The 72,089-nt window shown below is 36.6% G+C and overlaps 2 protein-coding genes across 2 annotated transcripts; both read left to right on the top strand.

The window, feature by feature from the left end:
* The first annotated feature begins 11,541 nt into the window (after positions 1-11,541).
* LOC139716652 (metalloproteinase inhibitor 1-like) lies at positions 11,542-15,957 on the top strand. Its single transcript, XM_071628179.1, has 4 exons — positions 11,542-12,503; positions 13,358-13,519; positions 14,090-14,214; positions 15,529-15,957. The coding sequence occupies exons 1-4, from the start codon at positions 12,338-12,340 to the stop codon at positions 15,955-15,957; spliced, it is 882 nt and encodes a 293-aa protein (XP_071484280.1). The 5' UTR covers positions 11,542-12,337.
* Positions 15,958-38,480: 22,523 nt separating this feature from the next.
* LOC139716633 (tissue inhibitor of metalloproteinase-like) lies at positions 38,481-43,334 on the top strand. Its single transcript, XM_071628157.1, has 4 exons — positions 38,481-38,867; positions 40,445-40,666; positions 41,829-41,950; positions 42,820-43,334. Exons 1-4 carry the CDS (start codon positions 38,717-38,719, stop codon positions 43,288-43,290), a joined length of 966 nt encoding a protein of 321 aa, XP_071484258.1. The 5' UTR covers positions 38,481-38,716; the 3' UTR covers positions 43,291-43,334.
* The last annotated feature ends 28,755 nt before the right edge of the window (positions 43,335-72,089 follow it).

Genomic DNA, 72,089 nt, shown 5'->3' with positions numbered 1-72,089 from the left:
CTTTCAAAGCAGTAGCATCATCCTTTCAAAAGTTATTAGAGTTGAAAGCGAAGAGTGTGTACAAGGTTTTTAAGAAATCAAAAGGGGACTCTAAAAACACACCTAATTACACTATTCTACCAAAAAATGTTCAAGATAAACTCCTAAAAAACACACTTTCCTGCCCATTTTATGATCCCAAATTTTAGCATACTGTAGAAGAAGACTCGCTCTTTCACAAAATATAAAAAAGTCAAGATCGTTTAGGCTGACCCATTTCACCTATTTTCAGTCCTCACACAAAATCAGTGTGTGCGACTTTTTGTTCGTTTTGTGGTGCACGATCACATATTCAGTTTGGTACATTTATCAAATAAAGATACATGCAATAACACTTGTGTACCTGGTACATGAAAGTGCACATACATGTAGCAGATTTCAAAATTATAATCACACAAGAGTGAAGGAAAATGATGTAACTAACATTCTGATTTCTATCCATGGTCACTGCGATGGGAGAACTGATGTTTTCAGCTGATTAGAAAGAGAGAACAAGCAAATTATAGCAGTGTGTTTGATATAATTCAATCCATCAACATATAAATCAAGATTCATTTATTCCAATCAGATCAATTATAAAATACAAGAGTAGGCTTACATGGAACTTGACAGCTACCTGTGATATGATAAAGGATGGCATGCCCGAGAAGTTACACAGAACATGTAACTTGTGTTGGGATGCCCTGATATAAAATAACAGTGTGAATAGAATTGATAGAAGAATTAAACACACACACACACACACACACACACACACACACACACCCATACAGACACAAAACAGAGTAGAACAAAATGAGAAGGAGAAGAGTAATGCTGAACATTTAACTACATTCATTGCACATTCAAAGTGAATATAGAACAACCTTGAAGTCTAGCTATCATGTACTTATGTCAGCGGGTGGACAATTCAAAAAGAAATCAAGAGTGTTCAAAGTGTAACATTATTCTAATTATTAAAACTTGTAGCGGAGAGGTTTGACAAAGAGGCAACCTGTGTCGTTACAGTTATGCACCAACTGGGAGTCTGCTGAAAACCATGGGGAGCAATTAGTCCCACCTAAGACCTTCTTCCGCTAAGGCGTGGTCAGTGGTGTGCAGTGATGCAAGTGACAAGAAATGCAATACTCATCTCTTTTGGTGACAAAGTTATCCATCTTTTGGCTCAGTATGTGTGACAGAGCTTTTCTACTCTCTTCAATTATAATTCCATGTTGTAAGAAGGACAAATTAAAAGATATTCTTCCACTGTAACACAAGGGAAAACATTGTGTACACTTTAATTTCATGAATTTCTTGCGAGCTAAGATTCACCAAATTAAAATGTAAGTGAAAGTTCTTGTCTACACTATAGGCCTGTATATTGAATGCCAGTGACATTTCGTGAAAATTTCATGATGTCAAAAAGGCCACCAAATATAATATTTTGCTCTACGGTATAGGTTACAATTTCACATCTGAGATCTCTGAAATAACCATCAACGATTAATGAATTAAACAGTGAATAAATTACATTGATTTTAATAATCTTTTATTTTACTCTACATGGGAATTTCTATAATTGTGTTATTTTGTTGTGGTTCAGGAGTTTTATTCACTTATTAATTTCTGCAATAATTACCATGCAAAGGGGCATGAACCATTAAAATTGATCAAGCTGCAAAATCAAATTCTGTAATTCTATGGATCTCATAACATTTTTAGAACTTTGAGCAATAATCTACAATGTATTTAAATCAATCATGTCAGGTTTTCATCTGACAAAGAACACCTGCATTTTTAAAATCATACATTGCCCTAGCCAGAGTCATGCTTTGAGGTAGAGCAATACTGCATAGACTTATTTTGGGCAAAGTAAAGCTGAAGTGCATTTTATAACAGCAAGAAATAACATGAAATCAAAACTAAATCAAAATCATAACAAAATTTTCAAATAAAACTGAACACGCAAAAATGTAGCGTCGAAAGAACCCTTTCTCCCAAATCTTAAAAAAGACCAAAAACTGAGATACGCAGTACAGAAAAAGTGATGCAAAAGCAAAAACATTTTACTCATATTACAGGGAATATTTGTTTGCTAGCTTGTTTTAACATACCAGATTTGAGGGCCTTGGGGGTTTGCCAACAGTAGCTGAGGAGACACCATTGACATTGGCCTGCCATGAACAAGTATGAAACATGGATGATAAAAAAGCTGCATTTCTCTTTACAAGTAAAATGCCAGAATGAGGAGTGGGTGGAGGGGACGTCATTTAGGTCACTATACTCTTCAGCATTGTCCGGACTACGTCAGCTGACTGCTGAAAACGGCAACAACCACAGAAGCAGGAAACATGGGGGGAAAAAAAGTGACAGTTGTTTGACAGTCATGACTACCTGTTCCGCTGGAGTAATCTATGTTGTCATTTCTCACTAATTAAAAAATTATATGAGGGAGGGGAGGGGGAAAGGGTCTAAAGAACAAGTTCAGATAAAACAGTTTGATGCTGTGACAGGAATTACACTTGGTCGGTCAATGATGACCAATTAGAAGAGAACAGAAAGAGATGAACACAACTGGAGACAGAAATGGTGAAGGCAGCGTGTGACTCTTCAGACTCTGCAGGAATAAATGCTCATTACTCGCAGATGGATGCTACACCCATTGAGTCCATTGTGAATAAGATGGACAAAAGGATACATGGCCATAAATGTGGATTAATAAAAACATGTGCAGGTCAATTTAATTGATTATAACTTCAGCCCCTGTGTATCCATAAGCCTTAAAATGCTGAAGGAAATAATGACCCAATTTGCTGCAACATTGCATAATTACTGTCTCTGAAATAAAAAACAAACAAAGACAATTTATCTTTACTTGAACATTGAAGAGCATTTATGTCATTCTCACCTACTTTGCCCCAAGGCACGTACAAGAATTACTGATGGAATATATATGAGTGTATGTACAAACAATGTTTATCTGTTCTCTTTGGACATTCACCTCTTTTAATCATACAGTTTATATCTCTCACAAGCAGACCATCAAAATTGGGTGAGAAATAATGATGTAGTTCCTCCATGCATTTACATTGTTTTACGGCTGTCTACTGGATGCCATCGGTTTCTGCAGATAATATTGCAGAGTGACTTTACAACTATTCATCAGTGTTTGACTATCACACGCACAATGCTATTCAATTAAAGAAAGAGATAAAACAAGCAAATCATCTATTAGATAAAGTCTGTCAGCAAAATCAAGAGTTTGACTGCAAAATGGGTTAGGCACCATTTGTGACCCTGCACCTCAAAACAAACAAAAAGTCGCCAGACATAAATTTTTAGTTAAGGTCATATTCTGAAAGAGCAGACTTTAAGCTTTAAAATGATGTATAACTCAAATCAAATGGACTCTCCTAACCTATCTAAATATTGGGAAGAAAGCACAAACTCAGGAAAAGTGTGAACTGAGAAAAGTGGCTCTGAAGTATACAGTGTCTATTCAAGCGCTTAATCTTTACCAAACCGTGCTGGCTGTGCGATGAATGGGACAAAAAACAGGAAGTAAACCACCAGAGTAACAACAATGAAAGGATTATCAAATTAATCTGAAATTAAATATACCTTATTAACACATTCTGTGAAATTAATATACCTTATTAACACACTCTGTCCCTAATTAATGCCAACTTTCAAAGCAGTAGCACTATCCTTTCAAAAGTTATTAGAGTTGAAAGTGAAGAGTGTGGACAAGGTTTTTCAGAAATGAAAAAGGGATTCTAAAGACACACCTAATCACACTATTCTACCAAAAATGTTCGAGATAAACTGCTAAAAAAACACTTTTCTGCGGGTTTTATTATACCAAATTTTAGCATAATGTAAAAGAAGACCCACTCTTTCAGAAAATATGAAAAAGTCAAGTTCGGCTAGGTTGACCCATTTCACTTATTTTCAGTCCTCACGCAAAATCAGTGTGTGCGACTTTATGTTCGTTTTGAGGTGCACGGTCACATTTTCAAACATTTTGAAGTAAGTCCTTCATCAGATAGGGCTAAACAAAAGCTTTCCAGTGATACCCTAATTTGACAAAACAAGATATAATTTTTCATATATGATTAAATGTATTCCATATTTCTCATTATTGTGTTTGTTTTTAGTGGCATTGATCACAAACCTCTCAATTTAACAAGACTGAAATTAACTAAGTTTGTGATCAAATTCTTTAAATGTTAAATTGGGACTCTAAAGTGCCTTAAAATGAGGGCTTCTTGGCCTCAGTCCTTAAGGTCATGATAATAAATGCAGTCATGTAAAGCAACATTTTAGCCGGTGTTAGCTCCAACAACTTCAGCTGTGAACAACATGGAGCTACATACAACCACGCTCTGAAAAAGAAAAAAGAAAACAAAACACACAAATACATAATATCTGTGGGAAAAAAAACTCAGAAAAGATCACATCAAAAACTACTCAAATTAAAAAGGATGGTGGCTCTGTCTAAGGACAGAAAGAACAACACTAACAGCAGTCTGTCATTTGAAAACTAATCAAGCCATTTCAGGCAAAATCATCAGACTGCAATCAAAGAGCTTAGTTTCCTCATGGCTTGTCATGTGCTTATGAAACTATTTCACTCTCGGTAACATGAGTCTACCAAAAAATACTGTGATTTTTCAAGTGAGATGTAGGAAACAGAGTGGCTGGTTGCACATAACTTGCAATGAAGAAAAGATTACAATTAAAGACCTCAAAATCTGGAATCGTTATCATTATACATGGCACTCATTGTACAATTTGCTCCAGTGGGCAAGAAAGTCTAAATGACGTGAATCTGACCAGAAGATAAGATAAAAGAAATAACACTTTCACTATTTTAATTGAAATGCAATATGTCAATTAATTCTTAGCACTGACATGTGTTTGTGTTTGTGATGTAATGTATTTTGTAAGGCAGCTCACCACAAGCTTTGCTTTTTTGAGGTTCTGCCTTCCTGTACAATAATTTCATGCATGTGATTTCCTACATAAAAAAAAAAGATGGAAAATAAATGTTATACAAACTTGAACTTGAAACTGACATGTCAAACAAAACCAGCTACAATCGTATTACAGTGATTTTTTTCTTTTAATCAAGGGAAAAAACAACACCAAACAGGAGAACAAAGACATGTCTTCAATCAAAATCATCAGAGCTGACAGAATGTGGGTCAAAGGTTATCAAAGGCAGCATAACACTTGTCACATGATGCAACCACATGACTCCTCTGAATCCAATCACAAACAACCGCACCCCCTGCTAACAGCTGTAAATTGTCTGGTATGCAAAGATTGCCATCGAATATCAGTGCAGACTGCTGAAATATCTCAAAGATTTGAAAGCAATTCTCATTGTTATCCACCTCCCATAAGGCATGAAAAACCACAGGATTTCTCCCCCCTTCGTTTTTAAACCAATCTTTCATTTTAGGGGCAACACTCAGGTATTCAGGCAGTATCTGCACTGCGGAAGTGTTTGCGTGCCATTTGAACTCGAGGTGATGGGTGTTGACAGAAAGACTGCGAAATATTTGACAATGAACGTGACTTCATGTCAGGAATGGAATGGAGAAACCTAACGAGAACATGGTATCGGCTTTCTGTTGTTTTCTACACCCTACAAGAGTATGTCACAATGAGTTATGGAAGGTGGCTTGAATTTTGTCAGAGAGTAAATCATGTTGTGTTGTGGCTGACATGCAGACAATGAAATGAATTGATGAACAAAACAGGGTGATGATTTAATGTGCTAAAAATGATATAAATTGTTTGGCACCATAGAGTGCAAAACTATTGCCATGCACATTCCCTAAAATGTTTGGTAAGGAGCACAGCATGCAGTCGATTCCATACATGTTCTTTCCACATAGGAAGAATTACATGGATCAATCTTTTTTTTTAGGTATATGCATCAACTTCTTAAATGTACCATTCTAGCCACCGAGTGTAAGGCAATAGGTATTTTGAGGGCAGTGATCCTAAACATGTCATGCTTGCAATGCAAATTATGCAGACCCTGGGGGTTGAATTCATACACACTTATCAAACGATCAGATTTAGTAATATGAACATGACGGACATAGCAAAGTGCTTCTTCACTTCCTTCTGAAACAGTCTGCGAATACGCCCTGTCTGCGAAGAAGAAGCTTCTAATTTGGTGACATTTTGTGCAGCAGGATAGCAAGACTAAAACCAAATCAAGACCACATGCTCTCTCACTCTTTCCAAGATTGAATCCAAGCTTTGATCTTCTCTCCGTGCTACGCATGCTCACTCGTCTAGAACCACTCCGTGCCAAGATGGAATAATTTGCTCAGACGGACGCTCACAAAGTGGAGCATTCTTTGAGCAGACATACACGATTTCATCATCAAACACTGAATAAGCCTGTTCAGAGTTATATTCTACGCATGAACAGATAAAGGCCATTTGAGAAAAAAAAAATGACTAAATGAGAAAATGAGTTCTAATGAATGATGTCTTGGACAAGGCATATGAGCAGTCACTGCAGTGAAAGAACATGTCTAAACATTCAAGGGGCTTGTTTTTCTAAAATGAAAGCAAATTGGGTTATGTAAGTAGACGATATCCATCTTTACATCTGTTTTGTTTCAATGGTTTGAAATTCTGGGTCATTTGAACCATCGCCAACTTCAAACTTGCCTATTGTCAGTGTGCCATGAGGGACAATTGCTCAGACACAGCACTTACGATATCTGGTACGCCTGCACTTGCTAATTCTAATTGCTAGTACCAATGCTTCTCAAAGTGTTTGGAAAACATTTTTGTTTCTCCATCAGTGCATCTCATATTGAGATTAATACGCCAAAATGGTAATGACAGGTATTCTACAAAGGTGGCATAAAGATAAAGTAAAAAAGCATTATAATGGGTTGGATTCCATCCTATGCGATGGGCACTTGAAGAGTAAAATCCAACAAAGAGAATGGCAAAAAGCTTAATATCAAATTTGACAAATGGTATGATTTTTGAGCACTTACGAGGTTTCACATCTTACCATGAAACAGTGATGTCATCAACTCACAAACCTCAAAAACCAATGCAATACAACTCAAACTACAGCTAACCCATTGAGGACGAGTTCCGAGTACTGCATACTAAGGCAAGGATCTATGGGAAGTATGTTGTAACAAAATCACACCCTCCTCAACAGGTTAAAAAGAAAGGATTGCAGATGCTAAATGTCCTGCAAGTTCAACAGCACAGGTAAGTACAAATCCACAGTACATCCACAGCATCAAAAACCTCTGCCTGTCAAAACTACAAACAGGACCTTTTTCTAGTTTCAGAAATCCCCCAAAAGGACGCATATTATTCTGAAAGTAGCAATTTGAATCAAGCATTGGTTGATGGACAACAAAATTGAATTAGTCTTTTAAAACAAGTCAAATTTTGGAACAAACAGAACTAAACAGAACAAAAGTGATAATAGTGCAGCCATTATTGTTTTTTTTTTTATCCTTTCTGCCTTTCAATAATTCATCAAACACAATCCGTTATTAGATTACTCAGGAGACTAAAAGAATGTGTTCTTAAACTTTAATCAATCATGTTTCAATGTTTGGCACCAAGAGTCATTCCTCAGTCATGAAAAAGTACCTATTTCTATTTTATTTTACTTTCTTTTTAGAAGACATTCTTTTACCAATATCAGCTGTTACCTGCAGATATGAGGAGTAACTCTTTTTTCTCAAGAACAAAAATTTTTTAATGAAGTACAGTGCACTCCCGTCATAACGAAATGCTCGGGACCGGCAGTTTTCTTTTGTTATAACGAAATTTCGTTATAACCGAACAAATACAATATATAACGAAAACAAGGAAACCACATATATCATATTCTGTTTGCTGAATACTCATCATACATTGGAAAGCTATGTGAAGTATGATGGGATAACTGTATCACAATAATAAACGCAAGTTCCCCTCAGAAACTGTGCGTGACACAAAGAGCGAACACAGAGTCGTGTGAAGCGTTCACCCATGAAGAGACGCTATAAATGCTTGTTCCGCTTCGTATTTTCGAAAGCAATTCGCATTTCATTATAACGGAGCACATTTCTTTTGTTTTTCTTTGTCTGTGGCGCTCGGAAAAGACTTCGTTATAACGGAAATTTCGCTATAACCGTGTTCGTTATAAGCAAATTTTTTACAATAAACTTTAGTGGTGATAATTTTGGGACCAGAAGATTTACTTCGTTATAACGAAATGTTGTTATAACCGTGTTCGTTATAACGGGAGTGCACTGTATCTAGGGAAACAACCAGGATATGATACTTTTCGCACTTTATAGGGATACCCCCAACTTTTCCAACTTCATCCAGGATATACAACACCTGTGACATTAATTCATTTTCCATGAGTTGTGCGATTTTACTGCTTTACTCCGCAATGATATATGAGTTGATACAACTAGGTATGAAAAAGTGCATTCCTGTTGATGGCCACTGAGGAGAAGTGATTGCAATGAAGACTGTTAACCCCTTTTATACTGGGAGTTAGCTCGCTTCAGGTGCCGACCTGAAGCAAGCTCACCCCCAGTATAAAAGGTCAAAAAATGTTTAGCCCGAGCTAAAGTTAGTCCGCTCTATGAAGGTAGATCAGGTCCGCTTCAGGTCTGAGCTAACATCAGTATAAAAGGTATCTCGGGTTTAGCTCGAGCTAAATTCACTGACCCGTGACCGGAAAGCGTGTACGGGGCTTCCGGGTTGCCAATAATGTATGCTTACTGCTGTACTAATTGCCACCAGCGTGCTGTGTATATGGTTTGACGCACTGCATGCACTGGTGTACTAATAGCATTGTTTGCTGTTCGGTAAAACTCTCAGGGAACTCTAGGCAGGGTGTGGGAGTGATGGGTCTGGTTTTGCACATAACCTTGAGTGGCAATATAAAACGACTTAGCCCGAGCTAAAGGTAGCTTGCTTCAGAAGCGAGCTAAAAGTCGTGCACAATACAAAAGGGGTATAAAAGTGCTAACACCTGACTGACAGGCCTTGATCTTTCTCTGATTATAAGCAGTGTATTGTCTAGGAACCGTTTGTACATGGACATGTCTCTGGAAAGCGTATAAACATGTGATTCTTTATGAATTTGCCTTTCAAAACTAAACAAATACTAGACAGATCTTTGTGTTTCCACCTATATTTTGATGAAACATCCTCAAACAGGTCACAAGTGTCTCCTCCCAATTTTGTCCCTGGCTCGGTCACTGGCTGGCTATCACCACCTTGCTATCACTCAGGAGTATGCTGGTCAGTATTCCATGCTGACCACAGTGTCTGACCACTGGACCCAATTATCAACAAAGGAAGGAGAAGAAGAAAAAATACAACAGACATAGACATTCTTCCAAGTAGAGAGGGGGATGGGTCAGTAGCCATTCACATGAATCATTGCAGACAATCACACATGTCATTGCCCGAGAGGGCTACAAAAGTCTCTGGCCCTCGTTCAATTTTGAAACTGCCCTTATCAAAGGCAATCATTTTAAAGCTGTAGTGCAGTTTGGGAAGCAGGTAGTAATAGAAGAAGTAATGTTAACAATTTGTTCTGATATCTGAACATTGAAAACTATGCATTTTCAAAAAATGGAAGTCAGTAAACCATGCAGGAACTTTAAGAATCCTGGGGCTTGTTGAAAAAAAAGTGTTAATTTGGATTTTATAGCCTTGAAATCCTCAGCATTTATTACCATGATTAAACAAAGATTCTCACAATACCAAAATAGAGTTTATTCTTTAAAGGGAAGATAAACCCCAAGAGCAATGTGGATTGCGTGAAAGCAGCAACATTAGTAGAACACATCAGTGAAAGTTTGAAGAAAATCGGACAATCGATGCAAAAGTTATGAATTTTTAAAGTTTTGGTGTTGGAACCGCTGGACGAGGAGACTACTAGAGGTTATGACGTATGAGTGGACAACAATACCAAGAAAATATAAAGAAAATTCTACAAAAATCAATTTTTCATGAAAATTACAAATTCCATCAGCTTGATATTGACATATGTTAAGGGTAGCAATTATTCCCCCTGCTTTCTGAAAGAGGTTGGTCCATTGCTCTTTCATAATTCTAGGAAAGTGAATTTTTGTTGAATTTCCTTTATATTTTCTTTGTATTGTTGTCCACTCATACGTCATATCCTCTAGTAGTCTCCTCATCCAGCGGTTCCAACACCAAAACATTAAAAATTCATAACTTTTGCATCGATTGTCCGATTTTCCTCAAACTTTCACTGATGTGTTCTACTAATGTTACTGCTTTCACTCAATCCACATTGATTTTGGGGTTTACCTTCCCTTTAAAAAATGAACCATTTAAGAATTTGTTCAGAATACACTCAGACTGGTTAAAGTAATACAGAATTGTCAACATATTACAGTTTAAGTTTCAGTATTCTAGATTTTTGTTGTTGTTGATGGAAATTACTGAAAAATACTGTATATTCTATTCTATGTTTTTGTGTATGTATATTGCTCAATGCAATCATTTATGTGTATCTATTTGTGTACTGTTATCGATTTATTTCACTGCACTTGCTTTTCTTTGTCTTTGTGCTTTTCAAATTTGTATTCAATTGGTATCTAATTGAATGCAGAGATAAATCAAATCGAATAAAAAATTAAATCAAATTGAGTCATTTGAAGACATTTAGTTCAGAAAATAATAATTTTAAATGAAATAATTGATACAAAATGTAATTGCAATTAGGCGGTTTTGCTGTAGCATAGAAGTTTCTTACCTAAAAATGATATAAGGTTGAATGGGTAAATGGGTGTGTGCATGAATAGTTATTGATGAAATCATGTCAGTATAGGTATTCTTCCAGGACACACTCCCAAACTTGAATAGATGAAGGGTAATAAAGTATTTTGAGTGGGATAATGAAATTGAAAAAGAAATTGTCAAAAGAGCATGTTTTGTATTGTTCTGCATCTTTCCAAGTAGTGCTGGTTCATTTAATACTGCTTACATCATTTCCAAGTCGGATCGACAGGAACTGTTGGTTCCTTCCTGAATTAGTGTGTGGTTTTCCTCTCATACACACACAGCTAGTGTCATGGTGAATATTTTGTGCTTGTTGTCGACAAACGTAAGGATGGATTTCCTAGAGACAACATCAATTAGTCTTGTTATTAGTATTGCCTCACAATCCATTTATGATACCACAGAGTATTTCTCATGAATATGCAAAAAAGGCTGAATTTTGGCAGATGTCGATTGTAAATTTGAGTTCGTGAATGACAAAAATGGTTTGAGGGATGAGACTAATTTTCCGCGCTCTGCCAACCATGGATGTAGTCCCAGTGTGGTGGTAGGAGGAGATGGGGATTGGCAATGCGCCTCTCATTGGTCCTGACTGGTAGGAAGATGACCTCATCTACCAAATATAAGAGACTGTCGGACCTCAAGCAGAGAGATCATAATTCACTGCCATACGCTGAGTTTTCTCTCCACAAGGTCTGCGTGCCTCACAACAAGCAGGGTGCATTTGGTGTTTTGGGGTACTCATTAGATCATAGCGTAAACAAACATCTAGCAACCACATATTTGTCCACCTTCTCATTGGTATGTCATAGGGTCATCCCAGCTTCTGTGTCAACTCAGCCGGAAGCTATTTTGCTCATCATTTTTTTTTGTGTGTCCTCCTTTCTCTCTGCCTCTCTTCACCGACACACTCCAAGCGGCATTGGAGCATACTTCCGAGGTGTATCACAATATTTCCTCCTTCTGTATCAAGAAATGTGACCATACTAGTAATCTAATTTGAATGTAGGCACAAATTCAGGAACCTGAACAGTGTTTCTCTTTTATTTATGGACACCAGTTGACAGCATCTCGTCACTTTTAGATCATCGTGTGGGAGATGAACAACAGAGCATCAGCGCCTTGGGTCATTGTACAAAAAGGACTGCATCTCTACCGCCTCAGCCATACTTCTCTCATCTCCATCAGTGCAGACTCATCCGATACTGTTGCAGAGCCTGGAAGCTCGAAGGATTCAGACAGTTTGATACTTCATTTTGACTCCATTTATTGACAAATTTTCAGCACTTGCTGGTAGAACTGGACATCAACTCTTCCCATCATACCCTGTCACCCCATCTACGTTCTACTTTTTTTCAAACAGCCACCGGAAACAGAGAACTGTCTTTGTGCTCTTTGCTGGAAGTGAAGATACAGATACCATTGACTAATTCTGACAAAAACAGAAAGGACAACTTTTTTTCAATTGAGACACCAGGAGGAGACAAAGATGAGCACTATGATGATGATCACCTTGACAACAGTGATGACGGCGATGATGCTGGTGATGATGGTTCCAACTGGGGCATCATCATCTTCCATGCCAGTTCTCCCATTAACTTGCTCAGGATGCCCTGTCAAACATCTCCAACAACACTTTTGTGATTCAGAAGTTGGTAAGTAATAATGCATTGTGACGGTTTTGTTGGCTTGGTTTTGACATAATTTCATGAATCTTAATAGTGTATGATACTGATATTTTTTCAAAGACTTGAGCCGTTTCTGTCTTTTGTTTTGCTTTCCTATATTGACCAACAAGCTACAAAAGCTTTCTGACTTGCTTTTTGAGTTTCTCAAAAGGCAATACATATTTGCTACATCTTCACTTTTTCTGCTGATTTTCTATCATGAAATACTCAATACAGGAAATTACAGTTTATAAAATTAACCTGAAATTGCTAATCAAATATAAACAAAATGAAATGTCCTTCTTTGTAGATTGAAAACATCAAATATTATGAGTACTTTGTTCATGAGTAAATCATTTTAACTATACTAACATGCATCAAATACAGATAGTTGTAATTTGACATGGTCATAGACTGACATGGTCAGAGAAAGGCTGTACCTACAAAACTACATCCCAAAGGACTAAAACTAGATGGCTGTATTTACATGGTATTTGAAAGACCAATTTTTTATTTATCTATTTTTTTTTTTGCACTCAGAATGTGCAATGTGAAGACTTTCTATTGTCCAGGCCCCAATCATTACACCAGCTAAGCTCTCCAAACAGCATACAAATGTATATATGTCATAACTGTTTTGATAGCAAGATTAAGCATCACTTACCGAATTTGTTTTCATTGTCAACTTCATTTTTATTTTCCTTGTCAACATCATTTAATTTGTACGTGATTTTATTCAAATCCACAACAATCTGGAAAGAAGGAAATAGTGTTACATTAGGGTGGTTTCTCTGATTTGTGGGTGGCTATTGATGTTTTTGCTCTCTATTTTTTCACCTCAGTGATCCGCGGAAAAGTCAGGAATAGTCGTAAAGTGAAAGTGAGCGCCATCTACAAGGGTCTGGAATCAGTAGCAGTTAGGGGAGTGAAACTGACCCTCAACTTTGAGGCACCTCAATGCAAGAAGGCCAACCTTATTCCAGGCTCCATCTACCTCATGATGGGTAAGTCTTCCTCTACCAACCATCACTATTCATTTGAGGTACTCTTGGTATAAACAAGTAACAATTGATTGCAAGTTGAAGAAATTTCTGTTATATAAACACCTCCATGAATATACCTAAACATAAACACACCTGCTGACATGGAACATGATGTTGTATTTGGATTTCACCCCAAAAATCTATGATATACCGTAAAAATGAAGCTAAACTTCAGCTAAAAATGCATCATAAATGTGAAAATCTGTTTTAGTGACTGGATTTGCCATATTTGACAGTTTCCATAACCAGTTGGAGTAAACAGTACTGTTAGAATACACAATAAAAAATACAGCATGATATTTGTTAACTGGTCTCTCTATAGTGACACCACAATTCTTGTATGTGCTGAATGTTTTTGAACATCATTATAATGAAGTACATTTCAACCAAAAGGCACTAAATTCATTGTAAAATGACGGATTTAGTGCCTTTCGGAAGCAAGCTCTTGATATCTTGATTACATACTGTTCCGCCTATAGAAAATATGTCACTGAATCATATTTGCTTTATACCACAAATTTTCCTCCCCAGGTCGTTACCATGACGATGTCCTAAGAATCAGTGCCTGTGATTCAGTGGAGCCATGGCTCTCATTGACGTCTGTCCAAAGGAGCGGAGTGAAGGAAGCGTACAGCCTATTTTGTGATCAGTGTTCAGTAAGTGTTTTTTTTTTCTCTCTTTTCACTGACTTGAAAAATGTCATTAATTATAAGTCATTACTACCAATCAGTCCATCTCTTAATGTCCCCCCCCCCAAAAAAAAACCAAACAAAAAAGCTCTGTATTATATACATATTTTTTCTTTTAATTTCTGCACATCAAAACAGGCACAGTATGGAACCACAATGATATAAAGTGACAATTCTCTACAAACACATTTATCAAGGCTTTGATTAAGCCTCTACATGCCACATCAATTCCTGTCCACAGGTATGTGTGTGATAGTTGTGCACAGTTGATTCATTGGCATAGAAAGGGTTATAAAATGGATTAACCATTCCAAACTCACTGGCTCATGTTTTTCTGTGTCCTGCCCCTCATAAAAGCACATTTTTCTTCCTACTGTTCATCCTGTGGGTCTTGGAATTGGTGCTACCAATCTGAAATACAGAAATGTCTATTAAATCCCATGTTCAGTACCACACAAATCCTCTTCTGTGTTATTAAAATTAGCAGACATGGTATGTTATAAGGGGGTGTTGTATATTAAACAATTCCTAGTCAGGCTCAGCTTAATGATTAGGAAGTGTGATTTTTTTTCACATTTATGTGTTAAACATACAGAGTAACCATTCCTGTTTGTGACAGGATGCCTATTTCCATCAGGGGCAATTTCATTCGTTAATGAAAAGGCCCAATCCAATCACGTGCGAGAGTATCCTCACTTCCCAGAACTCTTGCGAATAAGTCCTGCATTTGAAGACTTTGTTTGCAAAAACCGATAAGTCCATTTTTGAAGATTTTGAAGTACGGCCTCTGTCACAAGGTACAAAATAATACCTTTTAAATGATATATTGGTCACTACATATAAAGATATATTTTTGAAGTTATGGTCAAAAGAAGCAAAAATTTTCTTATCATTCTCTATATTTTTCTTGACCTTTAATCGCAAATATCTCCATTTGGCAAATATGGACTTATCGGTTTTTGCAAACAAACTCTTCATTTGTTCTATAGTGGGACTAAGCACACTTGACATTCTTTAGCTGTCTCATCAATGAATGAAACTGCCCTTGCTGCAAATAGGCACCCTGTCACAAACAGGGATGATTACTCTATTTTCCTAGCAGCAATTATGTAACTACTTACTGATTATCACAATATGTACCTATACCCAAATTATCTAAATGACACATTATATTTGAATGTCTCATCTTTTTGCTATTGCACTTAGAGTAAAAATGCAGTAATCAAACCAAATCAAATCAAATCAAATTAAATCTTCATTGTCCTCTCTTCAACCATGCAGATCAACAGCACATTCTCTGTCATCCGGCCCGAGCTGCAGCAGGATTGGTCCTTTGACTACAACGAAATGAACTTTTCACCGAGTCACTACTGGCGGACGGAGGACTGCTTCTACAACCCCCTCGCCTCCAGCAGCTACGGCGTGGAGGATTGCGAGACCCAACACAGCTTCTGCGTGCCGGACGCAGACGGGCGCTGCTCGTGGCTGGCGACGGACAAGTTCAACACCTGCGCCAAGAGGCGCGAGACCAACTCGTGCATGGTCGGAATTGGCGCCATCGCGGTCCCGAGTTGGCGCTGTCGCCAAGACTGCATGACGGTGCCAAAGGGCTGCATGAGGAAACTGTGCCAGGACAGCACTGCTGGTATACTGTGTCCCTCTGAGCTCCAAGACATCCTCATCGGACCACAGATCTCCATGCAAAAATGACGCCTGATCCCGAAGAGGTTGTAGCATCAACTTTTTTTATGGTGTTTTTTGTGTTCTTGTTTCCTGACTTTGACAGCTTTCTGACAAGATTTTTAGTGCAATACTTTTTGATACCCTTGATTTTGAATTTTTGATGCATTTCTGTTTCATTTTGTCTTTGAGTTTGTTAATGATTTGATACTGCACCATTTTATGACTTTCAAACTTCTTAGTTGTGAATTTCTATTTTAAATTCCAATGTGTGATCATGCTGATGCAACAGTATAATATACTTACACAAAAAACAACAATAAACTCAACAAAATATATTCATAAGTTTCTCATTTTCAGAGGAATAATAAAAAACTTACATGTTTACAAAGATACACATGGTTTGTGCAAGCAATTTTGAGTAGAACATTGCATTATTTTTTTTTTTAATTCCTACTTAAAGCTTACAAAGCATATACCAAGAGAATTGTTCCGTGCACTTTGTACAACCATATTAACAATGTATTAATCAGATACAAAAAAAAAGTGTGAGTCATATCGATGAGGGTACTGGTATGGGATAATGACTATATCAAAGTGACATCTAGCCGAATTTGATACAATTTCAAAGCTTGCCATCTAACAATTCTCAAACACACACACACCTCATTGAGAAGAAGTAAGTGCAAGAGGCGGACGTGACATGCTCATGTGTGGGCTGTTACCAGACAGTTGTGAATGTGTCCAATATAAGTGCAGTACCAGCACAAATAGGAGCAGGTTCTCAACACAAGATTAAGGATATTAATTATTTCACACTTGCTTTTCCACTGCTCAGTACTGTGTATGAGACAGTCACTCAAATTGCCTCTCTGAACCCTTTGAAGACTAGTCCAGATTATACTTAGGCAGTTGTCTGTGGGAAATGTGTGTTGTAGCAAAATCAGTCCGTCCTCCATGGGTTAAAGGTGTGACTAATGCACAAACTATTCATAGTTTTTCAAAGTATCTGGCTGATATCATATTGGTGTATTCATCTGTACGAGTCACCATCTTCATCAGAACAGATTTTGAATTTAGTCTAATCAACTCAAGGAGTGCCATTTCACCATGTCAATGTCATATGACTATTAAAACTAGGACGCTTTTAGAATTGTGATTTGTCGATGAACTATTTTTTTTTTCTGTTAGATGCAGCACTGCCTACTTAAATGTCCAGATCATTGACTTATGCAATTTTTGTGCTTCAAACACCATGAAAGGTAAAAGTAGTATTAGAAATTGCAGATGACAGACAAAAATTGGCACTACCAAAATATTACTGACCTTCCTGTATGAAATCTGGATATATTAACCATAAATTATGATTCACTTACATATTTTGATTTCTGCTTGTTTGTAAGCTAAACTGTGTTGGTTTTTCATTAAGTTGCCAATTCCGCCCTTTTGATGCAAGTCTTTACTACAAATGGCAAGCAATGCTACTAATGATTAATTACTACTCTAATGTATCAGTATTAATGTAATTTATATATTAAAAACAAATTGTGAATGATTTGCATTCATTTGAAATATTTGTCCTTCTGTCTTATTCAAAACAAACTGTTAAAGTGCATGTGTATGTGTGTGTGTGTGTGTGTGTGTGTGTGTGTGTAAAAGGGCATATATGTTTATGTATATGACATTGATTAACATGGAAAGAAAGTTTACTTGAAACATTGTATGTAGAGTTAGAGTAAAACACATGATGGTATATGCGGTTTCTACAAAACAAAATAAAGAAAATACCAACAACATCGATATTTCATCAATTTCATCAATATTACTTGAATGATTTCTTCCCCTCCCCCCAACAAGAAAAAACAAACACGTAAACAGAAGAGGAAGCTCTTTTGATACAAGTTATATCCACACCCTCACACAGGGTAGTGAAAGGTAGAAAGCTTTCTGGTAAGAAATTTCATTCATTTCCCTCAAAACCCTTTCCACGACTCTTTCATTTCTGTAATGTGGTGCTTGCTCACAGAGGAAATCACAAATACTGGAAAAAAAAATCTTTCTTGTTTCCTTGATGTGAACGCATATTGTATTTTCACTGCGATATGAAGATGTTAGGTAATGTCAGCAATGTATAATATGCACTTGCAAACTGCTTCCTTCTCTTGTTGTCAAGCTGGTCTTTGTAATAACAAAGCATATTCAATATCAATACATTTTATCTAATGTAGAGAAAGTAGCTTCCGGTAATTAGAATTAAAGATTTGATTATTCTGAAGAAAAATTACTTTAAGCAAATAATGAGCGGGCAGACTTTCAGAGTATAGATGGCAGCAGCTATTTACTTTTGTACAAAATAATTGGCACATTGGCAGTTATAACATTTTCCATTATAACTGCTTTATAGAAACTCATAGAGTAGTCAATAATTTAGAATGCATACAAATAGTAGCTGATGTCGTCCCTGTGTTGTTACTGGCAATTACAACATTCAATCATGATATAAAAGCAATTTTGCAGGTGTGTCAAAGAGAAAACAATAGGGTGATTTATATACACTATTTACAATATATCATGCATGCTGATCAACATATCAGATGATTTCTGTGCCAAAACAATGGCATCTGTCCAACACCTGATGTTGCTGATGATGTTTATGCGCCGATTGTATCGCCATGGCGACTGACAATTGCTGTGATACAAGCGGATGGCTGTTAAATTCATCATATTTGTGTGCCAAAAAATGTCATGGGCTATGAGGGATGTGGGGACAACTTTCGCTCTAAACGAGAGGAAGAGGAAAAAACAAAAACCCACAAAAAGAGGGGGATGGAGAAGAAGTTACAGTTTATACAATTCTTTGGTACAAATTCAGACCGAGATATTCATGATTAAAAGCCGTAGGGATATATTGGCTTCACAGCCAACTAGCAAGGAGATTAACAGTTAAGGTCTTAGGTTTGTTCCTCTTTTTCCATCTTTTTCTCTTACACATGGTTGGTCACGATGAAAATTTATCACTACAATCTCGCTATGAACAGTAACAGTTAAACATACTGTACTGTAAAACCAGAAATATTTGTGGCATCAAATTTTCGTGAATTGCAGCTGATGACTTCTTTTGGGGCAAGAAGTTTTCACGAACTGCCACTGGCATTCAATGCAAAGTGTAGACAAAGCACTTTTGCATCCATTTTACTTGCACAAATTTTGGCTCCTCGCAGAATTTGTGAAAATTTCATGCACATGGAAATTTCTGGTTTTACAGTGGTATAATCTCCCATGGCTTTCATTTACATAAAATCAAAAGTAATTCAATATTCCCATATTCATCATGTATTTCTTCAAGCTTTTATCTATATCTATCAAGTTAGGGTTATGAAAAAAATCTCTCCATGGAGGGCACATATTGTTACAGGTGCATAATCATAATCATAATGATTCTCTACTAGATTTCATTACCAGTCAGGTTAGCTGAAGCAAGGAGCTCCTTGGCTGAAGCAGAAATTTGTGATCGATAATCATCGGGTTTGAGTTCTCTATACGGGTGCTTTCTATAGCCTCTGCAATGCAGGAGTGTCAAGTCAATTCATTTCTACATACATTGTAGAATCCAGTATGAATGAGTATGGCATATACAAAGTTCTGATTGGCTACAGCTCTACTAGCTAATGAATAATTCATCAGTATTGCAGAACACACTCCTCATCATGTATCGTTGGCCATTGCTGAATGCGCATGTGTACATGTGCACGAACACACACACAGACACACACACATAAAATCAGTAGGATTTGCACATCACCATCCAAGGCAAATGCCCAACTTACAAATGGCAATGGCTGTGACAAATGGTGCTGTTTCATTGGTCAGAAACTTATACCATATATGGGCAGAGGGACAGCAACCAACAAGTGCATCAGCCAAACAGCCATTCACATGTACCCAAAAGAGATTGTTTGATTATTATGAATAGGGGTGCATAAACTCATGAGGGGGGGGGGGGGGTAATTTAATTGAGACTGACTTGATTGTTACTTGTGGAGTGATTGAAACTGAAATGGCCATAATATGGTGACTGTAGAGTGGATTTTCTTATTTCCTGAATTCACTAAAAATATGTTGCAGTTATGCTCTGCCCTAAGATTGAAGGCATAGTTTTGGAGATTTGTAACAATAGCATATTGGTGTAAGCTAAGACCAAATACAGTACACATGTTTTCTCTTTGGTAAGTGACCATCCATTTCCCGGACACTTTTTGTTTGTTTGTATGAATTATACATATTTGTTTTTCTTTTGCTTAAGGACCACCAATAAACAACTGCATCTATTGTATTTTTTTTATGTCAGAGTTAAAAAAAAAAAAAAAACCCTTAGAAGAATGAATAATAATGCATTCCGCTAGATCTGGGGGGGGGGGGGTGTTTCATCAACTTATTCAGCGCTGACAAGTTGTCAGTCTCTGACAATCACCATAGTAACAGTCAGTGACCAGAGCATCTCAGCCAATCAAAACCAAGGATTTTGCTGAAATTGTCAGCACTGACAAAATTGATGAAACACCCCCCAGAACTTTAATTCTTGGAGGGGTGTATCTAATAGCACTTCCTTATTCTGACTGGTTGGAGAACATGCGCCAAATGTGAGAGATGATACTCTGTGAGACATGACAACTGGAAAACAAAATCACATTTTGAATCAATGCCACATGACTTAACGGCATTTCCTTTTTAAACACCCAAGCATTAATTGATTAGCTTGTAAATCGACACTGAATTAGCCATTTTACCACAACTTTCCCAAAACGTGAACCTGGGGACAGCCAATGTTTCGGCTGATCTATTTTATCTTGTATTTGTCAGTTTACAGATGGACAGAACTAACAAAAAAACAAACAATAGCATCACTTTATGAAACCATGGTTCAACATTTGACGTGAATGAATGAACGCGTGTACATGCACAGGAAAATGGATGCCAAATTGGTAATTACGATTAATTTGGTTATACAACCACACATTTCCTGCCACAATCTTCAAGGGAATCTTGTCTAGGGTATGCGTGTCTCAAACATGAGATACACCCATATTTTTTTTCCCTTCTTATTCTTGTAGACAATATTTTACTGCCTTGTTAAATGCTCATCCCCTTGATCGTTATCAACTTTGATAGCCACTATTGGGCGCATTCATTAAAAAAAGAAATGTTTGAGTTATCATATTTGATTGATATTTCAGTTGTATCACAAAACAGCCTACAATATAAAAATTTGGGATTAAAGCTGCAAATACACAGAGATATCACTAATTTTCTCAAACCCTATCTGCAGATGGTTTATTCTAGGAACAATTTTGATAAAACTATTGTTCACATTTTGGAGAATTAACAATACTTTAACACTGATTATACTGATTAACATTTTCTACGTTGGTTGTTTCTGTCCTTAACTCACATTTAAGAACTATTTTGAAGCACTAACGCTTTTTTTTTCCATCTGCAAATGGTAAATAGTGGCTTTACCAGAAATTGGGTCATAAACATGGTTAAATGTGAGGATCATCCCACTTGTGTGAACTCTTATGGGTGAGATTCCAAACAAGGTAACATGGAGGTGCTCACATGCACGGCAAAGAGCCAGAAAAGTGTCAATCGGAATTTTGAAGGGGACTGACTCTGAACAATTTGATTTGGGGGAACTGGACATTGTAATGAATAAGCTTGGCGGGAAATCACACAATCCTGAAAGTTATGGGGTAAACCAGATAAAAGACTTGAAATAAGACAGACAGTCATAAAAGTTTCATGAAATTCTGACAGAGAGTATGACAATATGGAGTTCAAGAAGTTTTTGTAAACACTAATATTGGCTGTACCTGGCTGTATCTAAATGTGCAAGTTTAATGAGATAATGATACTGTGTCTAGTCTATAATCTCTGATATCAGAAGGTACAAATAAAGATAGATTTTGATCGATTTAATAAATGCAACCTCCTTAACCTGTTGAGGATTAGTCCCGAGTATACTCTGGCAGGTGTCTATAGGAAATGCGTGTTATAGCAGAATCAGCCTGTCCTCAACGGGTTAAAAGTTATTGGCAAGTCACTTCAACTCTGAAATTTATTATTTACATGTACTTTTCCCCACAACATGCAAAACTCTAAACTTCTACACCTTCCTGATATTAGGTGAGATTTTAATGAAACACCCTTCATTCTCTGTTGTTGTTGTTGTTGTTGTTGTTGTTGTTGTTGTTGTTGTTGACTAAATTCAACTTAAACATGATGTGGGGTTGCACCCTGAAGATCTATCAATCAAGGTTGACAAGGGCGTTAATATCAAGGACGCGGCAGAGACTCTAATGCCCCTGTACTTGTAAAACTGAACATATGCGATAGGGCATAGACAAGACAAAATAACAGAAATGCATCAGTTTAGTTCTGATAGACCTTCTTCATGTCTCTGCACTTCGTAGATGTCATTGTAACAGACCTGGCACAGGAAAAACGTAGGATGAGAAGATTTGGGAGTTCACCAAACTACTAAAAAAAAGGACATTGGCCCATTTGTGGGTGTCATTATAGGTCTGTCTGAGAATTGGACTGGAGCACTATGTGCAAGTCATCATCTCCTGCTATAAATGTATTGCTTAAAGTCAGGGTATGGGTCTTTGGTGCAAGTGAATTGCTTTCAAGAAAGCCAGTAAAATGTGGTTTTCCTTGATAGAATAAAAAGGTACCTACAATATATCTACCATTATACAATTGACCTTCATTGCATTACAAAACCATCAACAAGTAGCAGCATCATACCTTTGATTGAATGAGGTAAATGGATGTACTATTGAGTTCACAGATGCAGTCACTTGACACAGTGAAAGAAAAAGAAATATCTGTGAATGTATATAGCGGTAAACTTAATCTCGGACACCATACACATTAAAAGAAGCAATGCTGATGGAATGCAAAAGTTGACAAAAAGCACAAGAATATGACTAAATCCCACAATTCGATGTAGCATATTCTTGAAATGCTTTATCTGAACAGCTGTCAGCAAACCCCTTTCCCTCATCACAAACAAATATAAATACCCTTGATCATGTCATGCAAATAACAATGCTACATTTGTCTAGTTGATTTGGTGTGATGAGTAATATTTTTCCTTTTGATGTTTTCTTCAAATGTTTCCTCACTCCATAATAGCATATGACTTAGCAACAGTTCCATTTTGATGCTAAAGGACACACCGATAGATCGAGATTGCTTCCTGAAGAATCAATTTGAAAAACACTTGACAGGTACTTGGATGTGATGACAACACTTAACTCTTTATGTGCCACGTTCGCACTCCCGACTCAGTCGACCGCGTGCCAACTTCGCATATTCTACTCAAACGCGCAAAACCGCCCAAACCGATCGATAAATCGCCAAATGCCACAGCACAATGAAAGTGTTTCTCGCGTTTCCGTTCCTCTTGCACTTAGCTTGCATTTTTATGTAGTGAATAACCAACAAGCGGTGTTCCCTACTGAATTCTGCATTTGAATTCTAGGTTTCTGTCACTGTTTTGTGCGCAAAAGTCATGCCTTTACAATAATGTATCTCTTAGCCATTTGAAAGAAAAACAATCATAGATTTGTCATACAATTTACATCCAAGCAAAGCTTGGCATTTTCTCTACAACATTGCTCACTACATGTCCAGCTTAACAGAAATCTACAAAAGTTACATAGATTTGAAAAACAGAATGTTTTCCCAAAGCATGACGATATTGCTGTCTCAGAATAATGTGGCACACAGGGGGTTTACACCATGGCACGTAAAGAGTTAAAGGTGCATGGTCCCGGTGTTTTAGTCAAATGCGTACGCGGGCGCACAGCGCAAGTTTCCTATAGAGACCTACGCTATCGACTCCTCTCTAGTGCTTACGCTTTGGCCCACTTCCCCGAGTCCGAAGAAGTCCGATTCACTGTAGTCAGTGGTCGGATCACAGTTCGGCTCATGATTCGGGTGAGGGGGAAGACAGCTTTAGCAAAGTTCTTTTGTGATGTCATAATAACAAGCACACATGCACGCACCATGGCATTACTACAGACTGCGCGATGCGCAGAGAAGACAATGCAGACAACGTTACTTAGCAACAACTACCCACTTTACTTTTGATGACAGCTCAACTTCGGTAATCTTCGTATCAATGCTAACGGTGATCGGCAGTATCATCAACAGCGCCCTCTACACCACCGGGACTATGCCCCTTTAAACAGATTCTAGTTATCTGATTGGTAGATTGCTCATCATGTGACATGCAGTTAACACATTGAGGACAGGTTGATCTTACTACAACATGCATTTCCCAAAGATATCTGCCCGAGTATACTCGGCACTAATCTGTCACAGGTTAGGAGTACCATGGCACGCTGTTGCTGTTGAGCCATGAAATTTTGTTTGAGCAAAAATGGATGTTGCATGGCTGATGTCAACAATTTACATTTACTCCTATGTTAAATTGATTGCAGACCTCTGACGTAAACCTATCTTTACCACATACACTAAATCAGTTTCAAGTGTGCATTCAGCCACTCATTTTTATTGTCAACGACTTCAACTGAATAGTACTGTGCCACTCACTTGCCTTTCATGAAAAAAAAAATGGTTGCCATTTCTGTGCTAAATTCAGGAATAAGTGTGGACTGAGGCGCAAATGCTTGAGTACCCCTCCAATAACAAAAAAAAAAAAAGGAAAAAAAAGAGAGAAAAAAAGGAGTAACTATGTTCCATGGAAAGACTAGACTGCAATAATCAAGTCACTTGGTCAAACACTGGCCACAAGAGGGCAGTGTTTCTGAAACAGGCCCGGCAACAACAGGATGGGGCTGTCATGAGAAGTGTCTGATATTACATTGAATACATTACCTGTTACCTGCCTAAATATTCCTGAGGGGATAAGGGTATGATTATACAAACACTGCATTTTAGCTGAAGGATGGGGTATATTCACTTGAAGAGAGAGAGAGAGAGATAGAGAGAGAGAGATTAAAAAACAAAACATAATGCCTCTGGCACCACTTTGTGGTGGAGACATAAAAAACATGTAGAAAGGGGGAATCATGAAAATGGTTTGCTTTACTATGAATGTGTGTATTTCATTCTTACTCCTGATACAGAGTTTATCATTTCTTATCTCCTGAGAAAGAAAAAAACAAACAAACAAGACTGCAGACTTCTCTTGGGTATGAATTCCAGACAGCTGAAATGAAAATTACCATGGTAACTGCATACTCAAACACAAACATCATTTTTGTTTCCGGATTGACATACACAACATGGGAGAAAACGTGCAAAACAGAACATACACAAATCATCTTATCTCTCCCACGTTCTCCTCTTGTTTTTTTCACATCGGCTAATCCTCTGCGGTATAATGATATTTGCTTCATTCGTGACTGAGCCATTATACTTAATTCTTTATTTGTTTGTTTTTGTTTGTTTGATTTTTTCTTTGCTGGAACCAAAATTCGTGATGGCATGAAAGTATTCCCAAGCAGTCCTAAGCTCTCCAGAAAGCTGTTGTAGGGAAAAGGAAGTTAGATACAGTTAAGCCAATGCTGCACACTGGCACTGGTCCAACGGTCCAGGACCAGTAACTTTTTCAGGAATGGACAAATTAAAAATCGAAAAACTGGGTACATCCTGGTCTGAAAGACAGGTCGGCCCAGTACTGTTGGACCAGTAGAAAAAATGGGTAAGTGTGCAGCCCTGGTTAACCATACAAAAGTCTAAGAATCTTAATGCAGGTGGTCCATTTACAGCATCATGTACAATGCTTAACCCGCTGAGGATAGACTGATTTTGCTACAACACACATTTCCCATAGACACTTGCCAGAGTATACTCGGGACTCATCCTCAACAAGTTAATTACAACATATTTTGACTCTGAAATTCGGACAAGAAGTTACTATGATATCAATTTTTTTTTATTTCTGCTCAGATGCAAATATGGTTGAAAGTGAAAATAAAAGGAAGTTCTGAAGAGGGGAAACATTGTCTTGGGGAGAGACAAGGCATGACAAAGTGAAACAATCCTGTCTCACTGCTTGCCTACATGAATGCCAAGTCCTCCCTACACTCATAAATCAAATTTCCACACAGGTTTACAACTCCTGGGATAACAAGGAAACTATCTCTCATTTTGATTGACAAAATCACATTCAGACAATTTCCTTTCTTTGATGATGTGATTCATCAACCGATTATATCCAGCCCCTAGAGAAATAAAAGAATTTTAAATGCAGGGGACAGAACATGATCATTATCATAAGTTGAAGACAGTACTGCTTAGGAAAGTAGGCCTACAGGCTTTCAGAAAGTTATGGTCTGAACATACATATGTATCAAGTAATTATAAACAAACATATGTACAAAGTGACTGTTTATTTGTTTGTTTGTTTGTTTTCAATCTGCAGCTACAAATAGAGTAGAGTATACTGAAATGTTGACTTTTTGTGTAGTTATTTGAGTGAAAGAGATCCTCACCACTCAGGAGAATTTTACACTTTTTGTAGTATATAAGCAGCTATAAAGTTAGTAGTTGTGATTCTCAATAAAGTATATCAAGGCATTCTGAATACACCTTGGATAAGATCAAAGAATTCTAATCGTGATATCCATTGAAAGCAGTAGTGGATAATGTCCTTAGGCAATGTACTTGCAATATCCTCATTGCCAAGTTCTCTGGAGGGAATTCAGAGCTATGTTATCGCCATGATAGCTTGCTCGACAGCATTTATCTGCTTCAGCTGCCACATGTTAATGATAGTCAATTCACACAACAGACTAACATTTTCATTGGTAAAGTCATTAATGATTTAAAAAATATATATATTTGTTCATTTTTGTTTTACTTGCATACAACACCCTGGAATTGAATTACAGAATTCATTAATTCATTTCACCAATTTGTTCACCAAAATGGATAATCTTCAACATTAATCCAATGGGTATCTGACTTATTATCATTGAACATGCATGTATCGGTGCTAGGTCAGGCAACCCTAAATCATCTCACAGAAGTTATAATATTAATGTACAAATCCAACCTGAAAACACTCTGAATTGGATAATCGAATCCTGCCAGAATGATTACATATGCTATCATTTTATAATTTTGTGTCCATCAATTAATGTTACTGTTCACTGACAAACTACATGTTTTTTTTTCTTTTTTACCTTCGTTATCAATTGCATAATTACAGTACAAATTTTATTTATTGTACATTTATGATGTTGATATAAGCAATTATCATTATCCATAAACTTTGTATTTGCATGTTTCTGTTGGAGATGATAAAACAACAAATTGATTAATGAATAAATCAAAATATTTAAAGTCAAATTACAAAAAGAAGAATTAGGTGAAAAAATATGTACATTGTGCCAATACTGCAACTACTCATTTCCTTCACAAAGTAGGGGACTACGTTTGTGTACAACCATGACTGGTAACAAGTGACTTTAGAGGGAGCCCTACACATGATTTTTGTTTGTCATTTGGTCACCCATTTTATGAGAATCCCAGACAAGCTTAATCAATTGCATATCAGATTAATAGATCTCAATAAAGTTTGTACAGAATCAACCATACTCCAAAAGGGCTATCATACCTTTAAGAGTCTTTCTCCTTGACTTTTGCATCCCCTCTGCTCTTTTATTCTTGTAATCCTGCTCTAATGTGAAATCCAATTTCCTTCTGTTTCCTCTTATTACCAGGACTGGCCAAAATAACATTCTCAAGCAAGCGACTATTCTCCAACAACAACAGTTTACAAAGCACATGTTCATACCCCTCATGTCTTTGATGTTAACCCTTTGAGGACGAGTCCCGAGTATACTCGGGCAAGCGTCTATGGGAAATGCGTGTTGTAGCAAAATCAAACCGTCCTCAACGGATTAAATCACCTACACTAACTTTCAGAGTTTATTTCCAACCATCAATCCACCAATGTCGTTATTACCTATTCTGTGTGTGTGTGTGTGGGGGGGGGGGGGGGGGTTGCTGGGGGTTATTAAACTTATGGACAGTGTATGTCAGTAATCAATCATTGTGCTAAAAAATCAAATAATATTTGAAAAAGCAACATACACACTTAACATAGCTGATTATGCCTAAATATTAATGGAAAATCATTTTTGCTATTTTATGAAAATATGCAATGTCTACTTCATTTCTACTGTATTAACAGATTATAGAAAGCTAGGGCTACAATGAATATTATGAAAGTTCATCAAATATACGTATTATGTCTTGATAGGTCCAACTTAGACAAATCTGTAGTGCCATTTAATTGCTGGTAAAATGAAAACAATGATACTAGAATGAACAAGAAAATGATTAGAAACAAAAAAAAAATATTCCACCATTATCTCAATTGGGCCACTTATTCAGTGGAACATGCTCATGAACAAAATTTCCAGTATGTATGATCTTGTTATGAAAGGAGATGTACATTTTATGTAAAATTTTGAATGCCCTTAACTTCTCATTTTGCATTACTGTAAAACATGATATATTCGCGGCATGAATTTTTCGGGAATTAGAGCCGACGGCCTTTTTAGTGGCATGAAATTTTCACGAACTGCCACGGGCATTCAATGCATATAATGTAGAAAAGAACTTTCGCATGCATTTTAATTTCGCACTCGTGAAATTAAAATGCACGCGAACATTCCTTGTTTTACAGTATTTCATTCTATACATTAAATGCAAAGGCATGACACTGCCACAGAGAGTGGAAATAGGTTGGGGAAAGTCTTTCCTAGACCAAGGAAAATGAAACTACAAAAAATATGTGAGGTTTAATCCTGCTTGTCAATTAGGACAAACACCCCAAGCATTGCTTTTTCTTTCTTTCTTTCTTTCTTTTTTTTTTTTTTTTTTTGGGGGGGGGGTTGTTTTGTGCCTTATTCAGCAGTTGTGTCTCACCACAAAGTTTCATTACTTACATTTCCAACTTAGTCTTTGATCAGGGAGCACCTCCCTGCTCGCATGAAATGAGCAGTGGAAGCAGCTCACTATACCCGTGAAATTGAGAATGTATGAAGTAGTGATAACTACATCTACTGAAATGCAGCTGAAATGAATAATGGCAGATGGTGCCTGAGGCAAGTGATAGGGGGCCCAAAAAATTATGACAAGGTAAATAAGCAAGGTGATGTTCATCCGGTGTAGCTGACTTTCACTTTTGTTTTCATCCAGCCTAATGAATGTGATTGATTGATTGACTGTCATGGTCTAAAGGTGCATTCTTTCATAGATGCCATCTTTGATCTTCCCATTCCAAATTCACAAAGGTAGTTACATATATTAAGCAAATAATCAACATTGGTGAAGGTGATGGGATAAACTCTCACTTCCGAGGTGATCTGGATGTATAGCGTATACATTCAGATCGCCGAGGAAGTGATAGTTTGTCTCCTGAAACTAAGAGTTGATTTATATAATTGCTTTATATTCCACATCTAAATTCCCATTCAATTCCACATCTGAAATCACTTTAAACTGTTGGTACCAAGACGAGAGGGGGAGGGGGATGCAACAACACAGCTACATTGTAGATCTAGTTAGACAGTTTAATAGACTAGCCTCCAAGTCCAAAAACACTAACAGCAGATCTAACGTTATGTCTAGCGAGAGTCGAAGAGTCTAGACCTATCCTAGGCAGGTGGGCCTATAAGGTATCCTTGGGGCTTAGGCTACATTCACGTACCAATTATATAAGTTGCTAAAAATGCTGAACATGATCTAGACAACTAGGCAACTAGACTACGTACATGCATGGTACGGTAAACATACGAGTCAACCTTAGACGTAGGCTGGCGCGTCTCACTGAAGCTAAAAGTGTGTTGCACTGTGGTCTATCACTTGACCCAGGTCAAATGATAGACCACAGTGCAACACACTTTTATTTCGCGCGTACTCAAAACTGTAAGTGATATTGACCTTGAGAGGTTATACTGCAAGACTAATTGTCCTCGTAAACCGATTGAAGAAAAATGTAATGAACGATACATAAAAAACAAGGGGGGAATGTGCCTACCCTGTATTTTTTAAAAGAAAACCTGAATAAATAAATAAATAAAATAAATGGGGGGGGGGGGGGAGGACAGAAGAAAAAAAACAGGAAAAGGGGGGGGGAGAAAGTCATTGATATTCTAATCGAAATTACATGTCTGCGGATTCTATCTATTTGGGACCATTTATATCTTTCTGATGGCAATGTTTGGTCTAAAATCTGACCATTACAAGAAATACATACATGCACATACACATACACACACACACACATCACACACATTGAAGTCTTTTTATCATGATGATGCCCATAGTCAATTCATTTGCATTACGACATTATCAAACTTTGATCTTTTTTAATCATCAATTTGTTGCAGAATTCTAATATATAAGCCCTTACATCGACGCCTTCTTTTTACAAAGATGACATCAATGAATGGGAAAAAACAAACAAACAATGAAAGAACAACTTCAGCAAATACTTTCAAAAAGGGAAACTGAATCCAATATCATATAGTTATCAATGATTCAATGCAATATTAGAAGACATAATCTATCATTACCTCTGAATACCAGAAAAGACATTACAACAGCAACAACCTAGAAGTAAGAATAAAAACTTTCCATACAACAACACTTCACCAAAAGTAAGACCAAGAAAACTTGAAGGTTAATAACAGTTTTTGGAAAAAAAAACACTGGAAAAGGAGAAGCTCAGGAATTCAGATTTCTTTTTGTGTCGATAAGAAGAAAAGAAGGTGGATATCTCATCAGGATGCAGGTGACACCACAACCACTTTCATTTTAACAACATGGAAATTAAATGTTTGTAACCAGACTGGTGTGATGTGTACGTGACAAAAGTTGAAAGGAAATTACTCTAGCAGAGAGTGTTAAGTGGTATCAAAGAGATTCTTTAAACAAAAGTCTAGAATGATACACATAATATATTCCTATACCTACACCTTGTCTTTGACCACAAAAATGTCCTTCACTACTTGGCACACAGGCGTGCCAGATAAAAGGTGGGGTTAAATAGGAGGAGTGGCTCTGGAGGTCATTGGCATTTTTGTGTTGAGTGTGTGTCTGTGTGACGGAAATGTTCATGACACTGACCTTCGGGTCGGGGACTACGTAGATAACTGTTTATGTCTTTAGCTGAACAAAAAGTGGCTGGTTGGTTTGAATGACAATGACAGAGACCTTGGCATATCGTGACAGTCACTGGCTTTGTCGACGTCAGAAGTCGCGAGACGCCCAATGCGTGTGCTTCTCACAATGAGGGGGTGGTTTCTGAGGCAATGCTAGGAAACAGCCTCCAGACGTTATTGGTCAAAAAGTATTTCTAGCAGCAGGTTGAGCCAACAGCTTAAATCATTGACTTAAAGATGCATACCGGGTACCATGAATGCAGACATTGTCATCTATTTCTTTTATTTCTTATATGTAATGAGGTATCATTTGGTTTTGATTTGACTATTTTTCAGTAATTATGAAATTCTCTTAGCTTTGCAGAAAATATGCAGACGCGTCTTCTACTGAAACTTAGCCCATGAGGACGGACTGATTTTGCTACAACACATATTTCCCACAGACACTTGCCTGAGTATACTTGGGACTCGTCCTCAGTGGGTTAACAGCCTCTTTCAATTTTTTTTTTTTGTATTCTATTTTTATATACTTACCATTTCAACTGCGTAGCGAACATTCGCATTGTTTTACTCTTATGCAAGTATGATTGTTCGTCAGAATATTAGCACAAGATGGATGACTATGCAATGCATGGTTTGAAATAAAAGAGTGTAGATCAGACTGTTCAAAATTAACATTCACTCTTAAACTATTTCATAATGTGAAAAAGATACCCTGTAATGACGACATTATGGAGGACCGGAATTAATGGATGACACTACACTGTCTTGAATAGTTATTGAACTGTTATCACCATTATTATAATCATCACATTTAATTTCCAGTAGGAACAACAGAGATAAGAGTTTATCATATCTCATAATTACTGCAATGTCAATTCTACTATCATTACATAAACAAAGAATCACCTGGTTGCATCTAATCAATTATCACAACATTTTTCTTGGTAATTATCCTGTCATGGTTATATTCATCATTACCACACTAGTACCATTAATTTTGTTCTTATCATGCAGTGATTTAATGTAACTTTCTTGAAAATTACTCCACGTAATTTCATTTTTGATATGATAGGAAATAATCTCAAAATAACATTGCATCACCCTTAAAAGAACAATCTAGTAGACCTTATTTTACAGAAAATATGAGCTTTGTTTGTTTTGTTTTGTTTTTGTTTGTGTGTTCAGTGTTTTTGTGGTGGTGGTGGTGGTGGATGTATGCCTTTAAATTGAGCTTATTGAGCATTATATCCATTCCTACACATGTAACTTGTCACATCAGCCAATGAAGGTCAACAACATAACAGAATTTACAGGGTGTAAGCAAATGCCAAATGGGCAAAATGCTAGGTTTCTGTATTTGTTTAATTTCTTTGTTTTTTTATCACTTGTTTTAAAACATTTAAATTGTTCATTCTTCCCCTTAAAGGATAGAGGTGGCAGTAATACAATAGGACACATAGCAAAACTGAATTACATTTTTTTTCAGACTGTGATGGATTTGAGCTTGACCAGTTAGAAACCATTTAGGTATGTTATCCCCTGAAACCCCACTCTCATATTTGAATGTAAATGTTCAAATATCTTTATCAAATATTCATGCACCCTCTTCCAACAGGAAAGCCATAGAAATCTTGCAATTGGGTATCATGAATAGAAAAAAAAGAATAAACAAGAATTGAGAAGAGCCTTCTCTTCAGTAAACTTTAGCTGTTGAGATCATTTCCTGTCTATCAACCTGCATATTCTATAAAACAGCAAAAAATATGAAATAAATTTTCAAAAACAGAACACACACATAAATACAAATCATGAAGAAATATGTTTTCATAACTCAACTTATGTATTCTTTAAGATTTTGAAACAGATTCACTGAACAAAATGACTTTTTAAATCAGCATGAAATATTCCTGCAACAAAACAAAAATCCAACACTTTAGGCTAAGCATTAAAAGTCACATTCTTAGAGGTATTTTCCTTGTAGCAAAGTGTGGACAGTTAGAACAATGAGAGAAAAAAAAAGAATACATACAGTAAACTGAGTTATTCCATGTTTGATTTCCAGTTAAACAGGCAAAGCTCATTCCTGAAAAACTTTGAATGGAGGTTTCCCACTATGTGCACTTGTTTTATTTGAACTCTGCCTTGGATGAGTCCTTGTATTCCAGCTACTTGTTCAGTGACTCAGAGATGTGTTTTCACCCCAAGGTCAAGAGAGTTACACTCAACATCAAGACTTTTCATCATGATTAACTTAACCCATTTAGGACAGACTGATTTTGCTACAACACACAATTTTCATAGATGCTTGCCTGAGTACACACGGGACTTGTCCCCAACAGGTTAAGTATCACCCACAACATTCAAAATCACAATGTTTGAGATTTCTATTCACACTGTAATGATGAAATGACAATGCTTGGGTGATACACTTGTAGTTGCCAGGCAAATTGACACAGAGTCCTGATTCAAGTTTCAAATACTGCCATATTTTGCATACTTGTGAGCTTGGCTCACGAGTCTGCTGCATGAAAAAAGCCTGGCTGTCTATCTGATGAGGTTTTGGTTTCATGAGAAATATGACAGTTTTCTGATGTGGGTATTCACTTTGCAAAATACGAAATGCTTAATCAAGGCATACCCTGAAGAACATCTTAAGACATTTAAAACTTTACATGATATTAGTTTCATTATCATTTCATGCCTGAAATATTTATGTTCAAGATCTGTGATGTGAAACAGTATTTTCACTGCTTTGTACAACCCTTTTGAATGACACACTGATGCTTTAATACACGAAATCAGGTAAATTTGCCAGCCCCCCAAAAATACATACATATGTATATATATATATATGTATATATATATATATATATATATATATATATATATATATATATATATATATATATATATATATATATATATATATATATATATATATATATATACAGAAAACCAACAAAATATTTCATATCTGTTTCAGGTGTGGGACTTAATTTGCATCAAATCATACATATGCAATGCCTTTAACCCCTTGTTATTGTTTCCAAAAACCCCTTTCTTTCTTTCTTTTTAGTCTGAAAAATTCTGAATCATGTTTTAGGGATGATGATGAACTGTTTCCATTCATATCCTGGTGACATTCACTAAGAGATCATGTGTCTGTCCACTTATTAAACGGTCCAATCCCATCAAACATACCTGCGATGTGTCATCTATGGAAACTCTATGGGAACTGCTCCTGCACACACCTGGATTGAGGTCTATGGACAGTGTGTGTGTGTGTCAACGAATCATATTGTCTTCAAAGGGGTTAATAAGAGCTTCTATCTATTAAAAAGTGCAGATTTAAGAACAAATTCGCTTCTCTCTCAGAGATATGCTAATCCTGGTATACTTATGTGGCTAACCTAAAGTTTGATGATGAAGTTACTTGCATGCTCTTACTTTTTAGGTCAAGATTTCAGTTCAAACTTATAACAAAATAATCCTGAAAGGGGTTTAATACCGCAGTTCGTGTTCACCAATGATATCTATCACCAGTCCTTTTTATCTTTTTTAACCCATTGAGGAAGGACTGATTTTGCTGCAACACGCATTTGTTGTCTAGTCTTGTCCTATGTTGTTCACGTCTATAATAGTAAGTGTATTTATCTGTGAATCTAGTTCTCAGTGGGCTTCCAGACTTCTTCCTCTTTTTTTCCCTCTCCTTTTGTATTTATGATGCTTCAATTAATCTTTCCATCGATGTTATTATTCCAGAGGGGCCCACATTCTACAAGCTCTGTCTTTTTAGTGGATCTCTCCATTTTTCGCACTTTAAGCAAAGTTATACATGTACTTTATTTCTATCACTTCTGTTTTTTTTTTACTACATGTACAATGCATAATTACTATAAGGTCCTCCTCAATTGTTTTACATTCTTTTCGATACATAATGTTCTGTTTACCTTATTCTCTGTTGTCAAAAGAAGTGTAACTTATATGTTTTGTTGAAAAATGAAATAAACTTTGAATTGAAAAAAAAAAAAATGACTTCCCATAGACACCTGTCCGAGCATACTCGGGACTCGTCCTCAATGGGTTAAAGTGAGATCCATCATCATGAAAGCCTAATAAAGCTACTGAGCATTGGTTTCTGTTCTTGGTGATTTTAATTATCTAATTTCAAATGATATGTGACCCGCTGCAACAAGAGGATCCGAAAGTCGCTGACGGCTGAGCCGAGAAAATCTAGTTTGAACTCATATCACCAAAATCGTTCAAAACCATAAATTTCTGTGTTTGGCATAATTTTGTAGTCTACCATTTCATCTATCACCTGCTGAAATTTTCAAGCTAAAAGGAAAGGCAAGAAAGTAGCGTTTTTCTGGGCCATGACTTCCCGACTTTCAATGGAACAGAAACGATTCCGAAGATTTGAATTTAGCGCCGCAGATGGACTCTGCCCTAGCAACGAGGGAGTGATCTTTTTGGTCAGTGCGTGGCATCCTGGTTACTGATTGGTGATGCGCAGACCGCTGGCACTATGCTTGAATAAACATCGCGGAGGTTGCTAGGAGCATACCTTCTATTTTCAAGAGGTGAAAACTGCCTTGCCTCCCCTTGATCACAATTGTGTCGGTAGGACACTTTGAAGGCGATTTTCTTGAAATGCTGATTTCCTAGACCACTCGACATGCTCTCATAAAATCATTGTTATCTCCGCAACCGAATCTTATATGAGTTGTGTTATATATGAAATTAAAGTGGAAGAGTAAGGGAATAATGTAATGTCATTTTCAGAAAATCAATCTCCCTTGACTTTTGAATCCTTTTGTTGTAGCCGGTCACATATATTATTTGTTTTACTTTCTTTGCAAGGTTCTCACATGGAAACAGTCAGAAAATTGGCGAACAGATGACCCCAGCATTAACCTGTTCAGGACGGACTGATTTTGCTTTAACATGCATTTCCCATAGACACGTGCCCGAGTATACTCAGGACTCATCTTCAACAAGTTAAAAAAAAAGTTGTTTGAAGTTCAGATATAGACAAGAACACACCAACGCAATGGGTTAAAATTCACGCAGAAAGGCAGAAAATCTAGGTCATCCATGTTTTAGGGAAACAATTATGAAGTGTTTAAGTTTAATACCATTTTACACGCAAATTTGCTGGAACATATTTTGATCAATCTTGAGACTGTTCCCAGTAGTTTCCAATACTTGGATAAAAGACTGTTTGAATTGAAATCAAACATCTGAAGACTTAAAGAGTTAAAACAAGTTTTGACAAGACAACAGAGAATCATAAAACTAGTGATTCTTCAAGTGTCTCAATTCTAAATTTTCAATTTCTTTTTTTTTTTCAATTTTACTTTGTTCACCATAGTCACCTTCTTTATATTTTTATTGTTTGCTTCTCAGCTTGTATCTTATGACAAAATATGGTGATGAGTCACATACATGTATGTATCAATTTCTATTGTCCATGATGACATTCTTCAAAAAAAGATCAATTAGCCTGAACAGAAAAAAAAAGAGATTAACTAGCCAAAATAAAAAAGAAAATCCACCTTCACTAAAATTCTTTAGCTGTGATGGGGAGCAAAGCTGACCTCTCAGCATTTTTTTTGGGTCATTCACGAAGCATGGCAAAAATATCGCAAAATTCATTCATTCATTCATTTATTTTTCATTTCCAACAGAAACATATAAATATATTACAAAAATTGAATACAGTGCATAAATTTCATCATACAAAGTAAAGGATAAATTTACAGAAAACTTGTAGGTATAGGAAAATGTTGGAAATGGGGAGGAATGCTAAAAAGCTGAGCTTGTAGGCTGCATTCCCCCCACACGTAATACAAGAAATCATATGATCGATAGACTGATAAGCATTGAAAATGGATGAAACAAAGAAACTAAGACAAAAAGACCTATAACCTAACTTATCCGAAACAAAAACCCTGAACAAATCCCTACACTAATGAATGTTACAATAATGAATATTGAAGGAAAATCAGCGTCTTAACACTTTCTCCATGTTTGATTCAAGAACATACTGTAAAAGTGATCATGGATAATGAAAGTGTCAGTGAGGACTTGTCACCCTAAAAGGTTGTACACAGAGGGGAAAAAAAAACCATAGAAAGGAAACTTGTTTACCAACGGAAGTTGTTGGCTAAGCATTCTGAGGGGAGAGAAGTGATGTGTGTTTGGGATAACGGATGTCTCAGTGACCCTGATTGACTGACGAACTGAGATGTTCTGGCTGTGACAGACGGGGTCAGACGTCACAACCGCGACGTGTGACTCGCATCTTCGCCTCGCCTCTTCGAGACGAGCAAGACCGTATCAGTCTGGACTGCGCACGACCTCTCCCAACCGGAACTTTTCACTCGAAGACAGCGATGGCTTCACAGACCAAGAGGAACTGAAAATACATGTCAGTGTCTTCCTGGAAATACCTTTCGTGAGATGTGGAAGTATACTGAAGTCTTAGGCATACATAGCCCTATCTTTGCTGGACATTACTGTTCACCTTTTTATCAAATTTTGTGTCAGACTTAGTTCATTATTTTGAGCAATTTAAAGCCTTTTATTCTTAAGGAGTTTGTTACTTCAACTACAAATTTCAATATTTGGCTTTCATTCAATTAATGAAGGGTATGTTTCTGGAACCATAGTAACAAAGTTTCCTTGGTAAAAAAATGTGAAGTCATTCATGCATGTGACAGAATAAGGAAATTGGAAGTGTATGCTTGCCTGTTTATTGCATGACTGAATATTAATTACATAGTTTGATTCCCTGTAAGATGTCCAACATGACGCAGTGATTAAATACTACAGTCCAGGGAAACTTGCTATTAGAGCATTAAAAAAGAGGAAAGCCAATATTGGCATTAGCAATTCAAATCACAGTCACACGGGCAAGGCAAATCTTGTGCCAGCAGAAGTCACTATGCTGAATTGCGTGGGCTTTCCCTGGTACGCACCTTAACCTTGGCTGCGGAACGACGTGTTACCGTGACAATCTGCTAAAGACATATCTACAGACACCTCCACTGCATGTTCCATACCCACATTACCTGCCAGTCGTCATCGATGGTCTCTTATTTTGCTCTGAATTGTTATTTCTAACACAACCACAAACTTTTTTCCCCCCCTCTTTGGATGGGAGTGCGACTGTAGCTCCTCCCACACTGTAGGGCCATGTGTTTGAGACAGAGACCGGTGCGTGGTTAATCTGTGAATGCTGGGGGGTTACACCGTCATGCGGTGGCAAAAAGTTAGAGGTATAAATAAGACTTGATGGTGTTGCAGAATTGACAGTAACAGCCACAGCCTCATCAGCATTCTATGGAGGGAACAGCAAGTTCAAACTCGAGGAAAGGATACAACTTTGAGAAAAAAAAAAAGCTCTCTGTGAAGAAGTCAATCTCTACATGAAGGCATTTATCAACATTCGGTTCTCTAAGCGAGTCATCTAGAAGTCTGGTCTGACATAATCACTTCAGCAAAACAATTTTGTCAGGAGACCATTTTTTCCTGTCTCTATATTTTTCTGATATTTTCGTACTTTAATGAGATTAGCTGCTAATTGGAGAATGGAATCTAGAGCGCTCCTGCTCACCTTCTTGACAGTGCTGTGTCTATGTGAGCTGATTTCTGAAAGCCATGCCTGCAATTGTTTGGTTAATCATCCACAGACCAAGTTTTGTGGTGCAGATTTCGGTGAGTACTTGACAGTACATTGTACAATCACAGTTTTCTCTAAGTTTGTACAGACAAGTTCATAACTCTCATTTACATAGTTACTTGAATCTTCTGTTGTCTATAAAATCAGTTGAGGTACCAAAAAAAAATGATTCACTTGCTATAGCAATTCACAGAGCTTAGTGTACAATGTACAAGTTTGTAGTTGTTGATTCGTTTTTAAATTGATGAATCATCCAACCTTTCCAGCACATGATAGTGCGGTATACTGTTGTTTTTGTTCGAGAGTTGCTTTCTTTCTTATTGCTTGGTTGTCCTTATGATTAAGATACATCGGTACAAAGTCATTACAGTTTCCAAAGTGCATAGTAATGCAGTAACGTGCACTGTTGCAATGACACATTTACACTTTTGATGATTCTTAAAAATTATATCAAGCTAATTACAAATAAATCTACTGCATACTGTTCAACAATTTCCGATGATCAGTTACATTGCTACTGTCATAACATTATATTTCATGCATGTACCTAATCACACTTGAATGATATTCCAGGCACATGCATGCAGTCATTCTATATTTTATGTGCATTTACCAGTAAACTTTTGATGTAAAACCAGTTTGAAAGTTTAATCAAAAGGATTGAATGCTACCTAGTTAGGTAATATGCAGAATGGTACTAGCAATCACAAAGGAATGTACGGTATTATTACAAAGTTTTAAGTACAAAGTAATGAATTAGGGCCTACATAGTTCACTTTCTTGTATATCTAAACAAATTACTGTGCAAGAACTCAATTCATCCCTTGCACTTCTTTCAAGAAACAAGCACAATTCATCTTTTATCTTTTATTAACTGATTAAAAACAAAATCAACTGAAAATTAAAGGTGAACCCTTTTCTTTTTTAAGCAGAATATAGTAATTCCTCTAAACCTGACCTTGTTTTACAAACTGTATGTTAGCAGGCAGATTCTAGTTACGTTCAGACGACGACACGCCTTAACCTCGAGGTTAAGCTTGTAGTTAGGGACCCTGTAGACACACTTGTAGTTAGCTAACCTTGAGGTTAGCTCGATAAGGTTAGCTCGATGTTAAGAGCCACGAGATATCTTACGGTTAGCGCTCTAACCACGAGCCGCGGGGGGGGGGGGGGTCCCACTTGTAGTTAAGCACCATGTGGACACAAAAATCAACGAACTCAAAGGGGTAGGAGCTTAACCTCGAGGTTAAGCTTCGTCGTGTGGACGCACGTCGTAGTTAGGGGGCAAGAGCATAACCTCAAGGTTTCCTAACCTCGAGGTTAGGGCATGTCGTCTGAACGTAACTTCTGACGCCACAGTACGTGTGCCTCAGGACAAATGGATTAGGTGATCTCTATTCTGAGATAATTAGTTTCCAGGCAAATGTGCTAATTGAGAAAAAAAGCACTATATAAATGTCAAGCAGTGAACAAAGTACAGTACTGGTTAAGGAGCTGTGCCTTTTTGGATTGATGCTCATCACTTTCTGAATAACTCTTGACTTTATGTGTATAAAACTCCACATAAACATTGGATTCACTCTTCGCAATTAAATGGTGACTTTCTCAACAGTCCTCCGAGTAAGAATCCTAGAACGGAGTAAATTTGTCCATCCTGACACAACCCGGTCGTCAGTCTACCGGTATCTGATTGAGTACCGAACGGAGGTCTTGGATGCGTACAAGGGCAGGGACTACGTAGGCGATGTGAGGGAGATACTGGTTCATTCGCCTGATGCCGGTGGTCTCTGTGGAGTGTCGGGACTCTGGAGTGGAGATGTTTACGTCATCTCAGGTAAGAGAATTTCAGTACATGTGTTCCATTTGACTCAGACCATGTCAGGATGGAACAAAGTACGTCTTGTACATACTTTGATTTCTGACTGGAGAAGTTTAGACAAAGGATGTTTTGGTTTATCAAAAACTGTAAAAGTGGAAATTTTTGAGTTGTGAATATTTTCGGTTATTTCGTTCAAAATGAAACCAGCACAAAAACTAATGCAAACAATTTGTTTGCTTAATATATGCAATACTGTTTTATACTTTGATTCTGTGGCACATATGGAATTTATCATACCTGGGTAATTAGAAAAATTACCCGACTGAACGTTTATATTTCTACAGTATATGAAATACCACCTATATATCCAACCCAATACCACCTTCATGTAAAGTGTAAGCAAAACAAAGCTTGCTAGCACAGATTATCCAATCATCAAGATTATGAGGATTATGTGGGCCATTTTGCATATTATAATTTATATTGTAAATTCTTATGTAATTTCTTTGGATTTCTGAAAACTTCATTCAACAGAATTACGAATTATAAATCTACTGCATATACAGTTTACATGTTTTGCCAAGTTGCACTTGCACATACACAAGCAATATAAATATGATAACATCTCTAAAGCAGTATCTCTTGTAGTTTCCCTATGTTTGTTCTATGGTAAAAACTCAACAGCAAACTTTGTAGGAATTGTAGGAACTATGTCATCTATCTCATGGATACTAATATAACAAAAATCTTGAATGCATGGCTCATCTGAAAATTGTAAAAAAAAAGCTCGTATCTTAAAACAGAAGGAAGACACATAATGGTATGGTTGCACAATCCATACCTCAACATTATAAATGTTCAATCTACCTTGCCCCACATACACCATTATAATGCTGATGCCCTTTGTACAGTACACAATCTTCAGTGATATTGTTTGCATGCTTACATATTCATAGTATCATTGACTGATTTTTAGTTCACAAAATTGAGTAAGTCTAGAAGAATATATGCAATTGCAATGAAGACCAAGATGAAGCATGTTTCTGAATTTAAGAGCATAATTCTTCTGAATATGTGAATGATAAAAGTTGTTCAAGTAAAAGGAGTGAAAAATAATCATAAACTCAAATATACACGTATGTGCTAAAAAAAAAGAAAAAATGTCTTTCTCATGCAGGTCGCTATGTTAGAGACATGTTCTACATCACTTATTGTGACCTGTGGTTTGAATACGAAAAGCTGAGCGATGAACAGATATCAGGACTCATGAGAGACTATGCCCAAAACTGCAACTGTCGGGTGAGTTTTTTGTCAGTACCCCCTATTTTGCTTTTATTGTGTGTAAATTGACCACTAATCTGAAGGAGTGCTTTCTTCTCCAATGAACACAGAAATCTTGAACCTATAACTACCAAAGAATAGTGATTACCCAATCTTCTTCAATCCCTACATTGTCTTAATTGCCTTCCTGTTGGACTGAGGTGTATTGTTACCCCTGATTGGGCAGTCTATTGACTATGAGTTGCCAAAAAATGCCAAAAAACAACAACACCCAAATCCTTATAATACAATAAGTATTATACAACATCTTTATTATTAAGTGAATACCCTGAATTGTTTCACTTGTACAGATAAAAATACAGGGATAGATCACTTTTAGGTACAAAAGCCACAAATAAGTATTCTTCTAAAAAAAATAAAGGAGTATGACTTTTGTCCTAGATGTTAAAAAAAATTCCAATTTATGTCATCAGTCATCATTTAAGAAAAGTAGTGAGACTGAGTAATGCCAAATGAACAATACATTCTGTTTAGTTTCTGTTGAAAACTGAATGAGAATCAGAGTATCAGTTAATTAAATCTTCAGAATGGAATCTACGTTTTCTATTTGGACACATTTTTCAATGTACGGATATGATAGAAGTGTTTTTACCTTTATTTTGACTGTTCACTACTAACTCAAGTCAGTGTTCATTACAGATACATCATAGTATATAGAAAGAAATGTAATCATATTGCAAATAGTGAAATGATGCTATTCCTGCAGCATTTAGACTGTGAAATGTATGATTATTGAAACTATATGCACCCACACACCCACAGGTAAGCATATGCCACCATTTGTAACCGTACATAACATGTGGATTGATGAATGTATCTGTTGGCAGATAAGAGGCGTCTTTGGAATCGTCAGCATTCCCGAGCGCGCCCGTGAACAAGCTCTGGCTTTAGACAAGTCACCTCTATGGAACGACGGCAGCTGTCGCTACAACCCCGTGGCCTCGCTGTACTACCAAACCCAGGAGTGTGAGACCAAGTACAGCCACTGCGCCTTCATAAACGACACATGCATGTGGGCCAGGACACCTTCCTATGACCTCTGCTACAAGGCACGCGAGAGTATCTGGCACCGCCGCAACATTCCCCCGAAGGTCTCCGCCCTGCGAAGACGCGTCCGCTGCAATCCCAACACGATGCCTTTCTTGAATCGCTGCATGTCGGCAAAGGAGAGGCGCCAGCGTAAGAGGCTCGAGGCCCAGGGCTTAGCGGCCGAGGTGCCCACTCCCGCACTGCTGACGATGCTCGGCGGGCAGAGCTCAATAGCGCCCTCAAATTTTATGCCGGTAGCTGGATCCTGAATGACATCTTTAATAGGAACAATACATTAAGACTGAAGGCCAACAGGTCCACCATCTTCGGAAGACACAAGTGTTGATTGAAGTTGAGTTCATGAAAAGAAAAACAAAATGATATGTTTATTACTAAAGAATAAACAAAGAACAGCCTGACAACAGAAATTTAGAAAATTGAAATTAGTGGCATACTGGGATTGAATATTGAGGGGCATACATGCACTTGAATATTTACCAAGTCATTTTGAATTAGTGCTTTACACCATGTAGATCAGGTATGAATCAAATGTTAAACTAACTGTTCATTCATTTCATTTTCATTTTATTGTTTCTGTATGGCACAATATAATCAACTCTGATCACTTTCAGAAATAAACATATGATTCATAATGATTCATGGCTGATTTTGCACATGACAGGTAATCAAATCTTAGTGACAAAGAACAAAGACATAATGATAATAAACAAAAAGTCAAGGTACCATACAGGAGGATCCCCAGTAAGCCGAGCTTGATATTGGGGCCTCATACACAGATAAATGAATAAACAGTTTCAACCAACTGTCGGTTCACTTAACTACAACAAGACAAACTAGTTTTACACAACAAAAACAGTTACAGAACAAAACATACACGGACATGTACGCAGGTGATGCTGTTACCTTTGTAGAACTTTATTTTTGCCTTTATTTGACGAAATTCATAAGACTTAATAAAGAAAGCCACGCTGACCCAGACATACAAGAAGAAGAACTTGTTAAAATTACGTGAAATATGTGTAGCATGAAGGGAGGGGTATTAAAGTCATTCATTACCCCGTTGAAGACTAGTCCCGAGTATTCTCGGGCTGGGGTAAGTGGGAGATGCGTGTTACAGGAAAATCAGTCCATCTTCAATGACTTAAAAGGGGCATTCACAGTTTAGGACTATGAACACACTCTGTCAAACACTGAAATAGGAATTCCAGTTTACCAACACATCAATGACTAGGAAACAGCATCGATGGTAAAAGTGATCTTTGTTCGTAATTAGCCACGATACTACATAACTTGTGTTTCTGCCTCCTCCTTTTTATCATGAAAAAGACTGCTACTGCACACTGCATACACTGTATACTTCCCAAGAATGATATTTTGGACCTGTCAGCAGAAAAGTCCAAGCGGTTGAATTTGTGATAGAGAACAAGAACGATGCAATCATATGGCAGAAAAAGCCAACAGGATTTCCTTTTCAAGAGAAAAAATGCCATTTCAAAATGTTACATAATGCATTTCCTACGGGAGACAATACTTTCACAAATTGTTAGTTTTGCTAGTATCAGGTGACTTGCAACATTCTTGCCATCAAAAACACTGTGAATTATATGGCATATCCAGTATTTTTGTTAATTGATTTGTATTTCCTAAAATTTGAACTATCAATATGTATTTTTTCAATTCAACTTCATAGTGTCAACAAGCATTGCAAAGCAGCTCTAATACTAATATGTAGGGTATCTACCAAAAAAAGATTTTTTTTTTTGCATAAAGTTTAAATATTTTCTGAAAATTGTGTCATTATATGCAGCTGGTGTCTGATGAAACACATTTGAGTGTTCTGATATTCAATGAAATATGCAAGGTACAACAACATTGTCAAATTGTCCAAAAATACATGAAAATTTTATCTTATGTACAAGTATGATACAGCACAAAAGCATGTGTAGATGCTGCTCAACTGTGTTTTTTTTGTGTAATTTGTTTGTTTGTTTGTTTTTTTTACAAGGCTGCATCACTGTAGGCCTCTGTGTCTGGGGGTCAATGAAGAAAATCTGTATTTTCACTACATCAAATACAAACAATAATAAACAATTAGGTTGCACAAGGAAAGCTTACGATTCCTGACTAATACAAAGAAGTTATGTTCTGCTACTATTCATGCAGAACGCTGCAAGGACTTTAATCTGCTTTTGAAATATGAGTGTTATACAGCGGTAGATTAGAAAAAGGGTCAATACAATGACACTTTATAGGATAGTGGAAATACCTAGAATGGTTGACATCACGATTAGAACAAATGATTTTTATGCTTTGTGCTCTGAAATGACATAGTTTAGTACACGTAATGCTGCATAGTTTGATAATTTATTTCATTATTCAAATGCAACTGAATTGGATGATATAATCAGCTGACAGTCTATTAAGAATGACAAATTATGCAATTTGAGCAGTTAACTAAAGTAGTTCTTGATGGCATGGGCACTTCTGAGAAATTCACTGACAAGACGTGTCATTTTATATACCATGGTACTGTAAAAGTGGATATCATTTTCGTGCGACTAATATTTCGCGCTCGGCTGGGTAAGATGAGTTTTGCATGTTTTTTCATTCTGCGGAATCAAGACATAAACTAATGGAACATATGGCAAGCAAAAATATTTGAGTGCTTTTATTTTTGCACTAGTTTTTGGTTGCGCAAAATGCTTGAAAATTTCAACACCACGAATATTTCTACTTTTACAGTATCATCTGCTATGCACATAGTTGTAATGATTCTCTTGTACTGACTGTATAAAATTCAAGGTCTGCCAACTTTCAATGGGACAAATGCTACCCTTGATGTGTCAGTATTAACTACTTCAGATGGATACCACAGAAAGCCCATCCTGTAGATGAAGATTTTATAAGATAACTGCCAAAAATTGTTACAGGGGGAGCCAGAACTTCAATGTACTTTGTAAACAAGTGAGCAAGTGCCGCTATCATAGCTTCTGAATGTAGCAGAGCAAAGATAAGCTGAGTGTGGTGTCATTCATGCATTATCCACATAGATTTTGTGGATACCTGTAAAAAACACAGGTTTGCCATTTCAAAGGCCATATTGGTGAATAGTCTAAAATCATCAATATTGGCAATTGTTGTGTATGAAATGTATTCATATGCAGACATACATGATTATACTGTTATACTGATTAATACTAAGAAATCACAAAAAAATGCTCATATTCTCATACTCTGAATTAATTTGAAAGAAAAAAAAATCTTAATGCTGAATTGTACGTGCAAAATGTGTTTTTTTTTTAAAAGTCACATGCTATTTTTATTAGTCTTTCTTTCTTTCCTTATTCATCTATTAATTGATTCATTTATTTCTTTGATTGATTGATTTTTTTTTTTTTTTTTTTTGGGGGGGGGGGGGAACGGGTCGATTAGGGTCCTTTGATAATGTAATACACCTGTGCTTTGTTTACATCATGACTTGAAAGTTTAAGGGACAACTAGGCTATTTTGGTCCCAAGGGGCCTGGTTAAGGCAATGAGAGTAACAAAACACGCCCCTTCAAAGGCTCAGCAGAGGTCTGTGTGTGTAACTTTTGTTTTGCTTTTTTTTTTTTTTTTTTTACCCAGCATGAATGTTGTTTTTTTCTCTGAAAAAAAGTGCAATTCACAGTGTCTGGCACATAGTGCAAGTAAGTTCATCATCCATGTGCTGTTTAGGCTGCTCATTATAGACCTGAAACAGCAGAAATATTTTTAGTATCTTGTTATGAAAACAAGTCTGTAAAACACTAACAACATAATCAATGTTGTCATAGTATAAGTTTGCTATGCATCTACTATTCATGTTACATGATGGAATGTACAGCAAACAATCCTTTTATGTCTCATTTAGTCAACTTTGAATAAATTATTTGTAAAAATGAGAGCATTGATGTGAAAATACATGTTCAGTATCTTCGCCTCTTACTCTGGATCGCAGTGTCATTACAGAAGAACAACAAACAAGAAATCAAACTGGCAGTGATGCAAAATGACAAGCAGAGGGGGAGGCATTATTAATGGAAAATACAACAAAATCTTCCAAATTGAGATGAGTAGATTTCTATGGTAACACATGCTCTTAAATGCATTATTGCTGTGGTTAGATGATCCACGATGATGATGTAGATGATAGTTTCTAGAGCCTGTGAAGTCAATGATGCGATGGAAGACCATAGAAAGGGGTGATGATGATGATGCTGTTGGTGATGGTGATGACAATGGTGGTGGTGGTGGTGATGTTGGTGGTAATGATGATGTTTGGATAATGGGGACTAAAATCAAAATGATGGTGTTGGTAAATAAGATTGATGATAATGGTGGTGGAGATGGAGATGATGATGATGGTGGTGGTAGTGATGATGATGATGGTGGTGGTAGTGATGATGGTGATGGTGGTGGTGGTGATGATGATGATGTTGATGATGGCGTCAGTGGTGATAACAGTGGTATTGATTATAATGAGGGATGTGGATGATGATGCAAAACAAGAAGCTTTATGTGGAAGAAAAATACTCTGTGATGATTGAAAAAATATTGAAAGCAAGTAACTGGTTTTGGGACACATGTTGCAATGACAGCAGTACAGAATCACAGAGAAAAAAAAATGATGCATCTCAACACAAAGGTTGGAGAAAAAGAGTACAAAGAAGGGAGTAAGGAAGAAAATGTCAGCTATAAAAAAAAAGAAAAGAAGATGATGTACTGGAAAAATGATGAATAGTCTACCCATTCTACTTTATGGCTCGATTCACCCACACTTGTGCATTGTGAAAGCTTCTGAATACACACTTTGATATTGTGTTGAAACTTTGCTGCTCTTAGCATAAGTAGGTGCAAATTAGTCTTCATTAGTGCTCATTATCTTGATTAAAAGATTCAATTCAAGATGCAGATTTGATGTTCATGCGGATGTGAATATCAGAAAGTAGAGGACCTTTAACTTCCGAGTCTTCCCTACACAAAGGCATACAAACAGGCGGTTTTCAGCCGAGCCCACACAGTAGCTGAGTGTCACATCAGAGTTCTTTCTCCTTTGCAATCCTCACATTACTTTTCAAATCATTCCTGTCAAAAGAACCACTATGAAACCACTATGAAACCACCATGCCTCCTATTCAGTTACCAAAAGGTCCCATGCCCCCCAGCGGCTGTGCCGTTCACGTTGCCTCCTTCATCCGATGATGTGAAGTGCGATTGCAGCTGTCGGGAAGTCCAGCTGTGAGAGAGTCATCGCTTTACAGGTCTCAAAAAAATCTGTCCGGTGTGAAAGCTGTTCTTTCTGTGAGGTGACATTAAAACCTCTTCGTTCTTCCCCGTCAAGCTCCTGTGGGTGGATTCGTTCATCAATGTTGTGATATTTGTTTCAAAACAATCACACCATTTGCCAGTGGGGATAACTCAATAAATAGGGAGACATGATTTGATTTACCGCTTTCCATAGACTTGAACATTTCAGCCAGCTCCATTTCTTTTTCTTGCCGTTTTTTTCTTTTCCTCCTTAATGTGCACCTCTCTGGCAGTTAGGACATTGACTTTTAACATGAGACAGATAACTCCAGTCAGCAACTATCAGGACAATTTGATACATTTAGAAAACAGAATTGCTTTTGACATATCATGCCAAGGGTAAAAGTTAGTACAGTATTCAGCAAATATCACTAAGAAAAATCTTGGTGGCATTTCCATCATAATCATAATCATCATCATCATCATCATCATCATCATCATCATCATCATTATCATCATCATCATCATCATCATCAATAGTATACCACAAACTGACCATTTCCATGAACAGCAATAATGATCTTTGAATGCCGTCAAGAAAATTTCTGAGATCAAAGTGGGATCTTGACTTGTGCTCTTGGGAATCCATATTAGCAGGATGTCTACAGGTACACATCAAAGTAGACAAAATTTTGATTCCTCCAATCTTCCAAATGAAAGGGAAGAATATGGCCAAAAAAAAAGGAGAGAAAAAGGTTGATCTTGAACATCAGCACTTTTATAGAACTGAAATTTTGGTGTAGCAGGCATGGGGTTATTCTCCATGACCTCCATCAGTAGACGGCAGTGTCTGTAGTCTGTCTCCTGCATACCAGAACGACTAGAGGCTGGAGCCCGATGAGCACTCATTCGGAAATTATCAACATCAATTTCTGTCAACCCATTTCTCTCCTTTTTTTTTTCTACTGCTTCATCTTCCTATCTTTTCACTCATTCAGTATCCATTTCTGACACGTGGCATTCTCTCACCGGGGATCCGCTCATAAATAACTGGATGGAGATATGAGAGTGACCCATTTGTGTATATGCCAGAAGTGAGAAATAAATACACACAACTTTGTTTGCTGGGGATTCACCAAATTATACCGTCTGAAAACCAATATGTTTTATGAACTTGTATATCTGGCAAGTACTGTACCAAAGTCTGTACGCACCATGCATTTAGCGAGTCTAATTTTCACAATTCGGGACTTCCCATTAGCAGCAGTTTTGCGAGTGGTCAAATTCACAATCGTTGAGTACAGCGATGGATGGAGAAATGTACATGTACCCGCAGGATCAGAATTAATATTTGCACATGTTTTAGAATCCATGAACAGCACCTAACTCACAAAATTCACACACACACACAAAAAAAAAACCCTAGTGAAATGATGAATACGATGCTTGATGCAACTTTGATCAATATAAAGAAAATTCAACATATTTTCACTTTTTTTTTGCATAATGAAAGAAAAATTTGTCGCCTTTGTTAAAAAGCAGGGAGGATAAAATTGCCCTGAACACATGTCAGTAAGAAGTTGAGGGAATGTGTACTTTTCATGAAAAGTAAAATTTTGTTGAAGTTTCTTTATATTGTTCTTCCTATGTGACATAGGAGTCTTCTCATCCAGCGACGGCTGCACTGAAACTCAAGAAATATATACATTTTGAAGGGATCGTCCAAATTTCACTGATATGTTCTACTAATATTGTTGCATTTGCTCAATCCACATGTATATTTGGGTTTCATTACCCTTTAACACACATGAGGGAAGAACACTGAGAGGATGAGATTGTGGATAGTGTGGCCCAGCAAGAGCACGTTTCTTTTGCTCTCTCAAAAGTAGGTAGGGTGAGAGGTGTCAAAAGTCATTGAACACCTGTTTTGATTTTAACATCTGTCTGGTCCATGTACTTTTCATGTTCCTCGCATCCTTCTTCTTCTCCTTTAATCTTGTTCCTCTGTTTTCTATGTTGAATTTCTTCTTCTTCTCCTCCTCATCTCTATCTATCTCTCTCTCTCTCTGATTTCTTATCCGTTGATTGGACATCTCTCTTTCTCTTGTAAACTGCTCTTTTGATATGTTGTCTTTCAGGGCATTCAGACGCAAACAAAATTATACTAGAATGATATAGCTATACCAAAACGGTATTGCTATACGATGAATTTATACGTCTGAACGCTGACTAACGAAACGACGTATAACGAAACAACATATAGCGAAACGACGGTCAGAGCATCGTTTCGAACTAGAACTCGATAACGAATCAGCATTCCCTGTGCGTTTGAACGTACGGCGACCATAGAACGGTATAACTGGGCGGGGCTTAATGGGACCGCGCGCGATAGGAGACCCCACAGCTGTCACTCATGACTGTAACAGCATGCGCAGTGAGAAACTGCACATCTATACGACGTTTACCAGAACGGTCAAATCAGTGTCTGAACGGTCTGTCGGCTATACGATGATTCTTTATACGTCGTTTCGTTATCAAGTTTTGGTATAAAATGGCATGCGTCTGAAAAGGGGGTGAATCTTACTCTTCCCTCTCCCTATCTCTTCTCTATCTCAAATTTTCTCTTTGTTGGTCCATGATATGTCTCTCTTGCTGAGTGTATCTCCACCCCTCATATTTCATTCTTGACCCATACCTTTGACAATTCTGCAAGAATGATAAATGCCCCCAAACAAGATTCTTTTTGCCCATGGAATATACGGGCTTGTCATCCCTTGATGTGAAAGCAATCAAGTATTACATGTATCCCCTTTCCACTTCCAACAATGCAAAATATCAATCAATTGTGAGACATGAATACATGTCAGCTGATGGGCTTGCAAACTCTTTTGTTATACACTATAAGGGCTCCCATATGGGATCAGCGAAAGTCAATATCTAGAGAGCTCAGCCTTGATTGTTACATACATTGTAATACAAATTTTATAAAGCAAAACAGGTGCACTACAACATTGGAAAAGGTAATTCAACAAAAATGCTGTTTTAATAAAAAAAAAAAATCACCCAGATGTTGATAGAAAAAAACTCTAATCTTACAGTCAGAAAGGTCATTATTCTGGTCAGCATAGCACAAACAAACATGAATTTGGGCCACAAAAGCAGACACACTTGTTTACATTTTCGGAACCTGGTATACCACATTCCCATTAGGAACAGGTTAATCTAGTGACTATGCATTTCTCCCTCTCACCTTCCCTGCCTTAAAACTTTTCTTGCTGTTGATTACTAGTATATTTATCTTTCTAGCTCTGTCTATCTCCTCTTAAATTTTTACCTTATCTATCTGTTCACAATGTTTCTATTTTTGGTTCTGTATATATCCTTTTTCAGTATTGTTTTCTCTATCACTCTTTATGTGTTTCGTTTTATTATTTGTATTTTTCTTGTTGATCTCTTCAGCTTCCTCTGTCTGTTTGTCTTTCACTCTATCCCCTCTTCCTTTCTCTGTCTCTTTGTGGGGCTAACATAACAGCTTCATGTGCACATCAGCACTGACTGGTTAAAACATCACATCAATTTGCCACTCAAAAATCTCTTGAGATCATTTTGTGAAGTAGCAAAATGTAGTAACATGAGCAAATTTGGCGAAATCAACTTACAGAAGATCATCACCTTTTCTGTTTTCAAGCGTGCGAGTCCACGTGACTCCTCCTCTTTCTCTCTCTTTCTCGCTCATTTTATATTTTTCTGCTGCTATCTTGAGACTAGATAACTTCCTCCCTATACAAGTTACCCTTGACTTGAGCTAGGTAAAGACATTAACACACAACATCAGGACATAAGGTGAAGTTCAAGGACAACTCACTCGGTTACACCTACCAAGCACGGTCTGACACCAGTTAATAAGATGAAATGTTACTTTTTGCACAAAACTGTGACTCCCATTTGTTCTTCCTGCCCTTTTTCAATATGTGTCATGACAGTATCTCATTTCTACTGTAAATTGTTTTCTCCTTGCATTGTTCCATTTTCCCCATACACATTGCCAGGTTCTTGGTCCAGGGAAGAAACAAACAAAAATCAGCAATTTTAGTTAGGAGGAAATTGCATCCTTTCTGAATCATTGGGAAAAAAAGAAGAAAGCTTTAGCTACCAAACCAAACTGATTCTCAATCAGATAACAAATGTGATCATAAATGGTTTTTTTTTATAAGCATAAACAACTATTGTTGTTGTTCATTTTCCATCTGTGAAGATGGCTGGATAGCCCATATTCAGCTACACTAAGCTGGTCTTCCATGGGGTCCAGTTGGATGTGGGGTGGGACCACTTCACCGGGTTAGACACCCTGCTCTTTGCGATGAATGAATGAAGCGGGATCTTTTACGTGCATGAGCTGTGACTCTCTCATACACGGGACCTCCATTTTATGTCCTATTCTATGAATACTTATGTCCTATTCTATGAATACTTAAACAAAAATGTGTGTAACACAGAAATGAGGCATACAATTTTTGATACCACACTCATGCACAATATATGTCATGTTAACAATGTAGTACAAGGAAGGACGGTAGGTTGTTGTTTTGCCTTTTTCTTTTATGAATGTTCATTGATAAGTTCCCCACATTAGTTTTCAGGTATAAGCTTTATTGCAGTGATAAGTCAGTATGAGACTAGATCAAAACAGAAACCAATTCTCCTAGATTTCTCATGTAAACATGGTAACTAAAAGTTTTATCAGGAAGTGCAGAAGAATGACAATTTTTCTGAGTGAAGACCACAAACATGGTCCAGAGTAAACGGTCGGTTTGGTTTTTGGTGATGATGCTAGCACATCCTGGCAAGATCTCATGCCCAGGGCAGCAGGGTGGTTCCTGGACCTGCCGGGCCAATACATCCATCTAGTGTTGCACAAATGATTGAAACGAAGCGAGAGACGCACGCCGCCCCCTGACACAACGAGACGTCATTGAAGGGTTGCCTAGACACGATTAGACAGGCAGCCAACAAGCAGCGTGTCTGCCGCTCCTATACCTGCTTACAGAGCCAGACAGGTACATTGTAGGTATGGGTTAAATGCATGCAGCTGTGTGTTACTCTTGCAAGTCTCAACAATATTCTATAAAAGTTTGTCTGGTCTGGAGACTGCAATTGGAATTTAAAACAATAACAACAACAGTAGCAACAAATCACTGCCAAATATCCAAACTTTTGCCAAGCAACAAATCAACCTTGTACCCGGGCTATCAGGTCTCAGAACAAAGAGTTAAAAAAAGAAAAGAAAAGAAAAGACATCTCTGAGAAATTTATGGAAATATTCATTCACAATGAACTAGAACATTGATCTGAACTTTTAGAGTATAAACATTCCATGATACAATTGACTGTGAAAGTGAAAGTCCAGTTTGTTTATTTGTTGTTATTGTTGTTTTTACCATCATGCTATATATTTTCAGGGAATGACATCTTTTAAACAAGCCAAAGGTACAATGTTTGCTTTCTAACTAACTAAAAAGTTGGTTGAATACAAAAAAAAAAAAAATAATGTTTTAGTATGTTAAATTGGCATATTTTTTCAATGCTACGTAAGCAATAAAAAAAAAAGGAAAATACATGATGCATTTTTTGAAAGTATGTATTCTCCATTTTCAGTGTATTTTAAATTGCTAAAAAGGTCATCCTTTGCTTAGAATTCAAAATCAAACTAAACAGGAAAGCTGATTTAGATTTAATCTTACATATTTCAAAATATCTTCATTTGCCAATTTTTTGACAAAACTTATGAGAAAGTCTGATATCATGGAGGACCTGTTAAATGCTTTCGACAAAATACTCAATGTCACAAATATTTGAATTGATTATATTCGAAAAGGGAAATAAGTTTTTGCACAGAAATGATCTACACCACAATATGCAGATTGATAAAGTACTAAATTTTCAGACCAACTGCAACGTAACTGACAAAAACTATTAACCTTTGCATTTTCTTGAATTAGTCAAAGTTGTACATTGGAGATATCAGTAGTTTGGTTTTTGTTTTTAGGATTTTGAGATAGCTTTTCCTTTTCTTTTTCTTTTCTTTTTTAGTCAAAGAGTATGTTCATGTGTGTGTTTTTGTGTGTGAGGGGGAGGTGGTTAGTCCTTTGAACCTTTCTTTCCATGACCAATGTAATGTCATCTGAACATCTATAGTGAGATTCCTGAGGCATAATATGGTGATGTAACTCATGATATTCATCGACTTTCGCTAAAGTGTTCATCGATCAATCATGTTTTCCACCCTGCACTGATGCCGTTTAAAAAAAAAAAAAAAATCTGTCTGGTATTTTCTCCTTTAAATCCTAAATTGCCAAGTAAGGGTCGAGTGGACCCCAGAGAGGAGTGCTGTCTACACTCCCAAAGTGATCATGTGGGTGTTGTTTTGATAAGAGTGTCTCCTGTCCCTGCTAGGGATTGCTAGTCACTGACCACCTGCAAGAAGTATACAAAACTTGGGACTTTGCATGACATTGAATACTTTACCCATTACACAGCAATCTCTAATGCTCAATTAATGAAGAGGATCGCATGAAAATGACACTCTGCTTTACATGAATATACCTCACTCTTATATGAAGACAATATAGGCCTACAATTCAGAAGCTGCAGTCACACTGGCCAAGCTTCTGTTTCTCAAAGCTTAAGTTCTTGCAGTTTTGCCTTTGTGGCTAAAAACTTCACTCTAAAAATTAGGGAAATTTCCCAATTCCCCACAAATTTTCTCAAAGTTTATGCACATGCAGCTGAAACATCACAAAGTTTGTCATATGACAAGTCCAATTCCTGTTTGCAATGTCTACCAAAGTGCACATTCATTGGGATGAACATGTATGCATCATTAACGTAATAATCATCAGCTGTCAGACTTTCTCCTTCGTTGTGCACACCCACCCGTGACCCAAACTTCCACAAGTTTAGCCGCTAGTCTGAGCTGATGAGCAAGCTTCAAGAAGTTTTGCCATGAGTGTGACCATGGCTAGAAAGGGCAATAATGTGGCACCTAATACCACTCCTTAACCCTCCCAGTCCCTTCACCTCGAAATGCTCTTAACCTCATGTATAACTAGTTTGTCTTTGGTAATGACCAGTTAAAGTGTAATATTCTCCACACATTGTTCACATGGCTAGAATAATACAGGATCCATCAAAATCACAGAAAATTACAATGTATGAAAATATGGACAGTTAAAATAAATTTTACATTTAAGTTTTATATTCATTTTGTTTAATTTTCTTTTACTTTTTTTTTGCTTTTACTTTATGCAGATATTACTTGCAACCATATCATAAAACCAGATACCATCAATTTACAAATCTTCATTTTGGTTGGTGCATGAGATGTTAATAAAAAAATCATGTCTGTTGAATGGTGATTTAATCACTACAAAGCCTGAAGGTCATATGAGCTAGGTTATAATCTGCAACACAATGAAGATTTGATCCAAACAATATAGTTTTTCCCATTTTCTGTCAAGGAAGAAAACGTGGTGTGCATATTTGTGTACAGATCAATGGCAGACATATAAGGCCATGACATCTAATCATTCCCTCATCGATTTTGCAATGTAAAGTTGCTACTAATATCACTGTTTTGTGGAAAAATGTGAACCAATGAAATTTCATAACTTTCTTATTTTAGGTCCACTTCTGATGAAACTTCCACCACTCCGCCTATTTGATCTTTTTTCCTTTATTGAAGCCAGCTTGAACACAGACTGACATTGTAATTCAACAAACACAGCTTCCAGGGTATTGTATTTTTAAGTTTTTTAAGTGATGATGCTCGCCACATTCTCAATCAGGATTTTCTTGATCTGTATATTGCTGTCACTGCTTTGCATATGACACTAAAGATAATGTTACACATTTTGATTGCAAACAAGTTGCTTGCTTTAAAAAAAAAAGAAAAGATTCAGAATGAGGCCAAATGAGGCTGAATAAACCTAAAACCACTTCCACTTTCATCCTATTCTTTGGGGGAAGCTTTTTGTAAGAATTGTAAAACACACAAACAAACAAACAAACAAACAAACAATCAAACTAAATTAAACAGACAAACAAACTTGTGAAAAAAAAATAAAGATGAGAATGAGGGGTGGGTGAATGAAGTCCAGTGAGTCATGCAGTGACAAACACTCAACTGATTTGTTGAATCCTCATGGACAACACACAAACCTTGAGCCCGCTAGGATACAAAGGATGCGCGACCATGAACTCACAAATTTGCCAGGCACAGCTATCGGCTCTTGCAGACAGCTAGTTTATGAGTCATGTGATTCAGAGGTCTGCGCCGTCAGTTTTCTCTGAAGCCAAGACTCCACTGACAACAACAGGGGAAGGCAAGATACCTGGCACCTGTGTCATCCCTGTCATCTGGTTGCCATTGTTACATAAGATCAGAATATGCCTCTAAACACCATGCCTATGAGATAATGTTATTTCCCAGTGACTTCATACAAGACACATCGGACTTCTGTATGCAATGGGTTAAATTGAAGAGTTTGATCACAAAACAGGATAAGCACGATTCTAAAACATTTTAAAGTCATAAGTCCATCATCAGATAAAACAGAATGAAACCTTTCCTGTGATCCCTCACTTGTTACATAACAAGGAAAAATCTCAAAGTTATGATTAAAAATATTCCACATTGTCTTATCATTTTCTTTGTTTGTTTGTTTGTTTGTTTGTTTTTTTTTTTAGCTGGGGGGGGGGGGGGTTCCCACTCGTAGTTAAGCACCATGTGGACACAAAAATCAATATACTCAAAGGGGTAGGAATTTAACCTCGAGGTTAAGATTCGTCGTGTGGACGCACGTCGAAGTTAGGGGGTAAGAGCTTACCTCCAGGTTTCCTAACCTCGAGGTTAGGGCTTGTCGTCTGAACGTTACTATTCACAGAAAAAAAAAAGTCATCAAGGTCTGTGGACATTCTTGTTTGGCTGTAAGAAGTTTGTCTGGTATTTACAATGCATGCCAACATTCCCATACTTTTCAAAAATGTAATCCTGCTTATCACGTCACACTGATCAATTGATTAGTCATGCTGTATATGCACATGCCACATTTTAGACACATGAGCCATATTGAGACATATTTCTAGTCGGAGTAAAATTTTATGGTGCAGCAATTAAAATTAAAATTTATACTTATCTTACCATGACCCTGTGTCCACACAATGGTCATGGGAAGAAACTCCAACCAATTTACCACGGCCTTCGCGGGGATCACCGTGAAGGGTCAGTGTAATTTCCGGAAGTGGTAGCGCCGCGCACGTCCACCATTCGATTGTTTTTTTACGTTGATGGAAATTTCTGAGCGCTAGCTTCTTCGTCGCTATCGACTAGGTTAGAATTGCACTACATGCGCATGTGTACTCGCAAAATGTCAACATTGTGATTTGACCCTGGAAGTTTTACCTAGGTCGTAAGGTATGTAAGTTCATAGATACTCCGAGGGCTTGTCCGCACGGGCAATTTACTCCGACCAGCTAGTCGTGGTAGCGAGATACTCCTGAGTTTTCTCAGGAGTATCTTGGTCGGAGGAAGAGGTCGTGGTAAGTTCCTCCGACCGGAGGAAGTTACCACGACCTTGTTCGGACAGGCACTACTCCGACCTTTCAAAAAAAAATACTCCGACCAAGCTTCCGCCGACCCTTCCTCCGAAGTTACTGCGACCAAAACTGCCCTCGTCTGAACACAGCTCATACTGTGTAAGATTCCTGCAAACATTCACATATCAAAGAATATGTATGATGTTGTGTTTATTGTATCAATATGATAAAACTACAGGTATCATGAATTACAACATATTCACAACTTTCTGCCTATTTGAATACAATTACATCTGTAGTTCAGTAAATTTCCCATAGAATTGTACCCAGCTTTCTGTTCATGACTGTGAGAAAAAGCACAATATTTTACCATAGATATTGATTTCTGGTAATATTTCAAAAAGATGAATGAGCTCTTTGATGAATGAAACAAAATTATTATGTGTTGGGAGTTGGTTTTCCCTCACTATACATATGTCCTAACTTGACCAATATTGAGAAATTTCTCCCAAAGAAACACCAGTGGTGTGTGTTGGTAGAAGTGATAGAAGTGGAAGCATACACTACTTTTTATTGATTAAACAATTGAACAAATACTGGCAAAAACAAACAGCCAAATAACAATGGACATGACTTGTACTTCTTCAATGGTTCAATATTTTCAATTCATTAAAATCATCCCCATTCCCTAAATAGAACCTTCCACCCCCCCCCCCCCCCCCTTCCACTGGAAGTCACACAAGACAATGTGTGCTTTTGGCCACTCCCCCTTTGAACAAATAAGGCAACATTGAACCAAGTCTCCGCCTTCACTCTCTCCACAAGGTTAGAGTTCACAGCACCAAATATGGTGAGTGACTGCCTAGTAGTTCTGGACAATGACGTACATGGAAACGAAACAGCAATAAATCTGCTCAGATGGTTTAGCCACATGTGTGAAGTACTTCCGAACAGGAGATTCTGAAGATTGTTTGCTGTCCTGTGGAATTGCTAGGCATTGTTACCATGACAACTATGCACTACTGGGGTGAAGATCAAGGGTATGGACAAATGGGAATAGAAAGTCCCAAAGTGGACAATTTTTTTTTTTCTATGATCTGAAGCAAACTCAGGTGAAACCAATTGAATTCAATGAGTTTGCCCAAGTGTTGTCATGGTAATGGTAATACAACAAAAACAACAGAAATTCTAGATGTCTAAAAATAGTTTCGGCAACAAGGGAGGGTTGTCTGACATTTCAGTGACCCGTGAGAGTGTTTGTGATCTGAAATTGGGAATCTGTGATCTTGAATTGAATGTTTTTTAAGCTAGAAAATGATATAAAATGCTCTACCTGTGAATAGATAAATTTGCATATATTTGATATTGGCATATTGTTCTACAAGTAATTCACGCTTTACAACACGAATTGTAGATTACCCTTTTCCAACATTTTCCAACCCTATCTTTACTTTTAGTCAATATTGTACAGCATACATTGTTTCTATTCTTTCAACCATATATACTGCATTAAACTGTATGATTTGCATTTCTTGCAAATTGTTGAAAATATATCTTAAATGTATACTTTGTATTAGTATTACAATTTGTTGGATGGAGATAATGCACAATTGAATTGAATTGTATTGAATTGAGCTGATGAAGGTGGAAAAATAATCACAACTTTTGACTAATATCTCTTACAAAAATGACACATTGGTCTTGATATTGGTGGTTCTAAATGATCCACACCTAAATCACATTTGATTTAAAAATACAAAAACAACAACAACAATAACAGACAAACAACCAAAAATTCACAACATTCTATGAAACAGAGTCTTAGGTATGTAAACTAAACTCGTGAAGCAAATAGACTCCTTTTGAGTGACTTGCAAACAGAAGTCTTCCACTGGTTCCTGTGGGCATATGGCACTTGGTAAGGTGCAAGAACTGCACCCCCTCTCTACAACAACAACAACGAAATAAACAGGAACACACAAGTCTGAAGAGTTTGATTGCAAAATGGGTTAACTCCAATTTTGTCAGTTTGAAATATCTTCGTTTAAAGCTGCTAAAAACAAATGAAATGATAAGAAAATGCAGGATCAGGTTTGAGTTTCTTCAGTTTGTCTCCCTCTACAAATTTGTAGAGAGCGACAAACTGAAGAAACTCAAACCTGAGCCTTCACCCCTCTGAGTAATATCTTTCTTTCAAAATACAAGATATTTCTCATCAAAGCTTCAAGAGTATTCCATACTATGTAATAAGTGTGGTAACGTTGGATAGTTTTATTTTGCACTATCTGATTGATGATGGACTTACTTTAAAATGTTCGGAAATGACACTTAGCCCATTTTTGCAATCAAACTTTTTAATCATCAATGTTCATGGAAGTACTAGTATAGCTTGTTTTGTCACTGGTATCCATGATCTAGATCTCTGCCCCACTGCCTAATATAATCAAATTAGGGTTATTCTGAAAGAAAGATTTAGTGTCATAGTCCTTATTGAGATGACAAAGAGTTATCATAGGAAATTCACCACAACGCCTCCTGATCCAATGTTGAACACCAACAATCATGGGCTATTTGCACATTGGTACAGTGTAGCGATGGAGAGAACGAAGGATAAAAAAAGTAATAAAAGGGAGTATGTATCTTCACAGTTCACGCTCATTCAACTCTTACTTTTCCAATAATAAAAATGGATAAGAGGGAGTATATAACTTCACACAGTTCACACTCATTTCACTCTTAACATTATTACTCCACACTCTTCCAGTCCATTCAACACCTTGCTACATCACTGGACCATAATATATAGCATCGTATGTCTCTGAACTGTAGGTGGCGCTAGTCATCTCACACACAAGGATGGAGGTAGGTTCAGTGGGGGTATGACTTCCTCCTAGACCAAAAGGCAAACAGCACTCTGCAAAGGCAAAAATGTCTCTAATCAAATGCACAGGAAAAATAGTAACTACATGGCACTGTCTCCAATAACTTGCACACTTGAAAATAAAATCACTTCAAATCAGAAAGCTGAATCCCTTGTGGGTTGAACTCTTGAACATTAGAAACATTTATATAGAAGCGATGAAGTGCTGGTTATGAATAGTTCACTGTACCTGCATAGTGGTTTGTGTTTCACTGAGCTGCAACTCTCTCTCACTCACACACATATATTTAAAAAATGCCATCTTTTCTTCTTTTCTTTTTTTACAACAATCTTCTGTAGCACAGTTACCAGTTTCTGATAAGGCATTTTTGTTTACATTCGACATGTAGCAAAAATAAATCAGAATATAACAGCCTCACAAATAAAACAAACTTTCACTGACTTTCGTACACATCAAATCTGAAAAGTATATTCTTTCAGCAGTTTATTTTGGCAATAGCTTCTAAGTAAAACATTTTTTTTTTGCTCTATCAAGTTAAAACAAAACAACCTCAATAACCCCTTGTGGTCGACTTATTGGGGGAAAACACAAAGCAAATTTGATATAGAGAGTGCATATGAAATGATATGACAATGAATCATTGACAATCATAAAGAACATGTACTTGTGTTAAAAAAAATGATATGAATGAGTCACATCACTTACCTATTGGTTTCACCCATAATTGTTCCAGAAAAGGGCAGAAGACAATGAGGCAGTGTGGTATAAAGAAATATGAAGATAAAAGGAAAAGGAGAAAGATTGATTAGATTACACACATATTATAATTCATAAACATAAAGATTACTAAAGTTGAAGAAGGACATATGATCAATGATTTTCTCCATAATGCTGTGAGGAAAGGAAAATGAAAATGGCCAAAGGCCAAAGAGGCAAAATATTACAAAAACATGAAAAGATGAGAGGCTATTTATTAGCCCATTGAGGACTAGTCCCGAGTATACTTTAGCAGGGGTCTACAGGAAACATGTGTTAAATATATCAAAATCAGCTTGTCCTTAACAGGTTAAAGAGTGATACACAAAAGGCCCTATCTCATCCAGATATATTGTAAGATCAAAATTGTGATGCTTGACAGGGCATATCCTATTAAATTTTCAATTCAAATGAATTTATTGGGAATTTCTGCATTGAACATATATTACAAATGAAAAACAGTCATTTCTTTTTATATTCAAGACAATAAAACATACAGTGTGTACATCCGAACATAACTTAAGATATACGTGTACAGACTGAAGAAAAGAATAAGAGAACAAGTCAATTGGGAACCACTTGGGATATAATGAATCAAATGATCTGACTGAATTATGGCGCATGTATTGGGAGTGTGAATGCAGAAGACTATCGTCAAACAAGCATATAGCTTGAAGATGCGACAGCCTTAAACAGAAGAAAAAAAAAATTCACAATGCAGCCGCAAATATAAAAAGAAAGAAAAAAAAAACATTGTGAGTTAGTTATACTGCAAGTTTGTGCTATCACACTATCAACTATGTGCTATTGGCTTGCCAGTTTAGTCTATGCAGCTACGACTTTGACATTACAGTAGTTTGGGCAGCTAGGTGCATTTTTCATAAGAAGATAAAGAGAGGAATCCTTGATTCAAGTGGAGTTATCTAGCAAATATCAAAATATTTCTGAGGAAAGAATTCTTACTGTAATGTGTGACTGCAAGCTTGAAAACAATCAATTATGCTGGTCCACAGATTTTTTCTGGCAAAGTTTTTGATGGACTTGGCACTGTTGCCTGGCAGTTTTCACCAAAATTGTCAAAGTGTTTCTTATGTCAGGAATAGGAAACAATGTGAAAATCTGAAGCAGCTAAATCACACAGAAAAACATGATGAGCAAGGAAGAAAGAAAAGAAAGAAATTAGTAGAGAAGGAGATAGATGGAGAAGCATGAGTCAAAATCAAAGTGACTGGTGGTAAGTAGTACAGCTTTGTAGAAAATGTGTGCCTGTGATTACAAAAACGCATAGGTCTACAGAGTCATCCAAACACCCTATGTGTCAGATAACCCACCAGGTGCTACCCCACCTACGATGAAAGCTGGTCAGGATATTTCCCATTTGTACAGCAAATGTATCATGCTGTGGGTAAATTCCCCACAAAGACATTATTCATAATTCATGTGTGAATTACACAATTATGTGTTAGTTTGACACTAAATGGAATAATTATTACACTTCAATTCCTCTGAGATATCAAGTTTCTTGACTTTTGAGAGTGTATCCTTTTTCCTCCCATGGAAATGTTCTGGAAAAGGATTCTGAAAGCCATATAAAGATAATTTTTCCTCTATGAAAAAAAGAAGAAAAAAAAAGAAGAAGTCAAGATCCAGACAGCTTGATAATGATTAAGTGGTAATTCTTGATTATGTCACTTTATTTCCTGATTTGAATACATACAAACTGAATAAATGAGGAATGGATTGGAATGGAAAAACTTGCATTTGAATGACTGGGACAAATGTGTTCTAGTGGATGAATTGATTCAGAGTTTTCAAAAGGAACTGACCATTATATAAAGTGATTGAATGCCAATTTCTGCACACAGGTGTGAAAAACCTGCCGTCTGAATGTCATTTAAAGGTACATTTGGATATGACCTGTCACATGTTGGAGTGACTCTTCTATTGTTGCTTTTTATCCATTTACTCACAGAAACTTTGAAGGGCTTGTGTATGGTCAATTGGGATTTTGCAATTACAGTCAAACCTGCCTTAGCGGCCACCTGTCTATAGCGACCACCTGTCTACAGCGGCCACTGAAAAATCCCCCAGAGAGAAATGCCCTGTTAAAGACCCTGTGTATAGCGGCCACCTGTCTAACGCGGCCAGCGGCCACAAATTTTGTTTCCCGCGGTAGATTTTAACCTGTCTATAGCGGCCAAAAACCCAAAGGAGCCGTAGCTGAGCCGATAATTCAGTGTGTTTTTCTGCTTTGTAGCCGTGCGGGCAACATTCAGTGATCGCCATCGCTGCATTCATCCCTCATTCAGTCATAATAATGCACTTTTGTTAAGCTTTCTTCACGACAATACACATACTATACTGTGCAACAATTTCATATACACCGGCATGGTTAAATGCATGAAACACACGGTGTGTGCATACGTACACACATACATGTACATGTACTTGTAAGGATACAACGATGATACATGTACATGTAAGCAATGCACACAAAGTTGGATTACCTGTCTATAACGGCCACTTTTTCCGTCTCCCTTGGGTGGCCGCTATAGACAGGTTTGACTGTATATCAAATGGGTTAATACACGACCATGATTACAAACTTTGATCAATATTTTCAATGATATGTTGTCAACTGAAATGAAATGCTAAAAATTATTTTCAGTCTATCAAAACAGTGTCATCACAAAATACTTCTGTTGAGCTCAACAGATGATGATGACAGTAAAACATTTTTTTTTTTACATACAGATAAAACATGTATTCACATATTTTTCACTACACCATTCAAAACCAATAAGAAAGAAAACTTATTACAAGCTGTGCACTGAAAAATGGTCACACAGTCACACATGCAAATCAGCTAGGCAATGATATTATTGCCTCAAAAGTCTCCAATGACCCCTTTTTTCTCTCCAACAAACTGTTCAAGGGTTGTGTGACAATGAAAAAAAAACAAGCCTGAGAAACAAATTGGCTGTCGGTGCAAAATGTACATTCATCTGTTTCTTCGAATGCAGTTCTGCCGGTTGGTTACAACTTTTGCTACAAAATACTGGTAGCAAAGTTCAGCAATTCAAAGGTATAAATTGCAAAATTTGAAAGGGTCTCTAAAGTTCCTCTTGTTGGGGTTTGCCTCTGGCTGTTGGATGACTCTCGCCAGCATGGCAACCCTCTGCCAGCTTCTCTTGCTATTACTAGGGTGAGAGAGCCTTTTACAGAAAGCACATTCTGTTCAAACAAGGTGAAAATTCCTCTGAATAATCATGATTGAAAGACTGATACTCTTTTGGCAAAAAGAGCTGATACATTGTGGCCTTTAAAAAAGAAAATATATATATTGTTGCAATCTGTTGAGGACAGACTGATTTTTCTACAGCACACATTCCCAATAGACACCTGCCCAAGTATACTCGGGACTCATCCTCAACGGGTTAAATATGAGACACGGTGTGAAGCAATCATTGTGATCATTTTGTTAAAATTGCACAAATAGTGCCAGACAGGTTTGGATCGCAATTATTTGACTTGCCAGGCATTCACTCAACAAATTATTGAGATTTGGGTCACGATATAAACATGAACGTTTGGATCACAATTTCGATCTAACTCTTAAACTGCCCTGTGAAATGTGAACCCCCTTGCCCCCCCCCCTCCCCCCCCCCCCAAAAAAAAAAAGGGGGGGGGGAGGGGAAATAAAGGTACTCTGCTGAGGAATATTCTGGGGTTTGTGAATACAGAAAACTGAGGCATGACTATCATAGAAATTTGACAGGTTCAGGAGGTTTGCTATCATCTTGAAACAAAATATAATTACCGAGATAGAAAATTATATGATCCTCTGCTTTATGCTTGTGATGTGTCATTTTCCATTACTTCCTTTTTCTTTTTTTTCTTTTTTTTAATTCCTCAATCCTGATGCTGGACAGTATAAGGGGTCACTTGGACAGTTTGGCATCTGGTGAGGCGGTGGTGGGAGTATCCCTCCATAGATTCACTGACCACAAAGGGCTACTCAGCAAACAGTCCAGCGATGTTCTAATAAAAAGACTTTGTTTCTTGTTACCATGGCGACAGGACCTCGGCCAATAAGAGGGGTCACTGTGTCATCATGGACCTTGATGATAATGAGAAATGGGTTTGGTCTGCGGACCCAACTCATCAAAATTGGCACCTGCTTGACCACTTTGGTCAAGCTGTGGTCAACCATATTAATTCTGATGGTCAGACTTCTGACAGTGACCAACAGCATCAAAAAAGCGATATGGGATTGGCTTATTTTCATATTAAAGATTTACCAACCATGGACAAATCTTTCTTTAGATGATTACATCACAGGATGAGATTATTATTATCTTGATCTATCTATCTATCTATCTATACATACATATATATGTATATATATATATATATATATATATATATATATATATATATATATATATATTTCAACTTTCAACTTTATTTTCACCTCCATCAAAATGAACAAAGAACTTTATGTACATTGCGTATACACGGGATATTTGTGATACAGAACAAAACTTGAAAAGGTACATAAGAAAATTATGAAAGTGAAAAGTAGATGTGATTACATCTTTGTTAAATACATAAAGCGTATAATACAAGTCAACTAAGGATGAGGATGGAAGTGGAGGGTCCCACTAAGAAGCAAAGCTTGTACGATATGGGACCCTCAGAAAAATACACAAAACATCAATATAAAACACAATAAACGAACCGATGTCAACTGACATCAAAATGATTGGGAAGAGGAAAAAGAGAGAAAAGGAAAGGAAAAAGAAGAGGAAAAAAAGAGAGGAAAAAAAGGGAGAAAAAAGAGGGAACTACAGCATGTGCCATCGTGGACGCAAGCAATCTGGATTTCATAATGTAAAATAAGTGATAAAATACAAACTGGATTGAATGTAATGCAAAACATTTTTTATACGTAGTTATGTTGGTAAGAATGCAGGAGAAAAAAAAAACACATCGTTATATTTAGAACACAGAGAGGGACATAGTTTAATAGGAGGACTTATGCAAAAAAAAAAAAAAAATGATGACTTGACTGAGATGATAAAGGGAAACTAACTCTGTTGGGTGTTGTAAAGTTTCAATAAAAATGGTTTTAATTTATTCTTAAAGGAAATCAGAGATTGAGCAGTAGTAATGTTACTGGGAAGTGAATTCCAGTACTTTGGCCCGTCGTAAATAAATGTGTTTTGAGCCAACAAAGTTCTCAGAAATGGCAAATGGAAATCATTTGATCGCCGTGTTGGATAATTATGAATGGATTGATTTCTTTGAAACATTGTTTCAAATATATTTGGGAGATTATTTTTATTATAATTATACATAAATTGTCCTAGATTAAACAGATACAAATCATTAATCTTCAATATTTTATGCTCATAAAATAGTGGGTCAGTATGGGACAAAAATGCAGTATGACATATAACACGGAGTGATTTCTTTTGCAATAAAAGTAATTTATCTAAGAATGTTTTATATGTATTTCCCCACGCGAGAATACCGTAACTTAAATATGGCAATATTAAGGATGAATATAATACGAGCAGGGACGACAAAGGAAAACAAAACTTAAGCTTATTAATTATACCAATATTACGTGAAATAATTTTACATATACTGTCAATATGAAATTTCCAGGACAGCTTATTGTCAACTGTTACTCCAAGAAATTTTATATGGGAGACATTTTCGAGTGGAGTACCATCTAAAACAATATCAACAGGTAATGCCTCAGTAGAATTACTAAAGAGCATATATTTTGTTTTTTGAAGGTTAAGAGATAGCTTATTTGCTTTTATCCACTGGGCAACATTTTCTAATTCTAAATTTATTGTATTAACAAGGGTAAAAAGATTATTGTGTGAAAAAAATAGATTTGAGTCGTCTGCAAAAAGAATAAAAGAAAGAACATCTGATGATCTACAAAAATCATTTATGTAAACAGTAAACAACAGTGGACCTAATAAACTTCCCTGTGGCACCCCACATTTAATATTTAATATTTGTGAATTACAACCATTTAAAGAAACATATTGTTTCCTGTTCATGAGGTAGCTCCTGAACCACTCCAAGGCCTTCCCACGCACTCCATAATGGTGTAATTTGTTAAGTAAAATATCATGATTGATGGTGTCGAAGGCCTTGGAGAAGTCCAGGAACAGACCTATCAAATGAGAAGATTTATCGATAGCATGTGCCACTTTTTCTATAAAACTCAATAATGCATGTGTGGTGCTATGTTTCTCCCTAAATCCAAATTGAAAATTCGTAAATATATGATTAAATTTAAAGAAATTAATAGTTCTTTTATAAATAATTTTTTCAAGAATTTTTGACAATGCACTTAACAAAGAAATTGGTCGGTAATTATTTACATCTAATTTGTCACCTTTTTTAAACAAGGGGATGACTTTTGCTATTTTCATACTTTCGGGGAAGGTGCCATTAAAAAGGGATAGATTAAATATATGAGCTAAGGGATCCGCAATTGACGATATTACCCCCTTTAAAAGAAAATTGCTGATGTCATCGTGTCCAGCACTTTTTTTGGAACTGAAATCAGAGACAATATTAATTATCTCCTGAGTGTATGTTGGATTAAAAAATATTGAACTAGAATTTGGGGGACCCAAAAATTCGGAAAAATGTTTTGTGGAGGGAGGAATATTACTTGCCAGGCTTTCCCCAATTGAAGAAAAATGGTTATTCAAAACATCACAAATTTGTTGAGAATCTTCGAGAATTTCACCATCAAATCTAATTTTTGTAATATTTGACTTAACATTTGATATATTCATGGCTTGCTTTAAAACTTTCCATGTATTTTGCATATCATGCCTGTAAAATTGTAACTGATTAGTATAATATTTTTTCTTTTCTATTCGTATAATTTTCGTCAAAGTATTTTTGTAACTAGTGTATTTCAACTTTGATTGCTCAGTACGTTTCATTTTAAATCTGTAATATAAATTATTCTTTCTATTTATTGAACGCAGGAGCGATTTTGAAATCCATGGGAGCCTGGGAATTTTTTTGTAATTAGCTGATTTTACTCTACGTTTTGGAATACAAATGTCCAAATGTTGGATAAAAATCTTCATAAAATCTTCATAAGACAAATTAACATCATCTGTATCAAAGATACACGACCAGTCTGCGGTGTCTAAGCTAGCACCTAGCCTGGCTATACTTTCATGAGTAATTCTTCGTTTAAATATATTGTTGTTTTTATTATTAACTGCTCCATTTAAAGAAAAACCAGTCGAGATGGGGAAATGATCGGTGATATCTGAGAGTACTACAAAAGAATCAGGAGGAGGAAGAATGTTACAAAAAATGTTATCAATTAAAGAAACAGATTCATTAACTATACGTGTGGGTTTAGATATTAAGGGTAAAAAAGAGGCAGACAAAAATATTTCCAAAAAATCTTGCGACATATTATTCTGTTTTAGCAAATCTATATTAAAATCACCCATTATAAAACAATTTTTGTTGATAAAAAGTGGGTTTTTAACCAGATCCGAAAAATAATCTAAAAATGATTTAGTATTCGCGTTTGGTGGTCTATATACTACACCTATGATTATATTTTTGCTGCCTGGAACTGTGATTTCAATAAATAAAGACTCAAAAAAAATCAGTCATACTGGTGAACTCATCGCGGACTACATAATCATAATTTTGTTTAACATATATGGCAACGCCTCCACCTACCCTATTTTGTCTGTTATTAACCACTAAATCGTACCCGTCGAGAGCGAAGGGAAGACTGGAGTCATGAGAGAGCCAGGTTTCGGTTAAACCTACCGCCGAGATATTATGCATGATGGGACTATTTAAAAATAACCTCAATTCTTCAAAATGCTTATTAATACTTCTAATATTAAAATGTAAAAGAGAAAAAGTAGTACTATCATATTCCTTGACAACATTGGTAAATTGGGATTGAGTAAGATATTCAGAAGACGGACTTTGCAATTGGTTCTCTGTGTCAAAATCATAGTCTAATTCTTGAGGCGATGAATATATATATATATTTTTATAATTCTTGAGGCGATGAATATATATATATATATATATATATGTATGGAATTGTATAGATATTTACATCATGCAAATATAGTAATGCTAAATAAATATACTAAATAAATAATTTCTATCATTATTCATGATGAATAGTATTGACAAAAGAGCAAAAGGAAAAAAAAAAATATATGTATCACTACCACTTCATTTTGTAGAATAGAGATATTAACCTATATACAGAACTTATGTACCTTGATTGATTGTGTTCATGATTCTTTTTTTTTTCTTACGAGGACTCCCGCTTTCCCTTTCTTTGTCTTTCTCTCCCTTCCTCCATAATTTCTGCCTCTCTAACCCCCTATTATAGTACCTCTGTCTTTCTTCCCTTCTTCCCTTCCTCTCGAGTCCATATCCTGGTTAAATATGATGTGATTACAATGGAAATGCTTTTTGTAATTTTATAACTCTTTTATCCGTAATGTGTATGTATTATACTCTATTGTAACATTGTGCAATTCAGTCACCGACTGCAGTATGATTGAAATAAAAACATTATTGAATTGAATTGAACACTTACAGAGTGAATCATAGGAGGTACCTAGATCTTGTTCCATATATATGGCTAATTACAAAAATTCTCAATTCATCATTGTAGAACAAATTTGATAAAACAAGATGTTGATGCTTATGTGTCTAAATCTGAGAGTCACAAGTGTAAAGAATTTAGGGATAAATGGTTGTGGTAATCCCTATGTACTTATCAAATTGAAGGCAGTAATTATACCTGTTAAATGAATGACCAAAACATCATTTTCTTATTTGACACCACTGCTTGCATAAGTGTTTCATTGCCCTCTCTCACATGCTCATAAAGTGCACAGAAAGTATATCAAGACCTTTCAAAGTCTATATTCCACAGGTAGCATCTTTAACAGGTACTATGAAATCCATAGGTGGAATAATGACTGAACATGAAATTGTTGAACACAACTGCAATAATTGATACTGAAAGAAAAAAAAAATGCACAGACCATGAGAAATGTTTTTCAAATTCGAATGAATTTATAAGGAATTTATTAGGAATATGTTACTAAGTTCATGGAATTTCATACTTACATTATATATATATATATATATATATATATATATATATATATTTATATATATACATATGTCGGTCTAAAAAAAGGTTTACAAAAGCACTTAAAGTTGCGTAAGAATTTGGTAGAAAATTACTGATATCTGTTTTTCTGTGATGGTGTCCAACACGTGATCCACAACTTAAAGATGTCTACTTCAAACTTGGACGCAATTGCTCCTTTAGAATGAAACAATAAACAGAATGAAACAGTAAATAGGATGAATGAAAGACAATGGTATTTATCAATCAATGAAGATTTCTATCAGGACGAGTGCAAATAGGACTAGACTACTGCATTCCACCGTTGGCCATAAAATTGTGAAGGTGACTTTCAGCAGAGCACACCATTCATGATTTGAGTGGAAGACATATGTAGATGAATGAGGAAAGGTACGGACTGATTATCCAATTGTTTCTAGGTTTTGCTAGAATTAAATCTCGCCATTAATAGGCATCAAACAGTCTATAAATAAGACTTAAGAATGGGGTTAACCGCAAAGCTAATGTTGACTGCCAAGTTAGTTCTCTGAAGATTTTTTTTAAGGCACTAAAGACCTGAATGCTACTACTTCAGCAATGTCATCCTACTGATTATGCAAGTTTTATGGCAGATTTATCAAAGTGGCTTGTGTAAGGCCTCTGTGGTTGAATTGATTCAGGTCTCTCCTTTAAATGCAAAGTCATTGACCTTTTTTTTTTCTCTCCCCTGACTGCAACAGTTTGCATGTAATAGTACCTGCTAATAAAATATGACAAGATAAGACAGAAAGAAATAAAGCAAAACAAAGGCAACCCCTTACAATTATGAACATGATATACAGCAATTTATACAATATGGAAAGAAAGCTTCCAGTCACTGATGGGTCATTTCTATGCCTATCTTAGATAATTACAGAAAAATAAAATACGCAAAAAACAATCAATAAATAAATCATAATTATCTGATGTGTCATCATGCTACAATGAAAATTTCCCAAACATTGAAGCTGAAAACTACAAACAAACTGTAATATACGATGAGACTTCCTTTTTTTTTAACCCGTTGAGGACGGATTGATTTTGCTACAACACGCATTTCCCATAGACACCTTCCCAAGTATACTCGGGACTCGTCCTCAATGGGTTAGCCAAATGTTTGATAGACTACATTCAAGGTAAAATTGTTTTGAAATTAGATAATTTTCTGTTTAAATAATGCAAGCTACTATGACATTTTAAAGTGACCTATTGCATTAAATAGAACTGTATGTATAATGTGCAGTTGATTTCAAAAATGAAAACTAAGCTTGCCTGGCAGCCAACTTTCCTAAAAGTTTGTTTTTGTGCTATTGTTTGCTTATTTT

This window comes from Diadema antillarum, unplaced genomic scaffold (assembly GCF_040938485.1).
Source record: "Diadema antillarum isolate AM-2024a unplaced genomic scaffold, OU_Dant_1.0 scf00000068, whole genome shotgun sequence".
In the NCBI taxonomy this organism is placed as follows: Eukaryota; Metazoa; Echinodermata; class Echinoidea; order Diadematoida; family Diadematidae; genus Diadema; species Diadema antillarum.
The sequence above is the reverse complement of the archived record's forward strand: the minus strand, read 5'-3'. Positions and strand labels throughout refer to the sequence as shown.

Excerpts from the sequence above, each read along its gene's own strand:
- LOC139716652 (XM_071628179.1), top strand. The coding sequence starts at position 12,338 with ATGAGCACTATGATGATGATCACCTTGACAACAGTGATGACGGCGATG. Across the intron at positions 12,504-13,357 it reads CTTTTGTGATTCAGAAGTTG|TGATCCGCGGAAAAGTCAGG; the intron begins GTAAGTAATAAT and ends TTTTCACCTCAG. Across the intron at positions 13,520-14,089 it reads CTCCATCTACCTCATGATGG|GTCGTTACCATGACGATGTC; the intron begins GTAAGTCTTCCT and ends TTTCCTCCCCAG.
- LOC139716633 (XM_071628157.1), top strand. The coding sequence starts at position 38,717 with ATGAGATTAGCTGCTAATTGGAGAATGGAATCTAGAGCGCTCCTGCTC. Across the intron at positions 38,868-40,444 it reads GTTTTGTGGTGCAGATTTCG|TCCTCCGAGTAAGAATCCTA; the intron begins GTGAGTACTTGA and ends CTTTCTCAACAG. Across the intron at positions 40,667-41,828 it reads AGATGTTTACGTCATCTCAG|GTCGCTATGTTAGAGACATG; the intron begins GTAAGAGAATTT and ends TTTCTCATGCAG.